Consider the following 72089-nt stretch of genomic DNA (forward strand, 5'->3'; position numbering starts at 1 on the left):
AACCTTTGCAAACTGGGTTTTTGAGGTTTGCTTACACAGAGAAGCGAGTCTTTTAAATAGACTAGCATTAGTGCCTAATATAATTGGGGTCTGATCAGGGGTTTTGGGACCAGGACAAATAAGTGCCAGTACGGACAATGTCTCAGGGGAACCAGTGAGCTCTTTTGGAAACTGTACGTCCACCACCACATAGCCCCTGTACGGATAGCTGGAATCGCTAAGTCCCCAAATCGCTAAACCTGACACCTGCTGAATAGGAACATGAGACAGGTGCTGATTGTAAAAATCTTCAAAGATAATGGTAACCTGTGACCCACTATCTAATAGCGCTGAGCAGAGCTGACCATTGACCTGCAGCGGTATGGTAGGTGTGGGGCCTATGAGACCCTCCGGTATAGGAACAATGTTTAGAGTGTTCACAGCATGCCTTCGTACAGCACAAGAATGCTCTTCATTTGCCTGCTCACGTTGGTTAGTGTTCCGTCTTGCTTTAGCTTTGCGCAGAGAAGCAATCAGTTTCTGAATGACTTTCTTTTGACTCTCAGGTAGGGTGCACTTTGTGGCAATGTGCCCGTCTTCCCCACATCTGTAGCAAAAATAGTCACCTTCTTTGCTGCTCACCTGCTTTGCCTCAACAGCTGTGCGATGCTCAGTTGTGGCTACTCTGACATTAGTGTCCGTCAAATTCTGGATCTTTTGTTTTATACGCTTAACATTTTTCTGTAATGCCGCAGCTTCTGTACAATCATCTTCATTACATGAATACAAGACTGGCAGCAAGGATGGCTGAACAGTCTCCACCCGCCCCCTGGGCTTCTCTGCTAACCCGGCTATCTGTTCTTTCAAACTCTTTAGTTCGGCTTTCAGACTCTCTACGGTAACACTACCTGACTCTACATTCTCTTGAGCATTTACTTGACGCACCCGAGGATTAACTTTATGGCGAGACCGCTCATATTCCTCTTCTGCTCTGATTTCACTAAGCAAATCCAAAAAATTTGGGGGTTTGTCTCGTCTCTCCTTGAGGCGCAACTGTAACAACATTAGGTCTGCACCCACAGCACCTCTGAGCAGTTGTTCCACTCTCACTCTGTCCATATCCTTGGCCATGATGCCGCCTTTCTGGACTACACGAGCTAAAAGTGGTTCCAGCCTCCGAACAAAGTCTGACAGTTTTTCCCCTGACTTTTGCTGTACTAAACGAAAAGAGAAATATAAATCTTCACCAGACTCTGCAGATCCAAAAGCACAATTTAGAGCATCCAGATATTCTTTTGGTTTCGCGTCAGGTTTTGTGAATTTCAACGCCCTTACAACTTCAAGGGCAGGACCCTTTAGACTCTCAGTGACTCTTCGCTTTTTTTCCTTGTCCGAGCAGTCACTCTCCTCCATCAGCAAAGTGGCTTGTTCCATCCAATACTCGAACTGTTCCTCTCCCAATGGAGTAGGAGTAATTCCTGAAAAAGTCCTGAGCCGACGGTAGCTGTGATTTTCAGCTAGGGCTTTTTGTGACTGACTCATAAATTCTCCCATAGCACGGACTAAAGACTGCACTGTAAGGTCTTGAGAGCTGGGAGGGTGGCAGAAAAACTGTAAATCATCAACTGTTTTTCCCTCGGCCAACATAAAATTTTTTAGCTTCTCCGCAAACTCATCGGAAGTAGCATGGGCTGGATTGGCTGTGACGATTCTCCAGGGTAAGGAACCCTCAGATGTTCTTACTTCAGGTGGAACTCGGAGTGGGTCTAATGCTTCCTTGCATTCACACAGAGCCACCAGGCTATTAGTTTCAACATCAAAGGTTCTTCCTCTAACTCTGACACGCCCCCAACAACGGACTGTCTGGAGTATTTCTTCAACTCGGCCAACAGCGTCATCTTCACCCACCCCAACTACTAACATGGCATGACCGACATCAAGCTCTTCCCCCTTACACCAGTTCCGAAGATCTTCTTGAAATCTAGAGTATAGCTGCTGCTCCATTTTGGAATTTGTTGCAGTTTTTTTTTTCTCTTCTTCAATGATTTAGATGATTTATTTGTCTAGTAAATAGTTAAATTTTATCTTGTTGTGTCTAGCTATTAGGTTAAAATCATCTTATCCCAGCGGTGCCTCCATTTTATGTAGCGCCCCAATCCCTCTAAGGTGAAAACCTAGACCTACTTTAAGGAAATAAGGATGGGGCCCTGGGTTCCGTGAACAATGTTAAGTTCTTACTTAGTCTTAGTGTTTTCTAGATGATTTTCCTAGACAACCAACAGTACTCAATAAGTGAAATAAACCAACAAATATACTTAAATAACACACTATTTACATGCTTTATTGTATACTTTTTAACTTAAATCACTTTAAATAAACAAATAAATTAAATACACCTTACTTAGAAATTATACTGTGTAATACACTGAAACACTCAAAAGTTATTACTTCAATAAGTCAAATAAAAATATACAGTTCCCCTTTAGGTACTATATAACAAGCATGCATGCATCATACTAATGCCGGCAATACCCAAATAAAGTTGTTAACCCGTTGCAGGCCTGTTCCGTCGCTTGAGTGCGTTGTGGCCTTAAAACAATAAAACACTGGCCGCTTCACTCCTTGGAGCAAACAAAAAAAAAGTGAAGGTGATTGACAGAAAAAGTAAACATAGGTTGTAATGAGCACATGGAAAGTTATACTCTTCAATCTAACTTTACACAATTCAAAGATTTAAAACTTTTATCAAAACCAAAATGACCAAACTGTTAAGTAATTATCTATTTAGTAAAAGTGTAACGGTTTGTGGGCTAGACGGACAGGAGGGGCGGACACAAATGCGGAGATGTGTGACAGAAACTATATTTAATAATAATAAAGACAAGACAGGGTAAACTGACAGAACAGGACTGAACAGGACTAACGGACAGGCGAAACAAAGACTAAACCGGCTAAACAGACTAAACAGGCTAACGGACAGGCTAAACAGGCTAACGGGGCTAAACAGGCTAACGGACAGGCTAAACAGGCTAACGGGGCTAAACAGGCTAACGGGGCAAACAAACAGGCTAAACAGACTAAACAGGTTAACGGACAGGCTAAACAGGCTAACGGGGCTAAACAGGCTAACGGACCGGCTAAACAAAGACTAAACAGGCAAAACAGACTAAACAGGCTAACGGACTGGCTAAACAAAGTCTAAACAGGCTAAACAGGCTAACGGACAGGCTAAACAAAGACTAAACAGACTTACAGGGCAAACAGAGCAAACAGAGCAAACAGAGCAAGCAGAGCAAACGGACAGAGTACCAGGAGCAGAGCAAACGGACAGAGTACCAGGAGCAGAGCAAACAGACGCAAACAGAGTTACCATGAAAATAGTCTCCAACCAGCCTTTCCCTGAGCCTCTCCTAAATAGTAGCAGCTGGGGCTAATTAGCCCCAGCTAACCAATCAGGAGAGGGAGGCTGGCTGGAGACTGGGGAGAGAAGGGCGTGGCACACTGGAGCACAGGATCACCCTGAGGCTCCAAGCGTGACAGTAGGCCCCTCCCCGAAGGCACGACTCCTGGCGTGCCCAAATACAAAAACTAAAAGGAGGTCCTGGACCTTGAGGGGCAAATTCAAAGTCATTCAAAAAATTCCGAGGCAGGCATGACAAAAGTTCAGAAGCGCCGTCGGTGGGTGCTGATAAAGAACCAGGAGCACCCTCTGGGGGTGCCGACTTGACAGGAGCGCCTTTGGAGACCGGAGTGCCATCAGGGGGCACCGACTCGGGAACAGGAGCGCCATCAGGGGGCGCCAACTCAGGAACAGGAGCGCCGTCGGAGGACACCAACTCGGGAACAGGAGCGCCGTCGGAGGACCCCAACTCGGGAACAGAAGCGCCGTCGGAGGACACCAACTCGGGAACAGAAGCGCCATCGGGACGCGCCAACTCGGGAACAGGAGCGCCATCGGGACGCGCCAACTCGGGAACAGGAGCGCCATCGGGACGCGCCAACTCGGGAACAGGAGCGCCATCGGGACGCGCCAACTCGGGAACAGGGGCGCCATCGGGACGCGCCAACTCGGGAACAGGAGCGCCATCGGGACGCGCCAACTCGGGAACAGGAGCGCCATCGGGACGCGCCAACTCGGGAACAGGAGCGCCATCGGGACGCGCCAACTCGGGAACAGGAGCGCCATCGGGATGCGCCAATTCGGGAACAGAAATCAACTGCGGTGAGCCTGGCGAAGAGGCTTCGGGAGTCAGCTGAGGTGAGCCTGGCGAAGAGGCTTCGGGAGTCAGCTGCGGTGAGCCTGGCGAAGAGGCTTCGGGAGTCAGCTGCGGTGAGCCTGGCGAAGAGGCCTCGGGAGTCAGCTGCGGTGAGCCTGGCGAAGAGGCTTCGGGAGTCAGCTGCGGTGAGCCTGGCGAAGAGGCTTCGGGAGTCAGCTGCGGTGAGCCTGGCGAAGAGGCTTCGGGAGTCAGCTGCGGTGAGCCTGGCGAAGAGGCTTCGGGAGTCAGCTGCGTTGACCCTTGAGAAGAGGCGTCCGGAGTCAGCTGCGTGGACCCTTGAGAAGAGGCGTCCGGAGTCAGCTGCGTGGACCCTTGAGAAGAGGCGTCCGGAGTCAGCTGCGTGGACCCTTGAGAAGAGGCGTCCGGAGTCAGCTGCGTGGACCCTTGAGAAGAGGCGTCCGGAGGCAGCTGCGAGGACCCTTGAGAGGCGTCCGAAGTCACTTGAGAAAACACTGGAGAAACGTCATTCAGCTGCGAGGACCCTGGAGAGGCGTCCGAAGTCAGCTGCGAAAACACTGGAGAAACGTCATACAGCTGCGAGGACCCTGGAGAGGCGTCCGAAGTCAGCTGCGAAAACACTGGAGAAACGTCATTCAGCTGCGAGGACCCTGGAGAGGCGTCCGAAGTCAGCTGCGAAAACACTAGAGAAACGTCACTCAGCTGTGAGGACCCTGGAGAGGCGTCCGAAGTCACTTGGGAGAACACTGGAGAGGCGTCCGAAATCAGCTGCTTGGACCCTGGATATGCGTCAAAAGTCAGCTGTTTGGACCCTGGAGAGACTGGACTCGGCTGCGAGAACACTGGAGAGGCGTCCGAAATCAGCTGCTTGGACCCTGGATATGCGTCAGAAGCCAGCTGTTTGGACCCTGGAGAAACTGGACTCATCTGCGAAAACACTGGAGAGGCATCCGAAATCAGCTGCTTGGACCCTGGAGACGCGTCAGAAGTCAGCTGTTTGGACCCTGGAGAAACTGGACTCAGCTGCGAAAACACTGGAGAGGCGTCCGAAATCAGCTGCTTGGACCCTGGATATGCGTCAGAAGTCAGCTGTTTGGACCCTGGAGAAACTGGACTCAGCTGCGAAAACACTGGAGAGGCGTCCGAAATCAGCTGCTTGGACCCTGGATATGCGTCAAAAGTCAGCTGTTTGGACCCTGGAGAAACTGGACTCAGCTGCGAAAACACTGGAGAGGCGTCCGAAATCAGCTGCTTGGACCCTGGATATGCGTCAAAAGTCAGCTGTTTGGACCCTGGAGAAACTAGACTCAGCTGCGAAAACACTGGAGCCGGCGAACACACAGAAGGACCCCCGGAGCCCTTGGGGTTGAAACAGGAAACAGGACCTAAATAATATTGACTGGCTCCTAACGTGGACTTGGGACAGTCACGAGCTTTATAAGCGGGCACTGGCTCCTGGACCACATCCGCAGTGGGCACTGGGGAAAATTTAACCTCCCCAGTGGGCACTGGATGCCAGGTATAAGCTGCAGTGGGCACTTTGCTACATGAAAATTTGGTTCTCATGAGGCCCTCAAAATCCTTCACCGAGTTCAGCACAACTCCCCTGTCAGACCAAAGCTGCTTAGCCCACTCATGAGCAGCACCCCTCAGTCTAGACATCATAAATCGTACCTTGTCGATTTCAGTTGGCTGGGGGTCCAGAAGGTTCTGCAGGTAGAGCTGGCTCTGTAGAAGGAAGCCTTCAACACTATGGTTGCTTCCATCATAAGGAGCCGGCCTACTAAGCGGGAAGACCAGAGGAAACCTCATAGAGCCAAAGTCTGGGAAAACGTGAACAAGCAACATCTCGCTGTGTCCTAAAAGGGAGACTATTCTGTAACGGTTTGTGGGCTAGACGGACAGGAGGGGCGGACACAAATGCGGAGATGTGTGACAGAAACTATATTTAATAATAATAAAGACAAGACAGGGTAAACTGACAGAACAGGACTGAACAGGACTAACGGACAGGCGAAACAAAGACTAAACCGGCTAAACAGACTAAACAGGCTAACGGACAGGCTAAACAGGCTAACGGGGCTAAACAGGCTAACGGACAGGCTAAACAGGCTAACGGGGCTAAACAGGCTAACGGGGCAAACAAACAGGCTAAACAGACTAAACAGGTTAACGGACAGGCTAAACAGGCTAACGGGGCTAAACAGGCTAACGGACCGGCTAAACAAAGACTAAACAGGCAAAACAGACTAAACAGGCTAACGGACTGGCTAAACAAAGTCTAAACAGGCTAAACAGGCTAACGGACAGGCTAAACAAAGACTAAACAGACTTACAGGGCAAACAGAGCAAACAGAGCAAACAGAGCAAGCAGAGCAAGCAGAGCAAGCAGAGCAAACGGACAGAGTACCAGGAGCAGAGCAAACGGACAGAGTACCAGGAGCAGAGCAAACAGACGCAAACAGAGTTACCATGAAAATAGTCTCCAACCAGCCTTTCCCTGAGCCTCTCCTAAATAGTAGCAGCTGGGGCTAATTAGCCCCAGCTAACCAATCAGGAGAGGGAGGCTGGCTGGAGACTGGGGAGAGAAGGGCGTGGCACACTGGAGCACAGGATCACCCTGAGGCTCCAAGCGTGACAAAAAGCTTAGTAATAACTTATTAAAACTCATAATTTACAATTATCTATTCAAGGGGCTACACTAACCTCCACCTTATACAATATAAGATAATTCACAGAGTACACTATACTAGGCAAAAGTTATATAAAATGGGATTAGTGGACTCTGAAATCTGCACACACTGCTCACTAAACACCCCAGACAACTATATACATGCCTTATGGTACTGTCCACCAATCAAACAATTCTGGCAACTAGTTATAAATTATCTGACCCCACTACTAAAACACCCCAACCCCCTATCCACAGCACTCTGTGTATTAGGCGACACATCAACCACAAACTTAAACCAGGATGACACAAAAGCACTTTTTGTGGCGCTAACCATCGCAAAAAAAAACGATTCTCACAAACTGGAAATCAAGGAAAATTATCACAATCAATCAGTGGAAAAACTTACTCATAGATCATATAGAAATGAAAGAAACATCAGCATCTATCAAAAACAGAACTCACAAACACAAGAAAACATGGTCAGCACTTAAAAATCGATTATATCAATAACTTCATCAGCTCTCATCAATAGTTTACCCTCAACCACTAACACAACCATTATACATCTATAACCATTCTATATATATATATATATATATTTATTTATTTATTTATATATTTATATATTGCCTCTACCCGAATGTTCCTAAACGCACACACACGTTTTCTCTGTTCTTTCCTCTCTCTTCAATTATCAATACTATTACTTTTCTTCTCCCTGTTGTCTGCTCATTTCTGTTTCCTCTTTTGCACCCCCCTCTCACCCCCCTTTTTATTATTATTTTGTTTGTTCATTATTTTGCTTATATTAATGTATTCTTATTATATGTTATGTATATCTCCCCTCCGCGTAATGACCACACTTTAACAAAAATAAAGTTTAATTGGTCCCCCAAAAAAAAGATCTAAACCCGGGAAGACCAGACTAGCCTGTGAACTGTCATTACTCATGGAACCAGGTTAACTCCACAATGTGAACAGGGAGAAAGAGGAGAGCCGATACATGGACACATTTCTCATTTAACGTCATGAAAAACAAGACTATGTGTAAACCATGTGGGGCGATGATCTCGGGTAAAAACACAACAAATCTGAAACCACATCTGGCACCGCTGGCAGTATAATGGCAACATAACGGCACTGCTGCTTTTACATTACCCAGTTTTATACAGAATGTAATATGCAATTTGTTATGAACAATGCATATATTTTTCAGGCAGAGCAGGCTTACTGGTCATTAATATTTTGTTATTGTTATGCTCAATAAGCAAGCTCAGGTAAATAAAGATGTTGTTTGAAATAAGTTACATCTGTTTTTGTGTGTATTTACATTATTAATATTCAATAATATTCCATAACTGGTTAAAAAATGTTTCATTTTGTGTAAGTGTATATAATGACTTAAATAATTTAAGGGAAGTGATGAAAAAGCATTTACATTTTACACCCTTTACATGCATTTTAGGGCGGCACGGTGGCTAAGTGGATAGCACTGTCGTCTCACAGCAAGAAGGTCCTGGGTTCGAACCCCAGGTGGGGCGGTCCGGGTCCTTTCTGTGTGGAGTTTGCATGTTCTCCTCGTGTCTGTGTGAGTTTCCTCCGGGAGCTCCAGTTTCCTCCCACAGTCCAAAGACGTGCAAGTGAGGTGAATTGAAGATACTAAATTTGTCCATGACTGTGTTCGATATAAACTTGTGTAATGAGTAACTACCGTTCCTGTCATGAATGTAACCAATGTGTAAAAACATGAATTTAAAATCCTAATAAAAAACAAACATGTATTTTAGTCGAATGAATCGGCTGTAGATTTAGTCGACTAAAGTCTTATGATCATTAGTCGAGTAAAACAAGACTAAAACTAAAACAATTCAGATGACTAAATCACGACTAAAACTAAATGACATTTTAGTCAAAAGACTATGACTAAAACTAAATCTAAATTTGCTGTCAAAATTAACACTGGAATGAAGTAGAATAAAAAAAAAAACTCAAAAATAGCTCTATCCTCCTCCAGAACACAGTGTGTACAAACACTCACATATCAGTTACGTTTTTTAAAAATAATTTACGTCAAAAAAGGCATAAGAAAACAGACAAAATGATGCAGTACTGGTAAAAGACTAAAGTCTGGAAACATGCCAGTAGATGGCAAACAAGCCACGTAAATGACATGAATCAAACCTGATGAGTGACACTCAATGTTGGACCTGCTACAACGAAGTCGAGTGGGGCTCGACGTTGGACTGGAAAGGGTTAAGTGTTATGGGTACATTATAAAGTTATGCCCAACAAACTTGAATGAAGTAGATGGCAAACATGAAAATAGATGGCAAACAAGGAATTCCTTGTACATCTGCTACTTGGCGAATAAAAGATTCTGATTCTGATTCTGATGAATTAATTTACCTTGAGTTGTGTTCTTGACATCTCTTCTTAGATTAGCAATTATTTGCTTCAGTTCCCGGACCTCAGTCTTGTATTTCAGCTGTTTTTCCACCTGGGCATCCAGATACATGGCTGTTGTGTATGAGCTTTTAAGACTTTCTCCTTCAAAGGTTTCTTTCAATCTTTCCTCAACTTGCTTCAAAATCTGTGACCCAGTGGTGCCTTGTATGGCTCCCTGGATATTAATATAACCTTTGCAGCTTGTAACAATGCTTTCAGTGGCTTCATCTAAACTCAGGGCTTCCTGCTCATTGTCTGTTGTAATGAGGAAGATAATGTAGTTGTTGACTCTGGAGCTGAAAATGTTCTGGATCATCTCTATTTCTGTTTTAACTTCATCTGTAAGGCAGCCAGCAGACATGATAAAGAGAAAAGCGTGGACTCCAGAATTACAAAGAGATATACAGCGGCCAGTCTCCCGAATCACTTCCTCATCTGAAAACTGAGAGTTGTAGAGAATTGGCATTTCCACCAGGGTGAGCTGGTATCCATCCACTTCCCCCTTCCTCATCACACACACAGATCTGGGATCTGATATCTGCTCTTCCTGATTTGGTATGAGATTTAACATGGAAGCCTTCAATTCTTCTCCATGTCCACACAGCATTAAGTTCAACACTTGTGATGAAGAGACGTCTGACACTGAAAACATAGATAGGACACATAGTAAATGTATTTTTTAAACAGTTTTTTGGGTAATATACTGTTACATTTTATGTGAATAATATCTCATGCAGTTTGCTGTGAAAGTGAAATCCCTACCCAACATATTTAATAAATTGCATGGACAAAAACATTTGTGCCTTTCATTTGTTGTAGCACAGCCTTTAAAGGAAGTAACTGCAATCAAAATCTTTCTGTACCTTTAAATAATATCTGTACAATTTGATTATTTCACTTTTATTAACCTAGCTGCTCTTAGACCTAATGGGTTCCTGCCAGTTTCAGATATTTCCACAGATGTTTAATGGGATTAAGAACATGGCTTAAAGCAGGGGCGGGCAATTAAATTTTCCAAGGGGCCACATAAGAAACTGGGACGGTTGTGGAGGGCCGGACCAATAAGGTGAACTTAATTCTGCTCAAAATCACTGTTGAGCATCTGAGCAAGGCCCTTAACCCTACAGTCATCGGAAGCAAAGCAGAATAATGGCTAATCTTGCGTTCTGACCCTAGCTTCCAAAACAAGGGATATGGCAAGAAAATAATCTCCTGTTACTGTACTTGTATGTGTACAGTGGTACCTTGAAATTCAACTTCAGTTGGTTATGGGAGTGGTGTTGAGTTTAAAAGGTGTTAAGTTTCAAGGTATTTGGGAAACTTGTTAACGCATTCGATGGTCCCATGGTGCATGTATTTCATTAAATAAATATTATATCATAAATATATCCAACATTTATCTTCTAACTAATTATGATCTGGAGTATCTGTGGTAAAGATTAATTTGCTTGGCTCACTCTACAGTATTTCATTATGGTGTCATGTGTAAACAACACCATGGATCAGTTTATTTGATTCAGAGATTCAGTCGAGGTTTAAGGTTTGAGAAACAGCTGTGTAAACCAGTCAGAGCTTCCAAATTCAGGTTTTGGGTAGAATTCCAGTTGTTCCTTTAATCCAGTGGTTCTCAAACTTTTTTTGTCACGCCCCCCTTTGGAAGATGAAAATCTGTCATGAAACCCACCCTCCCCCCCAAAAAATTATTAATTTTCATTTGATCTTTATATCAGTCATTTCTGTTGACTTTATCAAACCACTTTTGCCATCACTAAACTGCTCCTTCAACCAGCCCACTATTAAAAAAAGGAAATTAAATTTGCAAAAAAAAGATAACATTGAATCTGTGCCAAAAAAGTCATTTGTGAGAGACATTTTCATGGCTTGAAATCTCCTGTTTTAGTCTACAGGTCATCCTGATCTACTTTTTAAGATCGGTCTCATATTTTTAAAAAAAGCTTTGAAGCTTCTTTAAATGCGCTTCAGTTCCAATATTGATATTCAGCTTTACAGAGCAAGTGACTGAAATTTTTCTTTTTCTCATAATGGTTTTTTTTTCCAAAGATATTCCTCTGCGATACTTCATTTGGCTGTGTGTAATGATGCCACTCAATTGAACCCCAGAACATGATAGTGTGAATGCATGGAAAACACATTTTAATTTTCTTTTAACAATATGACACAGACTGACCAACACTATTAAGCAAAATCAGCAATGAAAATTGACTTTACTTTTAATAGCCTTCTATAATGCTGGAGCTTCTTAAAACGGAATATTTTCTTTTAAATGGAAGTGTTATTTAATTGCTATTAAATTGGATACCGCCCAATCTGGCAACACTGGAATGTGCAGAAGCCCGTCGGTGCCTTTACTCGTAACGCGGCACAACGTAGTACAAATTGGCACCCCTGATCTATAGACTCTGTCAGAATTAATACTGACAGACCTGAAAACATGGTTTGTTTATTGTCTATCGTAAAAAAAATCCGACATTATAACATTGGTTCCACGCTTAATTTTGGTCAGGCACGCCTCCCGTTACGCCTCTGCGCGCCCCACACTTTGAGAAACACTGCTCTAATCCAAAGTAATAAATGCTATAAATATCTCTCTTTATTGGTTGTAGAGGTGTAAATGACAGCTTAGTTAACAAACTACCAGTTTCAGCTGTTAAATTATCCAAATAAGATGGTTTTCAGTAGTTTGGTTAACAAACACAGTCAGATATGGATATTTAAATTCTGAAAATATTCTTGAAACATACAAGATGGCCACCAAGAAGAAAAACAAGTGGATTATATTTCTAATGGAATAACACACGGATATACGTAGATTAGGTCTCAATTTGAAGAAGAGTAGCTCAGGTAAGCAGCGGTTATGATTTTATGCTGCTGTGTGGTTGATCTGGGTCGTGGTGCTGCTGTTTACCGTGCGCTTTCATTCTGTAATGAATGATAGCAAATCATTATTAAATATTGTGATTGATTTAATGCTCATTTATTTGACGTAAAACAGACAGCAAAATGTGATTGTGAGATTCTGCTGGTTTGTTTAATATAAATATATCAATGTTAATACTTTGATGATGTTTTACCGCACTCCTCAAGCAACAAACCGACACACATCGAGTTTAAGGGTACAAATTTCTCAACAGAGTGTGCTGAGTTTCAAAGATTTCTAATTTAGGTGACGTCGTGTTACAAGGTACCGCTGTATATACATGACAATAAAGTTTGTGTATTTCCAACACCATTGTGTAGGGATGAAGATGTTACATTTCTTACTGCAAGTAATGGACCCTCCACTTAGGTCTGAGCTGCCCCCTGACAACCAAGATGATGTGGGAATATTTTGCTTCTTTAGGGTCTGGGTTACTTGACATAATTGGTGGAACCATAAATTAATGTGTGGTCATCAATCTGTGAGCTAATACTCAAATGCAGTTCGGTTAGGCAACAAGACAATAATCCAAAGCACAAGAGCAATTCCAAAAATGGTCAGGTGTGGTCTATTCAAAGTCCTCACTTAAATCCTATTGAGATGCAGTGGCAGAAGTCTAAAGTCTATGTTCAAATGCTTACCAGTGTGACTGAATTAAAGCAATTTTGCAAAGCAGACAAAAATCCTCTGCAGAAATGTGAATGACTGTTTGATAGGTATCGAAAATGTTTGGTTGCAGGAATGATAGAAGTATTAAATAAACTCCATGTTCTCTGGACCAAAGACAACCATTCGTATTGCCATCAACCTAAAGTTCAACAGCATCTGCCATGGTATGGGAGGTTAGTGCCAATGGCATGAGTAACATCTGTAAAGGCTCCATTAATGCTGAGGGGTACAAACATTTTGAAACATTGTATGCTGCCATCTAGACAACATGTTTTTAGGACGTTCCTGGGCCAGATTGCTAATTATTGCTGTCTGTTTATATTGACGTTTTTTCTAATGTCCAAACTTCTTTGGAACTGAGAAATGATGAGTGGGAGGAATGCAAACATGCTAGTCCGGTTCTATGTTTTGAAGCTGTTGTTTTCTCAGTCTTATCATTCACTTGTTTTAATCAGCTGTTTCATTGCTTTATCACGTCGATAAATGTGTGTGTTCATTTATAGTCCCTCCACCCCCTAACACACACACACACACACACACACACACACACACACCATTATCTGCATCCCTGGTAAAGATAAGTAAAAAAGTGATTTTCAGCAATTTGGTGAATTACTTTAATACATATACATACATACATGTAACACATTGCACAACCTCCCTTTGCCAATAAAACAGCACTAAGTCTTCACCTTTAAAATAAGGTTAGAGAATACAGAGCAGATCATTTAAGATTTACAGAATCTCTCCAGATCGCCCAGGGTCACTAGTCTCCTAGGGCAGTGGTTCCCAAACTTTTTCTGCAGCGTAGATAAGAATGTTTTGTTTTGCGTCCAAATACTTTTGCTTTCAAATCCTAGTGGAATTTAGTTTTGAACAATGTAATCCATACAAAACTGCAAAGTGGGAAATCATGTTACAAGTGACATGCATTATGTAGCTTAAATGTTTACAGTATTAACTGCTTTTAACATATTTCCTGGGAAAAGTCACAAAGTCCACTTATGCTAGCGGAGCTCAAACATGCCTCATTCATTTGCCTTGCTGTGTCCCCACGGCAACAGCTCTGCACCCCTCCTAGAAGGTGCGTTTCCCACTTTGGGAACTTAAACACAGCACAGCAATACACTACCATTTTTTTAGAACCAGCCTGTATTTTTTGTTTTTGTTGTTAAATAAGATAAGATAACACTTTATTGATCCCGAAGGAAATTGCAGTAATTGCAGTAAATGTGTAGTATAAGTTACTCACCTGTTGTGGTAGTGGATGCCATGCTGGCTGTTCCTCATCCAGATACTTACTCGGTCTGTGGGAAGAAGATCCTTGTTTTTGAAAACACACACAACATGGTTTAAAAAAGAAAATAATAATCTCAGAATGTGCAAGAAGGCAGAATACTCAAAAATCCAAAAGTCCTCGAGAGAACTGGACTAAACTCACCTGAAATCAATGTTAGTCTTTATGTATGATAATTAAAAATGCTGCTGAACGTATAAAGGACACTGTATTCAGTATTCAGCCATCGGTAGTATTATAAAGTAGGTGTGACTACATTAAAATGTAGCCAGGCATCTTGGCAACACTGCTTAAAATATCTTCTTCCTGAGCTGTGGGGTGTGTACAGTAAAAGTACAGTAGTACCACATATTTAACTTATAAGGGTATTTACAACCTTATGTTTGCACATGCTTAGTCAAACTCTATGTTCTGTTGTTTTTATTAGTTAAACTAAGTGTTTGTGGGGAAGTAAAATATACTGTTGAAAAATATAAACAATTATTTCATTTTATTCCTGCAGGCTAAAATGCGGTTTAAAGGTCATTAGGTTTAGTTATTCACCCTGTTTTGTTGTTTTAAACCAGAAGATCAGGTTTAGGCTCATACTCTCTGTCTTTATTCTTGTTGCTACTCATTCATTTCTCCTTATACTGAAGGACAGGTGAACAATGAATACATCTCTCACCTCAGCAGTTTGTGTTCATCACGATTCATAATTAATTATTGTCTCTATGATATCGGCTAAATAAATGCTACACAAGTAGGAGGAACCCATGATGTCATAATACACCAACCTAGCACACACAAACAAACAATGTCTTGATTAAGTATTTAAACCCTTATAACTTGCACTCCCTATCAGGTCAAACACCTCAGGTTCTCTATCAGCTATCTGGTTCCTTATACAAAGGCAGTGTCATCTTCTCAGTCTCTCTCAGTGTATTCATTCCCGATTGTCTTTTTTAATCCCTCAGCTTTCACCATGATGAGCAGCGAGAGTTTCAGCTATCAATCACTGGCCACTTCTTTTCACCAACCAGCAGTGGGTTATCACACAGAGCCATATAGTGAACAGATTGACACTATGCCACATGTAATTACCCCACTGTTTTTGTCTGCATTCCGACCAATTACTGCACAGTGCCCATGAGGAGATGCTTGATAGTCTTAACCCTCCTTGGCCAGCACTGGGGTTGTGCAAGATAATTAAAAAGGAATAGAACAGAAAAAAATAGACTAAAAACTCTTCCATTAGACCTGCTATTGTAAAGTATCCAGCTATATACACTGATCAGCCATAACATTAAAACCACCTCCTTGTTTCTACACTCACTGTCCAATTTTTTCAGCTCCACTTACCATATAGAAGCACTTTGTAGTGCTACAATTACTGACTGTAGTCCATTTGTTTCTCTACATACCTTTTTAACCTGCTTTCACGCTGTTCTTCAATGGTCAGGACCCCCACAGAGCAGGTATTATTTAGGTGGTGGATCATTCTCAGCACTGAAGTGACACAGACATGGTGGTGCTGTGTTTTGTGTGTGTTGTGCTGGTATGAGTGGATCAGACAGCAGCGCTGATGGAGTTTTTAAATACTGTGTCCACTCACTGGCCACTCTATTAGACCACCTAGTTGGTCCACCTTGTAGATGTAAAGTCAGAGATGATCACTCATCTATTGCTGCTGTTTTAGTTGGTCAGGGCTCTGTTGGCTGGATATTTTTGGTTGGTGGACGATTCTTAGTCCAGCAGTGACAGTGAGGTGTTCAAAAACTCCATCAGGGCTGCTGTGTCTGATCCACTCATACCAGCACAACACACACTAACACACCAGCACCATGTCAGTGTCACTGCAGTGTTGAGAATGATCCACCACCCAAATAATGCCTGCTCTGTGGGGGTCCTGACCATTGAAGAACTGCTTGAAAGGGGGGTAACAAAGCATGCAGAGAAACAGATGGACTACAGTCAGTAATTGTAGAACTACAAAGTGCCTTTATATGGTAAGTGGAGCTGATAAAGTGGACAGTGAGTGTAGAAACAAGGAGGTGGGTTTTATTGTTATGGCTGATCGGTGTATATCTCCTATGAACAGCTCTTCTAATCATCATCAGTTTCTCAAGAGGCGCCTACGACATCTTGGTTACTTCTCTGACTTCTTATCATCTCACTCAGTTTTAAAGAATTAATCTATCTAAGGGTGTTTAATTGTGGCCCCTAATTAGCCAATTATGGTTGAACCATAAAAATTGAGGGGTTTTACAACAGTTGAAAAAACTATTTATACAATGTAAACATTTATGTTTTTCTTTATGAATTAATATTAAAAACTGTGGCTTATTTTGTCTAGTTTCATGACATATAATTCCAGTTTAGTTGCAGGTTGTGACAGTACAAAATCTTTACATGGGTACATTCTTATGCAAGGCACTGCACACACACACACACACACACACACACACACACACACACACAGTTGAAATTAATATTTTAATATAATTATATTTTATAAGCTTTTTACTGCCAGTGTGTTTATATCGTTTATTTAAATGTACATGTGTATTACTGCTTGTTTACATTAAAGCTTACTGTGTTTCACTTCACTTCTCCTGTGTTTATTATAAGAATCATGTTAGTGAGTTTAATTACACACCAGGCGGTGGCGCTGTTGCATTATGAACCTTGAAACTTTTAAACGATCTTCCTGCTTTCACTTTATATTCCAGCTCGACTGAGGCGGAATGGAGTCGAGTGAAGGTAAGAAGTGAATTCCCTCAGTTATAGTTAAAGTAAATGAACTCTCAGAAAAGAACAAAAAATATAAAACCAGTAAAATAGAGTATTAGTTGAGGAATAAACCAGAATAAAAATCGCTGTATTATTGTGCTCATGTAGTAGAAACAAACTGCCGTGTCCCAAATACCACTGTATATTCTAAACAGTGTGCTAAATGAGATTTCCACCAATGGCGAGGCTACTATTTCGAGAACACTTTAGGATTTTGTGTGTGGATTGAGACACAGCCTTCCAGATTACCAGCTAATCAGTTGTTTTGCTCTGTTTGCAGCCCGATACAGCGAGTTATATAATATAATATTTCATGTTATTATACTACATGTTATTATATACACACTGCTATTCTATATAAGAAAGTTTACTAATACTTTTACTTATATATTTACTTGTATATGCACATATTTTTTGTTTGATAATATTGTATTATATACACCATTTTACATTGTTTATCTGGACTGTTTTTCTATCTGTTTAATGTATAATATTGTTTATTTGCACTGTAAAATTTTGTATATTGTTTATTATTCTTTGTACCTTCTTTTGAATTCATGTCAAGAGTGTTTCTTACATTTACCTTGACTTGTATTTCATTGTAGACAAAACAAACCTAAAATATTTTATGTTTGTCTGGTCAACCTTATTTTATTTATTTTTTATTACTTTGTATTGATGCCATTTCTTCTCACATTGGGAACAGGTCAGGACTGCTGGCAGGCCAGTACAGTACCTGTACCCTTTTCTACATAACATGTGATTTTGCATTGTCTTGTGTTGAAAAATGCATGGACGTACCTGGAAAAGATGGAGATCACTGGTGTTCAGCCTAGGCTTGTACCTTTGCCCTTTGCACACTGAAATGTATTCAGTCTTGTTCTGCAGGCCTGTAATATAAATTGAGCAGACAAAACATGAAATATCTTGGGTTCATTTATTTTTTATTTTAGGGTATTCATTTTTACAGCAGCTAGCTTGACCATAGACAGTATTAACCATATGCAGTATGCTGACAGACAGGATTAAACCATTGGGATTGTCATTTTATTGTGGACATATTAATAAAATTAGAACATTTTAGACGTTCATTATATCTGTCATTGTATCTGTCAGAAAGCCAAAACTGTACGTAATGTTTAGACAATAAAAGCTGTTGTGGCTGACTGGCTGTTATTGAGAAATCAATTTATTTTACTTTCTATTAGAAAATTGTTAAGAATCGAACAGAGTAGAGATGCTGTAATTTGTGGAATATAAATGAATTAAACATTTGGACATGATTGTATTTTGTTTATTACAGATCCACCATATTGTGAGAGCCTAAAGGGAAGCATGATCTTACCTCCAACACGTAAGATTTCATTCATGTTTATTTCTCTTTCTTTATTATTTAATTCATCATTTTTATTATTAGAATCTGCAATGTATTCAATTAAAAATGTTCAGTCCACTATACACACACACACTGGACATAGAGGCATATGAATTAGTTTCAGCCACAACATTTACTAAAACAGGTGTAATAAGGAAGAAAGAAAATCCAGAACAAGCCAGGCATGTCAATACACAAGCAGCACCTCACCCCATAAATCACTGCAGCCTATGCCCAGCATGGGTTCTAAAATTGGAATTTACCACAGATGGAATCCAGTTAAATTGTAGAAACATCTCATGCAGTATCAGTGAAAACAAAATGCACCTCAGCTCACTTTTGGGTGTCAGATCAAAGGGTGTGCACACTTGTGTACATATGATATTTTACACAAATGAGCACAAATGTCTAAAAACCTGCTTTCACTTTGTCATTGTGGGCTATTTTGTGTAGAATTTTGTGACAAAAAATGAACTCAATCTATTATAAGATAAGACTAAAAATGGGCCCTCCTACGGTGGAGTTTGGCGAGAGGGCACAGTTTACAGAATCATGCCCTTCTGGGATGCCATCTATGACCAGCAGAGTGGTTGACGTGTTAATTTCTCTTAAAATTTACTTTACATTTATGGGATTTTGTAGTTGCTTTTATACTCAGCAACATACAATTGTGACCAAATTCAATTTGAGGAATTAAGCAATAATGGTTTTGCTCCAGCCACCTTCACTAATAAACTAATTAAAACACAAGTTTTGCAAAACATAAGTGTTCGAAAGTTTGCAAGCACACATATTTTTATTAACTTTATTATTTTTTTTTTTTTGCTTCAAAACCCAATTACACATCAGCTTCAGCTAATGAGCAGATAATCTTACATTCTCCTCAAGAATACTCTGATAGAAATTATTAACAGAAAGTTGTCCAGATCCTGATGAAGTAGGACAGTTTCATTTTATCACAGTAACACAACCCATGTTAGGTGACCCTTGTTGTCCAAAATAATTCATTTTGTATTATTGAATATAATCAAAGCACGTCTTGTAACTTCTTTTTAATTCTATGTCCACATTATTTTGCAGTATCTGATGTGAGGATTATTCTTTTGGGGAAAAGTTTGCTGAACAGCAGCAGAGTAGGAAACTGCATTCTGGGAAAATCTGTGTTTGAGACAGAATCCACTCCATATTCAGTGGTTCAGCACAGAGGCAGGATTGGAGGACCAGAAGATGGAAGATACATCACCATCATCAAAGCACCTCATCTTCATGTTCCTGACCTCTCACTATGGGAACTGTAAAACAGTGTGCTTTACTTTCTAATCCTGGACCTCATGTGTTCTTTCTGGTGGTACAACCTCACGATTTCAGTGAGGAGGACAGAACCCGACTGAAATACATACTGAACTCTTACAGTGAAGAAGCTCTACATTATTCTATTGTGATCAGTACAGACTGCAAGAGTGATGGAGTAAGATCTGATGCTTTTCACAAGTTATTAAATGATTGTCATGGAAGACATCACAGATTCACTCAGTTAGATAATTGTGACCAGAGTTCAGTCAGTCAGCTGTTGGAGGAGATTGATAAAATGCTTAAGGAGAATGCTGGAGATGCAGTGGAACCAGTACAACTTGACAAGAGTTTTTCAGATTTTTGTGAAGATGAAGGAATCGGAACACTAACTTTAATTCAACGTGAAATAAAAACAGGTAGGTGTACATGAACATTCAGGGCTGATTTGCTGATTTATGATTTATAAGTAATTATGCTGGAATATATTTCTCTGCAGCTTATAGTATATGCAGTATCTTTCTATATCAGAGGGATTCACATTTAACCATAACAACTGTTATATTGAGTCCAGTGCACCAATACTAGATTATAATTAGGAAAACTTAAATGTTTAATTTGTTGAATTAATTTGTATAGTTTGTATAAGCACTGCAGAAAGAAGTAATGAACATGGAAAACAATCTACAAACATTGTATGTGGATGTTGTGCTATAATTACTTGTACAGTGCTGGAAAGTCTGCACACCCCTTTAACCTTCTCCATGTTTTATTAGGTTGCAGACTCATTCTACAATAGATCAAGTTCATTTTTGTGTCAAACATCTAAACACAATCACCAGTAATTACGAAGTGAAAACAGGGTTTGGAAAATATGCACTTTTATTTTACTGACGAAAATGGTTTATTTACAAAAAGTATTTCTTCTCCTACTTAGAAAGATGAGAGAGGTCTGTAATTTTCATCATAGCTACACTTCAACTATGAGAGACAAAATGAGAAAAAAAAAATCCAGGAAATCACATTGTAGGATTTTTAAAGAATTTATTTGTAAATTAAGATGGAAAATAAGTATTTGGTCAATAACAAAAGTTCAACTCAATACTTTGTAACATAACCTTTGTTGGCAATGACAGAGGTGAAACATTTCCTGTAAGTCTTCACCAGGTTTGCACACACTGTAGCTGGTATTTTGGCCCATTCCTCCATGCAGATCTCCTCTAGAGCAGTGATGTTTTGGGGCTGTCGCTGGGCAACACGGACTTTCAACTCCCTCCACAAATTTTCTATGGAGTTGAGGTCTGGAGACTGGCTAGGCCACTCCAGGACCTTGAAATGCTTTTTACGGAGCCACTCCTTCGTTGCCCGAGCGGTGTGTTTGGGATCATTGTCATGCTGGAAGACCCAGCCACGTTCCATCTTCAGTGCTCTCACTGATGGAAGGAGGTTTTGGCTTAAAATCTCACGATACATGGCCCCGTTCATTCTTCCCTTAACACGGATCAGTCGTCCTGTCCCCTTTGCAGAAAAACAGCCCCAAAGCATGATGTTTCCACCCCCTTGCTTCACAGTAGGTATGGTGTTCTTGGGATGCAACTCAGCATTCTTCTTCCTCCAAACACGACGAGTTGAGTTTTTACCAAAAAGTTCCATTTTGGTTTCATCTGACCACATGATATTCTCCCAATCCTCTTCTGGATCATCCATATGCTCTCCGGCAAACTTCAGACGGGCCTGGACATGTACTGGCTTAAGCAGGGGGACACGCCTGGCACTGCAGGATTTGAGTCCCTCTCGGCGTTGTGTGTTACTGTTGGTAGCCTTTGTTACTTTGGCCCCAGCTCTCTGCAGGTCATTCATCAGGTTCCTCCGTGTAGTTCTGGGATTTTTGCTCACCGTTCTCATGATCATTTCGACCCCACGGGATGAGATCTTGCGTGGGGCCCCAGATCGAGGGAGATTATCAATGGTCTTGTATGTCTTCCATTTTCTGACAATTGCTCCCACAGTTGATTTATTCACACCAACCTGCTTGCCTCTTCCCAGCCTGGTGCAGGTCTACAATTTTCTTCCTGGTGTCCTTCGACAGCTCTTTGGTCTTGGCCATGGTTGAGTTTGGAGTCTGATTGTTTGAGGCTGTGGACAGGTGTCTTTTATACAGATAACGAGGTCAAACAGGTGCCATTAATACAGGTAACGAGTGGATGACAGAAGAGCTTCTTAAAGAAGAAGTTACAGGTCTGTGAGAGCCAGATATCTTGCTTGTTTGTGGGTGACCAAATACTTATTTTCCACCATAATTTACAAATAAATTCTTTAAAAATCCTACAATGTGATTTCCAGATTTTTTTTTCTCATTTTATCTCTAATAGTTGAAGTGTAGCTATGATGAAAATTACAGACCTCTCATTTTTCTAAGTAGGAGAACTTGCACAATCAGTGGCTGACTAAATACTTTTTGGACCCACTGTATCTGTACACACCTTTAGCTTAATACTTGGTTGATGCACCTTTGACAGCAATTACAGCTTCAAGGCATCTTGGGAAAGAAGCTACGAGCTTGGCAGACTTATTTCTGGACATTTTTGCCCATTCCTCTCTGCATATCCTTGCAAGCTCCATCAGGTTGGATGGGGAGCGTTGGTACACAGCCATTTTCAGCTCCTTCCACAAATGTTAAATTAGATTCTGGTCTGGGTTCTGGGTTGACCGAAGCCACGCCTTTGTTCTCTTGGCTGTGTGCTTCAGGTTGTTGTTATGTTGAAAGATTAACCTTTGCCCCAGTCAGAGGTCCAGAGCTCTGAAGCAGGTTGTCTTTAAGGATCTTGGTGTACTTAGCTGCATTCATCTTTCCCTTTATCAGGACTAGTCGCCCCGGTCCAGCTGCTGAAAAACATTCCTACACCATGATGCTGCCACCGCCATGCTTCTATGTACGGATGGCATTAGCCAGGTAATGAGCAGCGCCTGGTTTCCTCCAGACGTGACGCTTGGTATTCAGGCCAAAAAATTAAATTTTTGATTCGTCAGACCAGAGAATCTTGTTTCTCATGATTTGACAGTTCTCTGGGTGCCTTTTGGTTAGCGGGCTGTCATGTGCCTTTTACTAAGGAGTGGCTTTTGTTTGGCCACTCTACCATAAAGGTGTGATTTGTGGAGTGCTGCCTGGATGGTTGATCTTCTGATAGGTCTTCCCATCTTCACCAGGATATGCTGGAGCTCTGTCAGAGTGACCCTCTGGTTTCTGCTCACCTCCCTGGTCAAGGTCCGTCTTCCCTGATCGCTCAGTTTGACTGGGCGACCAGGTCGTAAAGATTTTTGGTGGTTCCAAACACAATCCTGTTTCTGAGATAACTGCAGATAAATCCTTTGACCCCATGGCATGGAGTTTGCTGTGATATGCACTGTCATCTGTGGGACCTTATATAGGCAGGTGTTTGCAATCCCCAATCATGTCCAATAAATTGAATTTACCACAGGTGGACTGCAGTTAAATTGTAGAAACATCTCAGGCAGTGTCAAAGAAAACTAAATGCACCTCAGCTCACTTTTGGGTATTATAGAATGAGTCTGTATAGTAATAAAATGTGGAGAAGGTGAAAGGGGTGTGCAGACTTTCTGGCTTGAGTGTAAATGTGAGGAACTCTTCAGGTTCTATAGATTTTACTTTTATCTGAATTAGTAGATGATTACAATTTTTGTCTTGTTTTCAGTGCCAGAAGGAGCCACTTCATTGCCAGTGTTGAACTTGGTGCTGTGTGGACATGATGGAAATTTAAAGGCCTTCACATCAGATTGCATAATGAACCAGAGAGAACAGAGATCAGATCCCGCCTATGTTTGTGTGGTGAGGAACGGTGAAGTGGGTGGATACCAGCTCACCCTGGTGGAAATGCCAACTCTCCACAACTCTCAGCTCTCAGAAGAGAACGTAATGCACGAGACACTCCGCTGTGTTTCTGTCTGTAATCCTGGAGTCCATGTCTTTCTCTTCATCATCTCTGACATCAGTTTTACTGATGAGGACAAATCAGAAGTGGAAATGATTCAGAGGATCTTTAGTTCCAGAATGAACAACTACACACTATTCCTTATCAATCAGCGTTACCAGAAGAAGCAGTTAGACGAAGATGATTGGACAGTGATACGGTCTTGTGGAGGGCGATATGTATTCTTCAGTGCCAATACTGGTGCCCGAGATGTGATTCAATATGCCGGTGATCTTCTTCATGAGAACAAAGGAAGTTATTTTACAGTAGACATGTGTTATAAAGCGCAGATAGAAACACAACTGAAATACAAGAATGAGATTCTTCAACACCTAAAACATCTAAAACAAAAGATGACAGAATTCAAACTGCACAGCAACCAAACAGGTAAAAAGTTTGTTTACACTGTGTATAAGTACTATCTTATTTTAGCGGTTAGTTTTTTTAATTTAATTACTGTCACCACTTCATCATGGTATCCAGAAATACTGGGCACAAGCCATGAATTCCACCTTTGTCACCTGAGAGCCCCAGCTTAGTTATTAGGGCTTTGCAAAAATATTACTGTAAATGTATTCTAGTTTATAATCTATAATGGAGGAACATCTAGATCTGCTCATTTGGCTTAAAATGAATGAACTTTATTTAAGTTATTACAGATGAAGGGAACATGAGAAAGCACAGTCATATTAATAAATGATTATGCAACACATTCACTGATGAACTATAACATTAGAACTTTGCCAGACATCTGAAGGAGTCCTCATATAAAATATAAAAGTCTAGATTTTGTTCTGAATGTTGTCTATGTGTCTCCAGATACCAGACGTGAACCAAATGAGCTCAGGATTGTGCTGCTGGGAAAGTCTGGTGTTGGGAAGAGTTCTACAGGAAACACCATCTTGAGGGAAAACAAGTTCAAAGCAGAAGCCTCCTACAAGTCGGTTACAACAGTGTGTCAGAGAGAAACCTCAGAGGTCAATGAGAGGCTTGTAACTGTGATTGACACTCCAGGACTGTTTGGTACAGATGGTGATAATGATGAGGTAAATAAAGAGATTGCTAAAAGCAGCTTTATGGCAGCACCAGGTCCACACGTGTTTCTGCTGGTGCTGAACCAAAGCCAGCGATTAAATAAAGAAGATAAAGAAGCAGTGAAGATGATCCAGTCCATATTTGGAGAACAGGCTGTAACATACACCATGACGCTGTTTACTGGAGGAGACGTACTGGGAAACAAATCTATTAAACAGCGCATTTTAGAAGGTGATTCTGATCTCATGAGGCTCATAGAGCAATGTGGTAACAGATATCACTTATTCAACAACAATGAAACCAGAGATCCCACCCAGGTCATGACTCTCCTGGATAAGATCGACTCCATGGTGGTGGTAAATAGTGGACACTACAGCAATGAAATGTTCTTGCAGATAGAAAAAACTCTAAACCAAGAAGAACATGAAAGAATCCTGCAGGAAAAAGAAAGACAGTTAGAGAAAGAGAAAGAAGAACTGAAAGATAAATATGAAGCAGAGACAGCAAGGCTGAAAATAATGTTAATAGAAAATAAACAGATATTTGAAAATACTGAGCAGAACTACAAAATGACAGTGAAATCACTGAAGATAAAAGAATCTGATCTAAGAGAAAAAGTAAAAGCCATGGACATGGAGCTGCTGGAAATGAAGAGAACTGCTGAAGAAGAAAGAAAGATTCACAAGAATAAAGAGCAGGATTATGAAACAACAGTGAATACATTAAAGAAAAACAAATTTGATCTAGAGGAGAAAGTAAAAGCCATGGAAATGAAGAGAGCTGCTGATGAAGAAAGGAATACATTTAAGACTTATATGGAAGAAAATAAACTAAAAGATCAAGAAAAACAAAAGAGAAAAGCAGTGGAGGCAGAGGAACGGAGAGCTTCGGTGGCAAAACTAAAACAAGGAAACATTCAGCTGAAAGAGCGATTACAGGAAGAAAATAATTCAGAGAGATGGGAGAAATCATTAAACACAACGTCAGAGACTTCTTTTCTCAAGGGGCATCAGGTAAAATATTTTTGTTTTATAACATAATAACTCAATATCCATCAACTATAGAACTAAAGTTTCATCTTGTAGTTAGAGTCCATTATTACTGGTGTCTTTCTTATTTTTAATGTGGTGAAGTTTCACAGGATTTTTAGTGTAAAACCACATTTTTGATACATAAAATAAGAAAACGTTTCTCATATTTTATCAAATTAAATCCATGGTAGTTAGTAAGGCAAACAGCAACATAGAACTGAAAATACAACCACAAATCAGAAAAAAGTTGGGACAGTATGGACAAATCAAATAATAAAACAAAAAAGACCTGGAATGCTGATTCATCTGACCACAATACATGTTTCCACTCTGTGATGGTCCATCCTAGATGCCTCTGAGTCCAGAGAAGTCAAAGCCGCTTCTGGACATGGTTAACATAAGGCTTCTTTTTTGCACAGTAAAGTTTTAAGTATCATTAGTGCAGTAACTCTGTATTATAGAGCTTGATAAAGGTTTCGATAAACTAATCCCTCACCCATGTGGTTATATCAGCTAGTGTTGAGTGGAGGTTCTTGATGCGGCGCCGTCTGAGGGATGGAAGATCACGAGCGTTCAGATTAAGCTTCACACACTGAAATTCCTCCTGATTCCTTGAATGGTTTAATGATATTCTGCACTGTGGAGGGAGAACATGCAAATCCCTTCCAATCTTTCTTTGAGGTTCATTGTTTTTAAACATTTCAATCATTTTCTCACACATTTGTGGACAAACTGGATCCTCTGATCATCTTTACTCATCAGAGACTCTCAGCCTTTCCTGGATGCTGCTTTTGTACCAAACCATGATTACAATCACCTGTTGACATCAGATGATTATTTAGTTTTTTCACCTCATTATTTGCCCTAAATTGCCCCTGTCCCAACTTTTTTTTGGAATGTGTTGCAGGCCTGAAATGCAGTTTAGAACATTAAATATATCTCAGGTTCATCCTGTCTGACATCAAATAAAAGTCAAAGTCAATGTAAGAAATTCTGTGTTTTGTATTTTATTTGTATTTTCCATACTGTTCCATCTTTTTCTTACTGTTTTTTCTACACTATGTATGTTGTGTTGTTTTGCACTTGTGTTTTGAGTTGCACCCTCAACATGTACTTGTATGTAGCTGAAATTACAGCAAAGCCTTAATTGAACACTTTTATTTAATCCTGTTGCCACAAGTGTATAAAATTAAGTTGTGCAGTTTGGCCTTTACACTCATTTGTGAAAGAACATGTAGCTTTGAAGTGCTCCAGTGAATTCCAGTGTGATCTAATAAGATGATCTTATTACAAGTCTGTTCAAAATGTCTTTCCTCATAGGTATTCCACAATAAACTGTCTGTGGTATTATTAAAAAGTGTTCAGTAACCACAGCAACTCAGGCACTAGATACAGAGCGAGGTTGTTGAGTGCTGAGGTGCAGAGTGCACAAATGTCACCAATGCTTTGCTGATTCAGTAACTGTGATGTTCCAAACCTCCTCTGGGATTAACATCATGGTATGGGTTTCCATGAACTGAGCAGCTTCATACAGGCCTTACATCATTAAGCACAATGCCAGATGTTAGATAAAATGACTGTTGCCACTGGACTCTGTGGAAACGTGTTCTGTAAAGTGGCAAATCATGCTTTTCTACCTGACAGACTAATGGAGGAGTCTGGGTGTAGTGAATGCTAGGAGAACATTACTGTCTGACTGCACTGAGCCAGCTGTAAAGTTTGGTGGTGAAGGACCAGGCCTTTAGTTCTAGTGAAGGAAATTAGTAATGATTTATTATACCCTGATGTTTTGGACAATTGCATGCTTCTAATTTTGTGGGAACAGTTTGGGGAAAGATATTTTTTATTCCAGCATGACACTGCCACAGTGCAAAACGTGAGGTCTTAAAGGTATGGTTGGGTAAGTTTGTTGTTTCTTGACTGGCCCACACAAAGCCCTGACCTCAACACCATCAAACATCTTTGGATTGAACTAGAACCGAACTTTATAATGGGAAATTAACTTTGTATTAATGCCTATTAATTTAAAAATACATATCAAAAATGTTTCCATACTTGTAATGTGTAGGTGTCTCAATACTTTTTTTATATAGTGTATGTTCTGATCTAACTGTTTATATTTTTACAGGTAAACAAGACAGAGCTTGAAGTAAAAGAACCTGGATTAAAATGTGAAGAAAGGAACAAAACAGAACAACTTTTTGTTAGACTTCATCTTCTGGAAGAACAGGAACTAAAAATGAAAACTTCAGATGTTCTTCAACTAACTTTTCTTTCATTACATTGCCAAGAACCTTGTGAAAAAAAAGATCTGGTTCAAACTTTCCTACAAAGGTTGTTAATGATGGATTACAGAGCAAGATACATCACCAACAAAGAAATAGCCACTGCTTTAGACCCTCCTTTATCAGATACAGATGAAGAAGAACTTGATAAATTTGATGAGCTTTTTTGCCAAAAGGATGGTGAAAGTGTAAAAAATCCTATCCATCCCATGGATCTTCAGATGGTGGTGTTCCACTGCTCTGACAGTTTCCTGAAGCAACTAATAGTGACTAAACTCTCTCAGTGTCGGTACGCTCTGCCTCTACTAGTGCCAAATCCATTTACTGGAAAGATCAAGTTTCCTTTGTGGACATTTCGGCAAATTACTAAAAGTTGGAAAACCACTGACACTTCTGGTACCAAGATCAGTAAAACCCAGCATGTTTATGAAGCAGAAACTCCAATGGTGGCGTTCTTCAGGTTAGGAGACGTGTCCTTTTCCAAGTCTCAGCTGATGAACAGCTTGATCAATGAGAAGCATCAGACGTTCTTCCACAGATACTGTCTAGGCAGCATTAAAAACCGTCTACTGATGGATGGAGTTGTGGAGATTGCTTGGTACTGTCCATCTGGAAATGAAACTGATCATTTTACTGACTGTGTTGCTTTCTGTAATCTACATGGTGATGCAGAAACCAGTAAGGAACAGCTGGATCTTCTGACTGAAATGTCGTCTGTAAATGTTGTTCTTTTATCTGATCCTAAAAATGAAAGATACAGAGAGATAATACAGAAGTTTCTAAAAGACCCCAAACCACTCATCTGTCTCCTTTCTGAGGATCAATCAGGTGTCACAAAGACTAAGAATGGAAAATACAGAATTGGTCTAAAAGACAGAAACCAATCAGATGTATCTGACAACCTCAGGACAACCATCACAGAGTGTCTGTCCAAGTCATCTTCAGTTTTTAAACTTGAAGATTTATACAAAAACGATGAGATCAGCAAAGATGAAGATGATCCTGAATGCAGGAAAGGAAAAGAAGCTGCACTAGAGATAATAAAACTACTGGAGGGGAAGGAAATATCCACATTAAAGGAAACACACCTGCCCTGTCAAGGGAAGCTCTGGTATGAGTGGTGTCAGATAAACAAAGACTCACATCGACTTCAAGGAAACAATTTAGAAATGCAAAAGAGTGAAAAACAAACACAAATGAAACAAATCCGTGAACAGCAACAAAAAATTGGAGTCTCAAACTATATGAAGAAATTTATTTCCTCACTGAATTCTCTATCAGGAAATGAAAAATCATTTTTTATTAAATGGTTCGTGATTCTACTGGACAAACAAACCTCAGGTGATCTTTCAGATCTTCATCACAAGTACAATGAAACATGGACAAGGGTTTTAGACATCAAAAAGAAACATGATAAATCAGGAAAGATGAAGGCTGAGCAAACAGAACTTGAAGAAATATCTGTAAGACTGAATGCCGCAACATTTGGTCTGGAACACATCTTTAGAGAGATGGGTCAGATATATGAGTCATTTATGTCCATACAAAGAGGTAAGAAAACATCTGGAGAAATAAGTATTTCAATTTTTCCCAAACTTGCTGCAGAACTCATAAAATCTGGTCTTCCACTGGAGTTGATGGATGGTGATGCTGCTCATGTTCCTCTGATTTGGGTTTCAGCAGTTCTGGATGAACTCATAAAGAAACTGGGAGACCAGAGAGTCTTTGTGCTGTCAGTTCTAGGGATTCAGAGATCAGGAAAATCCACCATGCTGAATGCCATGTTTGGACTCCAGTTTGCTGTCAGTGCTGGAAGGTGCACTCGAGGAGCCTTCATGCAGCTGGTCAGAGTATCAGAGGAGATGAAGGAGCAGCTGAAGTTTGACTACGTTCTTATTGTAGATACTGAAGGGCTTCGAGCACTTGAGCTTGCAGGAACATCCACTCGTCATCATGATAATGAACTTGCAACATTTGTTGTAGGTCTTGGAAATCTGACTTTGATCAACATGGTGAGAACCCTGCTGAGATGCAGGAGATTCTTCAGATTGTTGTTCAGAACTTCCTGAAAATGAAGAAGGTCAAACTGAATCCCAGATGTATTTTTGTCCATCAGAATGTTGGTGACATCACAGCTGGAGAGAAGAACATGGAGGGCAGGAGACGTCTACAGGAAAAACTGGATGAAATGACAAAATTAGCTGCTAAAGAGGAAGACAGTGAAGCTGAGTGCTTCAGTGATGTTATTGCTTTCAATGTACAACATGATGTTCAGTATTTTGCACAGCTCTGGGAGGGCAGCCCACCAATGGCTCCACCAAACCCCTCATACAGTGAAAATGTTCAGAAGTTAAAGAGAGACATTTTCAAAAATGCTACCAAGTCTCATAGTATGAAACTCTCAGAGTTTAAATCACGCATCAGTGATCTGTGGAAGGCTCTACTGAACGAGAACTTTGTTTTTAGCTTTAAAAGGACATTTTAGCTTTTAAGGGCAAAGGAGCAACAACCACAACACAGATGAGATCAGACATGCCAGAATTTAATGGTAACAGGTCACAGCTTGAGAAACACATCCTGAAATCTCTGACAGAGCAGGAGAACTTTAAGAAGTACATGGAGTACGTCCACCATCCCAAGAAACACTTTGAATAGTTTATTACAGAAAATGTTGATAAATACATCACTGATAATAACAGCGAGGTTCTGAATCTTCTCAAAGGAAATCTGAAACACAAAGAGCATAAAGTGATGAACGCTGTGAACATCACAACTGAAGAAGTGAAGAAGAGCAGTGGTGATGCAAACATGTGGCTGAGAAGTTTGAAGAATTCACTTACAGATGAGCTGAGCTTAAAAGAAATAACCTGCACTGGTCTGGAGGAAATTACAGATTTAGATTTTCTTCGGCAGGTTGTGTGTGAAGGTCTCACAAAGATGATGTCAGAACAACATAAAAGCTTCAACAGTGTAACCGACATCAACATGGAGAAGTTCAGGAAGAAACCTGATGAGATTCTGATTGAACATCTCTGTCAGTGCAGCTGGGCTCAGTGTCCATTCTGTAAAGCCATCTGCACCAACACAATGGAGAATCATGATGGAGATCACAGCGTCCCCTTCCACAGAGTAAATGGAATCAATGGAGGGTGCTACAGATATACAACAAATCTTAGGGCTGATATTTGCACAACTGCAGTAGAAAGTGATAGACGCTTCCACTCTCGTCATGATTCAGATGTGTCAGTACCCTACAAACAATACAGAACAGCAGGAGAAGAATTTGCTAAGTGGAGCATCACCCCTGATAATTCAGAGCTCCCATACTGGAAGTGGTTTGTGTGCAGATTTCAAACAGACCTGGAAAAGTACTATGGTGAAACATTTCAGGGAAATGGAGAGATTCCCACTGAATGGAGAAACTACACAAAAGAAGAAGCTATTGAGAGTTTGGATTAATACTTTTAATGAATTTTGTCCTTGCCATTTTATGCTATTCTTTAAAATTGAACAGCAAACAACTAAAAGAAAACCCTTAATTATACACCAGATACAAATTTAAGCTATTGTAGTGGCCACAACAGCAATGAACTCCTGAATAAATGTTATGTAATCTTAATGACTTTAAACTGATCAAACGAATTATCATGATGCCGCTGCTGTGTATGGCATGCCGTCTACCATGTCTGTCTAGTAGGCTTATTATTATTGTACTGTGTCTGTTTTTATTGTTGCTATGCTTCTACTAGTTTAGGAACGTCAGGAACTTTTTAATATCCAAGTTTTGATGGAAACGTTGTCTTCAGATGTTTTATGAGATTAAGCGATTGAGAGCTGTTAAATAGCAAGAGGGGAGTATGGTGAGACTAAACGTTTACAGAGAAATTATCACCATTTTACTGACTATTCATTGTTTTATGAAGACCTCGGTGGATTGTACTTGTTGTCCTGGACTGGCCAACCTTTTGTCATTGCAGGTGACCTCAAACCTCTGGATCTGAGGAATCTTTTCGCTCTGTGAAGCATCCTTTTACACCAGAGCCTGTTTCACTCGAAATGTTGGCTGAAATTCTTCAACATCTAAAGCCTACTTATTGTTGGATGAAAAGTATCCAGTTTCATTTATTTAAAGAGGTCTTTAAAGTTAAAGGCTCTAATATTCTTGCATTGATAAATCTATCACTTATCACACTGGCTGCTCTAAATCACGCTGTGGTACAGCCTCTTTTTTAAGAGGAAATTTCTAGATCCTTCAAATCTCTCTTACTACAGACTCAAATCTAAGTTTCATTTACTGGCTAAAGTTTCAGGTAATGTTGTTTTTATCACCCTTAGTTAGTGTCACCCTGTGTGGTTCAATTTAAGTATGCGGTTCGCCAAGGATCCACCTTGGGTCCAATCCTTTTCTCACTTTATATGCTGCTGTTAGGGTCTACCTGTATTAGGCATAAGGTCTCATTTCATTGTTATGCTGATGACACCCGTGTATACATCTTCTTGAGGTTCGAATCTGATTTTCAATTTTAATAATCAATTGAGCCTTTCCGACGAAAAACCGTACATGTGACATTTTTTGTAAAAATCACTTAGGCATGGTATGACATTGTTTGATGTTCTTTATTTAATATTAAGCCAGTCGCTACAACATATTCCGTTAATTAGGGTCGCCATTTAAATTTTAAATAGTGCTCACGTGGAAAAACCGTTTATCTCCGCTGCCAAATATGGACGGACAAGCAGTGGTACTAAGTGCGGCTGACGAAAATCGGTTAAATATAGGGAAAAAAAGAAAGCTGAAAATGAACACATGGAAAGACAAACAAAGAAAGATGCTACGCAATGCAGGAAAACCAAATATTAACATAAAGGGCGAAGAAAAACCAGGGAAAAATCCACCGAAAGACGTACAGTGTATCACAAAAGTGAGTACACCCCTCACATTTCTGCAGATATTTAAGTATATCTTTTCATGGGACAACACTGACAAAATGACCCTTTGACACAATGAAAAGTAGTCTGTGTGCAGCTTATATAACAGTATAAATTTATTCTTCCCTCAAAATAACTCAATATACAGCCATTAATGTCTAAACCACCGGCAACAAAAGTGAGTACACCCCTTAGTGAAAGTTCCTGAAGTGTCAATATTTTGTGTGGCCACCATTATTTCCCCGAACTGCCTTAACTCTCCTGGGTATGGAGTTTACCAGAGCTTCACAGGTTGCCACTGGAATGCTTTTCCACTCCTCCATGACGACATCACGGAGCTGGCGGATATTTGAGACTTTGCGCTCCTCCACCTTCCGCTTGAGGATGCCCCAAAGATGTTCTATTGGGTTTAGGTCTGGAGACATGCTTGGCCAGTCCATCACCTTTACCCTCAGCCTCTTCAATAAAGCAGTGGTCGTCTTAGAGGTGTGTTTGTGGTCATTATCATGCTGGAACACTGCCCTGCGACCCAGTTTCTGGAGGGAGGGGATCATGCTCTGCTTCAGTATTTCACAGAACATATTGGAGTTCATGTGTCCCTCAATGAAATGTAACTCCCCAACACCTGCTGCACTCATGCAGCCCCAGACCATGGCATTCCCACCACCATGCTTGACTGTAGGCATGACACACATATTTGTACTCCTCACCTGATTGCCGCCACACATGCTTGAGACCATCTGAACCAAACAAATTAATCTTGGTCTCATCAGACCATAGGACATGGTTCCAGTAATCCATGTCCTTTGTTGACATGTCTTCAGCAAACTGTTTGCGGGCTTTCTTGTGTAGAGACTTCAGAAGAGGCTTCCTTCTGGGGTGACAGCCATGCAGACCAATTTGATGTAGTGTGCGGCGTATGGTCTAAGCACTGACAGGCAGACCCCCCACCTTTTCAATCTCTGCAGCAATGCTGACAGCACTCCTGCGCCTATCTTTCAAAGACAGCAGTCGGATGTGACGCTGAGCACGTGCACTCAGCTTCTTTGGACGACCAACGCGAGGTCTGTTCTGAGTGGACCCTGCTCTTTTAAAACGCTGGATGATCTTGGCCACTGTGCTGCAGCTCAGTTTCAGGGTGTTGGCAATCTTCTTGTAGCCTTGGCCATCTTCATGTAGCGCAACAATTCGTCTTTTAAGATCCTCAGGGAGTTCTTTGCCATGAGGTGCCATGTTGGAACTTTCAGTGACCAGTATGAGAGAGTGTGAGAGCTGTACTACTAAATTGAACACACCTGCTCCCTATGCACACCTGAGACCTAGTAACACTAACGAGTCACATGACATTTTGGAGGGAAAATGACAAGCAGTGCTCAATTTGGACATTTAAGGGTGTAGTCTCTTAGGGGTGTACTCACTTTTGTTGCCGGTGGTTTAGACATTAATGGCTGTATATTGAGTTATTTTGAGGGAAGAATAAATTTACACTGTTATGTAAGCTGCACACAGACTACTTTTCATTGTGTCAAAGTGTCATTTTGTCAGTGTTGTCCCATGAAAAGATATACTTAAATATCTGCAGAAATGTGAGGGGTGTACTCACTTTTGTGATACACTGTAAGTGGAATAACCGTATAAGTACCTCATGAAGCTGAACGGCTAGACGCTAGCGATTTATTTACTCCACTTATAAAACTACACTCACGTGGCAACATTAATATAACGTTACATTGTGTTTACCCACAAACGATTAGCGTTTATCTGGATGTTACATGTTTCTAACTTTGTTGTAATGTATTATGCTCGCAAGGGCAAAGTGTGTGGAAGTGGCTGTAAGCGACAGTGTGTCAGACTCACTGATACACGCAAGTTACAACTTTTCACGCTGTTTTACTCCAGTACATATGAGAAGCAGCAAGCTTTGATTCTCTCGGGCATGGAACAGGTGAGCCATGTAATTGCAATCTTTAATCAATGCTGACAACTTTGCATATATTGTTACTCCGTTAATGTTGTACGTAGGCTGTAAAACAATGCTTAAGGAAATGAAAGTAAAGTAAACGTGAACAGTTACATTGTAAAAACTGTCTGGTTGTGTTGCTGTCCTAAAAAGAATACATGGCATATTGCATTTAAAAGATTCAGGTGATCCTCAAACTAGTTTAGAATATGTGTTTTTATAGTAGTAGTAAGTAAACCTTCAGTCTTCCCTGCTTAAAACAACTCAACTCAGATAAAAGCTTGGTACTGATCTGGTCAGTTGAAGTGTGCTGGCACACAGAAAATAGTGCAGTACATGGGATTTCAGGTCCAGGGATCAGACCCCAAACTGATCTAAGATTAAAATGACGTTTTACATAGTTTAATTTAAAAACAGTAATCATGCTATTAATGTAACATTAGTGCTGCCTGCATTCTAGCACCAAGTGAGGCGAAGACGCTCCAAGCAAAACAGTGAGCACAGAAAACATCAGAGTTTTTTCTATTATATTCAGCAAGCAGGGCAGAGACTAAATGTTTGCAAGACAACATTCATGTCAGTGTATCAGCTGACAAACAGTCGCTTACAGGTATGTTAGACTATATAAGCTTTATATTGTTAATTTAATGTTCCTATTAGTAACAATAGGAAATTATATAGATATTATGTTCCTAGTTTATTGTTTGGACAGGTTATTCAGGAAAAGTTGCACAAATGTGAGTTAGGGCAAAATGAAGGACTTGAGTCAGACCAGGCTACTGAGGCTAGGTTTCCTTTAGAAGATGGACGAGGCAAACATAAGAATAGGTAATGCACCTTTTACTTGTTATTGTGAGTGTTATAATAAGTGAGTGTATACATTGTAGTGTGCAAAAAACTGGCACAGATGCAAAAGTGGCAGTCGTAGGCTTGTGGTTAAGGAACGAGCCTTGCGACCTGAAGGTCCCCAGTTCGATTCCTGGTCCTGCCAATGATACAGCTTGGGGAAGGCACCTAACCCCTACTGCTCCCCCGGGCTCTGTGGACAGGCCTGCCCACCGCTCTGGGCATGTGTGCTCACTTCACTAGTGTATGTTTATATGTGTGTGTGTGTTTCACTGCACAGATGGGTTAAATGCTGAGGACAAATTCCTCTGTGTGTAAGCACTGTAAGCAAATAGATCACGTTCAATCACTTTAAAATACATAGGCTGGTGGTGGCTCCATAATGGTATGGGTTTGTTTAGCTGGCACCCTAGTACATCTACAAACATCTCTGACAGGTGAACAGTATATGTGTGCCTTTCTGATGAGTTACATCCGTTCATGTCCTGCATTCATTCATATGGGTCTGGCCTTTTCCTAAAAGGACAATGCGCCAACAAGCACATCTAGAATGGCAAATTATGGTTAGAGGAACACTCATCTGAGTTTGGGGTTTTGCCATTCCCACCTAAGGGATACCATGCAACGTGCTGTGGTGCAGAATTGTGGACCGTTCTGAAGAACGTATGGTGTGCGTTGCCTACAGACTATTTCCACAAGCTTGTGTAGTCCTTGCCCTGTGGGAGACCTCCCAAGTATTAGACTGGTGTACCAGTTTTTTTGCTACTTCAGTGTATACTGAGTTGCCAGGTTATTATGTACACCTTCCTTCTATGCTCTTTGGCCATTTTATCAGATATTATTTGAGTTGGGTTTAGCTCCACCAATAACAACTCACCTTGCTGATGTACAGTTATAGCATGCAGCCCATTTGTTAATGTGTAGCCATCATCAAGCCCTCCATCAGAAACATAGAAATTTAAAAAGATAATAAATGTTCTGTCTAAATGTTCTGCCATATTCAATTTTTTATGTCTTAGTTTTTCTCCAATTGCTAAACTCAGTAAGTAAATAGAAATGCTCTAAGATTTTCTGAAAATTGTCATGTCTCCTCTGTAGAAGAACATGTATTTTGGCCAGAAGTGTTCAAACTTATGCATACAACTAAAATTCTAAAATCATCCTGAACCTAATGCATGTGTATCATATTGACCTTTAGGCCACATCGGATACAGTCTGCAGTAAAACAAAGCAATGTACAAATTGTATAAAGAGAAGAATTCCTTGTCTCCAGCTAAATTCTGGCTGTATCGTGACATTTTCAAGCAGCAGAACCTTACATTTGGCCAACCCAGAAGTGACACATGTTCAAGATGTGATGCTTTTTTTATGAAATTGTCAACTGTATCATCCGAAGAGGAAAGGAAAAGAGTGCTAACTGAAAGTGAGCTGCACCATCGGAAAGCTGAGAAAGCCTACACCCAACTTCAGGCTGATACAGAGTGGGCTAAAGTAAACAGTAATTGCCATGTAATTTGTATTGATTTACAAGGTGTCATTTACACACCCAATCTGACCCATTCCAACATCTACTACCAGAGGCAGTTGGCAAATTACAACTTGTGTATTCAAGAACTTGGGACAGAAGAACCAGCAACCATGTGTGTGTGGCATGAGGGGATTGCACACAGAGGATCTGTTGAAGTTGCTAGCTGTGTTTATAAATGGGTTCAGACAAATTTTACTCAACTGCCCATATCCATGGAGCGCAAGCTTGTCGTATATAGCGACAGGTGTTGTGGCCAAAACAACAACTGGAGGATGCTTAATTTAATGTCAATGCTCATATCACGGCGTTACTTTACTCAGATTGAACAGAAGTTCATGGTCTCTGGTCATTCTTTTCTTCCATGTGATCGTGCTTTCTCCGCTTCACGTCGTGCCAAAACAACTTTCCCCGTGATAAAATCGCAGTAACGCACAGTCTCTCGTGGCTTATTGCTTTATTATATTAGCATACCCCTGTATACATGCCCACTATATTATATTTATTTATATTATATTTCTACTATTATATTACACTATTATAGTTTATATATTAGTATATATTAGTTTATACTATTACTGTAACTATAACTATGCCTATTACATTATGCAGCACCTTACAATCTTTACATGTACATACTACTGTCCACCACATATTTGCATATTTGCACTGCTATTTACTTTTCTGCATACTTGCACTATTTTTATGATTATCAGTCCAATTTCTCTCCTGGTATTTATAGTTATATAGTGTTTCTGCTACGTTTATTTTAACTTTTTTTTTTTTTTTTTGCAATGTGGATTTGCTGTCTGTCTAACTATCTATTTAGTCTACTTATATTCATTTGCAATATGCATTTCAGCTGATGATCCTTGGAATGTGCATACCAGACAGAGCCATAGTCAGTATGAAGGGTGGAAGACATGGGTAGTCACTAAATCAAAACGAGGAGCTAGGCCTCAAGCACCAGTTTTCAGCAGACACTATCCCAGGGCATATGAGAGTTCATTGCCAATCAAGAATGAGAAGCACAAGGACCTCATGACAATGCTGGACTACTTACCAACTTCTGCTCGATCTTTTTATGAATCTCTGGAATGTGAATAATAATCAGATTGATCTAAATTTTACTTAATATTACATTGTTTAATATTAGTTATGTTTCATGGGGGTTTTAGTGGTGGTGTTTTATGTATTGTTTATGTAATGTAAAAATCCTAAATTAAATATAGGTTATACAGAGTTCTATTAAAAACTGTATATGCATTCTATGTCATATATAAAAGATTAACAGTTAATTAAATGCAAAGAATCAAAATAAAGGTTAGAACTAATATATTTGTTAATGTCACATATACTGTTTTTCCATTAATTGATTTTGGCAGTGGAGATAAACTGTTCTTTCACATTCTATAAAATAAAACCAATAATATAAAGCATTATTATAAGTGTTATTTCTAATCACCTTCATGAATGAATAAATGAATAAAAGTCTGCATAAAGCACATTTGAGTTTTTTAATGTAAAAAAAGTTGTCCACAGAAAAAAAAAATAAAAAAATTGATTTCTCCCAAACAGGACAAATGGTTGATATATGGTTTTTCGTTGGAAGGGCTCAATTGACTGCTTACATGATATAAAGTTGTATTAACTTTCTAAGCTCAAATGAAGAAAAATTGAACCAATTATATTTATTTATTTATTTATTTATTAGGATTTTAACGTCATGTTTTACACTCTTTGGTTACATTCATGACAGACACACGGTAGTTAATCATTACACAAGGTTCATCACTTCACAAGTTTATATCGAACACAGTCATGGACAATTTAGTGTCTCCAATTCACCTCACTTGCATGTCTTTGGACTGTGGGAGGAAACCGGAGCACCCGGAGTAAACCCACGCAGGCACGGGGAGAACATGCAAACTCCACACAGAAAGGACCCGGACCGCCCCACCTGGGGATCGAACCCAGGACCTTCTTGCTGTGTGGCGACAGTGCTACCCACTAAGCCACCGTGCCGCCCGAACCAATTATACTTCTGATCTTTTGAACAAAGTAAAGAGATTCTCTTGACCCTTTAGTGTGCTATAATAGATCATGTATTAAGAAGGTGTGAGTAGGTGTGAGTTCATTCTTTTAAGTTTGATAAGCAGATTTTTTTTGTCAGCTTCTTTCTTTCTTTCAGTTAAGAATTTTAGCCAAGATAAAGACTTATTTGTGTTTTAAGTATTTAAAAATGGTCATCCATGATTTTATTACTTCTCAGTTAGAAAACTCTTTGAATGTGGCTGTAGACTAATTGTCTCTCCATCGGTTGCAACTGGTGCAAAAAGCAGCAGCCTGTCATTTAACTGGGAAGAGGAAACAATATGCCTGTCTTGGCATCCCTTCACTGGCTTCCAGTGAAATTTGGGATTGATTTTAAGATAATGTTAATTTCTAAGGCCTTAAATAGGATGGCACCATCATACCTTGCAGAACCTCTACAATTTTATATTCATATTCAACTGAAAGCCCCTACATCTTGAAATCTAACACTTTTGGAAACACCAAGGTCTAAGATCAAGAGTAGAGGTGATCGAGCCTTTGCAGTAACTGCTCTGATTTTATGGAATAACTTGCCTTTCCAGATCAGGCCTGCACAATTGCTGGGTGTTTTTAAGTCAATGCTGAAGACACGACAAGATCTTTTTATTTTGGCATTTAATAGTTAAGTGGTGTAATGATATGATTGTAATGAATATTGTTGTAATACATAGTATTCTTTGATAAATCAGGCTTTTGTATGATTGTTTTTTATCTATATTCTATATAGTTTTACGGGGAATAATACATTGATGTTGTACAGCAATTTGGTCAAACATGGTTGTGTTTTAAGATGCTATAGAAATAAATCTTGCCTTGCCTAATCAATGTACTTACACTTCAGTTCAAAAAGTATTCAGACGCCTTGACATTCCTAGCAAACTCTTTAGCAAATAAGGAGATGCAAAGTCTTTTCCTGTGGTTAGCCTCGCTAGTTTCAAAAATGTTATTGTTATACACATGTGCTTAGGTGATCACAAATTATTAATCATTTTCTAATAGTTAGAATAACAGTATTAATTCAATAATAGTGCTTACTTGAGAATTATGATAATTCATTAAGTAATTATTTATTATAGTGAACTGAATAGTAATAATATTTAATAAAAAGTCATAATAGCAAAAATGGTAACTGTATGATTGCATTAATTTAAAAATATGAATCTTTTGTGTTAATGTAATAATTGTAATATAATATTGATTTTTTGATTACGTAACATTTTTGATTAAAATACAGTAGCATCTTTTTCATGACCATGCATCTTCTGACAAGAAATGAAATTACTCACTGCATTATTTAGGGTTACAATAATTGTTGTTGCACACACTGTAAAAAATACTACCCTAAACCTACTCAATACAATTAAGACAACAGATTACAAAAAATACTGTTAAGTAAATATTACTATGCCTAATTTTGAACAGTAATCAATTATTACTTTTAATTGATGCATTTAACTTGGGTAGAGGTTATAAAATATATTAAATAATCAATTTAAATCTATGCACAAGTATTGAGAAGATTCAAAGTGCAAACTAGAAATAGTACTAATAAAATTGAGTTGACTATAAAAGACACAATTAGCCGTATTTACTCAGTAAAATTAAGACAACAGAACAATCATATTAATGATATATGACATATTACATAGCTGTAAATGAGAAACATGAAAAAGAACCCGTTCATAGGTATGTCAGGAGCACCAGCTTTTTTTTTAAATTTTCTGTTGTTTTCTTTCTGGTGTGTATGTGTTCATGTTGCTCCGCTTATGGAAGCTTTGGCGTCATCTGGTGGCACTGAAGGAGTTCTGCCCTGGTTTAACCTGAATATTCCAACCCTTCACCTCATCACTGAACATTTAAAAGATTCTAGTTTCTCTCCACTCCTTACCAGAGCATCTGTTAATGTCACTCCTAACAGTAATCAGTGTTCTTTGCTGCACCTCCCACGTTATTCCCGCTTTGAGTCTTTTGGTTTTGTTGTTTTTAATAAACCTGTTAAATCTACCTTTGAGTTCTTTATGTGGTGTTCGTCTTGTGGTTCCAAGAAACCTTTTATTATAAAAAAAATCCTCTTAATACAAGACTTTACTTTTAATTTAAATTACTTTAAAATTTTTACAATTTAATATATTTTCGATCATTTACAACCCAAAAAAAAAAAAAAAAAAAAAAAGTTGAAAATTCAAATTAAAAAATGCAGTGTTTCTTACATTTACTTGACTTATGTTGCATTGCGGACAGTATGAACCCTAGTATTTCAGGTTTTGTCTGCTCAGTTTAATTTAATTTGTAAAAAAAAAAAAAACATCAGTTCCTAAAAAAGTTGAAAATCATCCCCTCAGTAACAATTTTAATGTCCTTTGATGTGTCACCTGCCAAAGCTCCTACATTACTGCTGCCATAATAATATTAATTATTTTATGATGGTGTCATTTAATAAGTGTTAATTTAATCATTGTAATATATTATTGATTGTTGATTACATCACACGATTATTGAAATAGTTTATTTAAAAATAAAACATGCACAGTTTCTTCTCTTACACAAAATGTAGTCAAACACATAGGACTTACTAAGTGTCTGATTTTCACTGTAGCTATGTGTTAAAGGAGGCATGCAATACCCACTTTTTTTTTTTAGCCTACCCTTGGAACAGGGGAAAGGCTAGACCCTGGGCCTGCTGGGGAGTCCTGAGCTACTATTAAAGAGACACAACATACAGTGGGTCCATTCTCAATAGAGCACGTGTTACATCTACTTCTAAGTCTGCCATTGATATACCACACCCCCATGTCCTTCAGACCACTTCAATCTGGCCACTGCTTCTCAGCCCCACAGCGACCCAGTACTGCTACAGCCCTGGTCATCAGCACTGGTTTCACTCTGGTATTGGCACTTTTCTTCTTTACACTTGCCAGTATACGTTTGGATGCACTGGTGCCATTGGGGCACCTTTCGGGTGTCAGTGCTGTTGGGAATAAAGTTCTGGTCAGGCTCAGTTAATTGCTAAAATCTCCAATTAACACTTACGAACATTATAATCATATTACTATTTACAAAGCAATCAAGTTCCAGTGGGAGTGGTATTACAACGCCAACGCCACAGTATAAAATTAACTGATTAAAAAAAGCTTGATTTATACTAAGTTTATTTTTGCATAATAGAATTATTGCATTTATTAATTCATGTAATAATAGTTATCTATTATAAATAGATGTAATTTAATAATAAAGATTATTTAATGATAGTGAGGAAGCTCAGTGTTGAAAGCTTCTAATACACGTGAATGTATGAATGCTAGAGCACCGTTAACCTCAGTGTTTCCTTACACTTTGTAAATCCAGCTCGTTTCTCTGCTGTCACGTGATTTCAGAGAATAACTGTCCTGCTGTGTCATCGTTTAATAGCATTTAATTAAAGTGAGTGATAACTGTGAAAGCGCGTAGCCGGTGTTTCTGTGTCTTACTTTCACTTTGTAACTCCAGCTCCCCCTCCAGCATTGGGTCTCTGCGGTCACGTGGTTTCAGGGCACGCCTGTCCTGCGGTCTTATTATATAAATCCTGTTTGGCTTCTTTGGATTTCAATGCAACACAGAGAGGCTTCAGTGTTCAGGTAAGATGTTATCTATAATAAACTATATACAGGGTGTGTATTGTATTATACTGATACTTTCTGTTGACACCACTGTATCTGATTATAAAGAAGAATCCAATAACCAAAAAATAGCATTGCAATTACAATATAACATAATATGCTTATACATGCATGCTTAATCTTTATAATAGTAAGAAAAATAATGGTAATTTAATAATAGTGCTCACTTGAAAATTATATTTTAAAAGTTTAAATGTAATAGTAACATTTAATTATACTATCGATGTAATAATATTACTAGTTTCATGATTGTATCATTTAAGTGTTAATTTATTGTAATATATACTTTTATTTGAAATAAATGTAAAATTAACAGGCACAATTTCCCTTCTTACTTAAATGTAGTGAAATGTTACTGTAAATGTGTGTTTGTTTGTTTTTTGCTTATTTTGAAGTTTGCAGACAAATTGAATCGTTTTCTTATTAAATCTTTTCCCTCTTATGCAAAATGAGGCAGTGTGAAAAAAGCACTGCTGTAGACTATATACACTGAGATTATAAACCTATTTTTTACAAACAACATAAGATCACAAATGTGTATTAGCAGGAATTATTGAAAAAAATAGTGCTGTTCAACAAACTCTCATGTTAAATTATAAAAATAAAAGACTGTTACAAGAAAACCATGGAGACTTGATATCTATTTTCTACCAGTTAATCGTAACTAAAGATCAAATGAAAAAAAAAAAAAAAACTACACGAGGTTTTCAGAACTACCTGGTACATTTATCCCCTAATTTCTCCTCTCATTGCCTTAACCACATCCAACCTACCACAAACACCTTTTACCTTTTCTTCAAACTAAGCAAATTATTATTTTTACTAGAAGATCTGGGAATCGAACACAAGACCTTCTTTCTGTGAGGCAACAGTGCTACCCAGCAAGCCACTGTGTCACCGTAAAAGTAAGCAATTTATCATAATAATTAAACAGACACATACATCATAAAATACTTGTGGATCTATTAGGAATTATTGATAAATACTCACAATATATGTAAAATATGAGACTTTCCAAGCTGTTTATTTTAAAGTGCAGTAATCTTCATTATGATACAGGTGATTCAGTCCTTTTTACTTCTTGCAAGTTGTGATGCTCACTATACTTATCTACTATCTTATATACTGTATACTATCACTATACAGGGAAGCTGTAGTCTAGTGGATAAGGTACTGGACTAGTAATCATACGGTTGCTGGTTCAAGCCCTACCACTGCCAGGTTGCTGCTGATGGACCCTTGAGCAAGGCTTCTAAGCCTCAATTGCTCAGTCTGTATACTGTAACTGTAATGTAAGTCGCTTTGGATAAAGGCGTCTGCTAAATGCTAAAATTGTAAATGTACACTTAATCACTCAAAATGACAGTGAAACCATGTATGTAGAGGTTTTTTTTTTTTGGAAACTTTATTAAAAATCAAAAACTAAAATCTCTTCAAGAGGTTGTTCATATTGTGGCGCCGGCAAGTACAGAGGGAGGGGCGTCGGGGCCGCCAGACGGTTATTTTAAGACATTCATTCATACACATAGACATTCATACAACAGACAGACATAGAGCTGTTTATCCAGCCCTTACCGCTGCCACCCCATCCCCAACACTGGGCTACACGGCTATGGTAAGTCAGGATACCACGGCTGCAAGTCCTTCTGGGTAAAGCCGGTTCCGGGCCCCCCAGTGGCGGACGCTACACAGCCCCCTCCCCAAAGGTCAACCGTCCCGGTGCCCTACTCACCAGCGTTCACTGGGAGGCTCTATGTCCGCACCACACCCCATTACACTGCCGAGCCGCCGTTTCCACCCACTGCTGAACCTGGCCTACTGGAACACCACACTGATCCGATCAGTGGGCAGGGCACAGGAAGACGAGCACCGTCTTCTCAGCCGCCAGTAACACATGCCCTTGCAGCAACACCTGGGCTAGCGCACTCACACAGATCTGGCATATTGGCCCACCAAACCATCAGAGCCACCCAAACACCACGATCCCACTTCTGACACCAATGTGGCGCCGGCAAGTACGAAGGGAGGGGCGTCAGGGCCGCCAGACGGTTATTTTAAGACATTCATTCATACACATAGACATTCACACAACAGACAGACAAACATGTTTATCCAGCCCTTACCGTAGCCAACCCATCCCCAACACTGGGCTACACGGCTACGGTAAGTCTGGATACCACGGCCGCAAGTCCTTCTGGGTAAAGCCGGTTCCGGCCCCCCAGTGGCGGACGCTACAATATAATGTTCATATAATTTTGATGAGATTACTCTGAGAAGCAGATTGCTCTTTAAAAGCCGTATCATAAATACCTTAATAGTATAGTATTTTCTTAATAGTGTAGGATAGGTAGTGGCCTCTTACCCACAAAGCCCCATCATCCACATAGATATGCTTTTCTTACATTTTATTCAACTTGAAAAAAAAGATGTCGTTAATCATACAACCTTATGGAGTTTTATTCTGCACCGATGACTTTACCTTAATACGTAGCCGTCTTTTAAATACATGTCGTATGTTTTTTTCCACATCAAAGAACACAGCTATCATTCATTCATTTGTGGTCTGTGCTGTGCTTTGCTGATGTCTGATTTTAAGCACAACATACACTATATATTAAGTATTCACTCACCCATCCAAATAATTGAATTCAGGTGTTCTAATCACTTCCATGACCACAGGTGTATAAAACCAAGCATCTAAGCATGCAGACTGCTTCTACACACATTAGTGAAAGAATGGGTCGCTCTCAGGAGCTCAGTGAATTCCAGCGTAGTACCGTTATGCCACCTGTGCAACAAGTCCAGTCGTGAAATTTCCTCACTACTAAATATTCCACAGTCAACTGTCAGTGGTATTATAACAAACTGGAAGCGATTGGGAACGACAGCAACTCAGCCACGAAGTGTTAGGCCACAGAAAATAACAGAGCGGGGTCAGCGGATGCTGAGGCAATCACTACAGACCTCCAAACTTCATGTGGCCTTCAGATTAGCTCAAGAACAGTGTGTAGAGCTTCATGGAATGGGTTTCCATGGCCGAGCGGCTGCATCCAAATCTTACATCACCAAGCACAATGCAAAGCATCAGATGCAGTGCTGTAATGCACGCTGCCACTAGACTCTAGAGCAGTGGAGACGTGTTCTCTGGAGTGACGAATCACGCTTCTCTGTCTGCCGATCCGATGGACGAGTCTGGGTTTGGCGGTTGCCAGGAGAACGGTACTCGTCTGACTGCATTGTGCCGAGTGTAAAGTGTGGTGGAGGGGGGATTATGGTGTGGGGGTGTTTTTCAGGAGTTGGGCTCGGCCCCTTAGTTCCAGTGAAAGGAACTCTTAATGCTTTAGCAAACCAAGAGATTTTGGACAATTTCATGCTCCCAAATTTGTGGGAACAGTTTGGGGATGGCCCCTTCCTGTTCCAACATGACTGCGCTCCAGTGCACAAAGCACAAGCTCCATAAAGACGTGGATGAGCCAGTTTGATGTGGAAGAACTTGAATGGCCTGACTTCCAGGCCTTCTTGTCCAACATCAGTGTCTGACATCGCAAATGCGCTTGTGGAAGAATGGTCAAAAATTCCCATAAACACACTCCTAAACCTTGTGGAAAGCCTTCCCAGAAGAGTTGAAGCTGCTATAGCTGCAAAGGGTGGGTTGACATCATATTAAACCATATGGATTAAGAATGGGAGTCACTCAAATTCATATGCGTGTGAAGGCAGACGAGCGAATAGTTTTGGCAATATATGCTTTTTCTGTCAGCATTTTATAGCATACTTTATCTTTTCCAGGTGTGATCTGGTGAGCACTGGCATTTGCTATTCTCCGCTTGAACATATTTAAAGGTAAGTCTAACAGCTAAATCTTGTCTAACATTTTCAAATAGTTCATCAAGATTCTTTTCATCCTTTATTTGGTCTTCTCTGTTACATTATCTAAGATATAAACTTAAAATTTTACCTACTGCCATTTTGTCCCCACTGTTGACCACTGGTAATTTCTTCTGATTCCCCCCATCCACCCTATCATGTCCCATACATATCTCATATGTCCTCATTGTGTGTGTCTTTGTGTTTTCCTTGTTCTGCTCACTATTGCCTTTTATATTTTATCAAAGTATTGTTTTATAACTTGTCTGAATGCTTCATTGCTGGCTTTTATAGCTTTACAACGGTAGCTATTGCACTTTGGCATATATTTTTTATAAACCCAGTCACTTTTCTTTTAGGGATTGTTGTCTCATTAATTTGTTTGTCTTTAACTTGTTAAGTGCTGCTACTGTGTTATACCTGCTAATATATTGTCTTAGTTCCCCATTATTAATACATATTACACAGTGACCATCAAGCCATATGTGTCTGTACTATTACTCTCCCATAGTGTATTATGTGATTTTAAATCCCCACAACGGTCCCACAACTTCATCCAATATATTCTGACTCAGCCTTCCACATAAACTGCTCTGTTTATACTTAAACATCAGTTACATCAATTTATTTACTTACATTTATCACTTTATAACTCATCTCAACTCCATTGCCTTTACAAGATTCCCTATGTCTTTCAACTGAGAAAAAAATCCCTTCATATTAAAATCTAACTCTGGTTTTAAATTTTCTGTGTGCAGATTAAGTTTCTCTTCCCAGATTATGTATATACTTTTTAAACTCTTCACCGTTTGCTGCTAAAGTTCTAGCATTTTACTGTAATATAATTGGTATTATTTAGAGGAGGAACCAGCCCAAGTCTAAAACATTTGCTGCATCTTATGTACCTGTATTTTTGTTTCTAGTCTCATAATCTAGTCTTGGCACTTGCGTGATTCCTGATACCTTCTTTACTGCGTCTTTGAGTAATTTTGGTCCGTAGCACCAGAGCCGCTTTCTTACTAACTTCGCACCCACGGTAAGCTAAGTTATTTCCTCACTCCACAGTTAAAACATTTCAGTTTTGCCCCATTTGCACATTTGCCATATTCATGTTCAACATTAATCACAAATCTCTCAATCTTGTGATCAATCCCTGAATGAAACCCCTTCTTGCAAAATGTTAACAACTACCTTACAATCCTTTCTTATTCACACTGTGAAAGTTGCTCCCTTTGTCATTACAGATTCTCTCTGATTTGTTATTTTATTTTTTTTGCTTGTTTCCTGCTTCATCTATTTTTAAACTCTTGCCACCTTCTTGCATCTCTCCCAACTTACTTTCCCAACTCCTTCCCAACACCCTGTACAAGTTCATGTAGGAGGATGCCTTACCACCACACTCAGTACTATGATACCATCATACTAACACCACACACACTAACATGACACATCAATACAACCCCAAATCAAAAAAAGTTGGAACAGTATGGAATGCAAAAAATAAAATGCAAATAATAAAAAAACTTTTTACATTGACTTTGACTTTTATTTGATGTCAGACAGGATGAACTTGAGATATTTCATCTTTTATCTGCTCAACTTCATTTAATGTATTAATAAAAATCCATTCCTGCATTTCAGGCCTGCAACACATTCCAAAAAAGCTGGGACAGTAAAGCATTTATCACTTTCTATGTTGCCATTCCTTTTCACCACACTTAAAAGTAATTTTGGCACCGAGTAGACCAAGTGATTTAGTGTTTCAGCTTTTATTTTGTCTTGTTCTTCCTGCAAACACATCTTAAGATGTGCAACAGTACGGGGTCATTGTTGTCGCATTTTTTTATTTCAAAATTCTCCACATGTTGTCTGTTGGGGACAGGTCAGGACTGCAGGCAGGCCAGTCCAGTTATTTTACAGCCATGCCTTTGTAATGTGTGCAGCAGGTAGTTTTGCATTGTCTTGTTGAAAAATGCTAGACTTCTCTGGAAAAGACAACTTGAAGGCTCCATGTTGCTCTCAGATCTCAGTGTACTTTTCTGCATTAATGCTGCATCACAGAAGTGTAAGCGACCTTTACCAAGGGCACTGACACACCCCCATACCATCACAGACCCTGATACTGACACACCTTCATACCATGACAGGCCCTGGATTTGGGGCTTGTTGCTGATAACAGTCTAGATGGTCCTTTTCATCTTTGGTTTGGAGCACACAGCATCCCTTTTTTTTCCAAATGGGTATGTTGATTCCTACAATCACAATACACGTTTCCACTGTGAGAGGGTCAGCTTAAGCTTGCGTTCTTGGCCTTTAGGCACTGAAATTCCTCCCAATTCCTTGAACCGTTTAATGATATTCTGCACTGTAGAGGGAGAAATTTGCAAATCCCTTCCAATCCTTCTTTGAGGTTCATTATTTTTAAACATTTCAATAATATTCTTATGCATTTGTTGACAAACTGGAGATCTTTTGATCATCTTTGCTCATCAAAGACTCTCAGCCTTCCCTGGATGCTGCTTTTGTACCAAACCATAATAACAATCACCTGTTTGGAATCACATCATTATTTAGTTTTTGTACCTCATTAATATCCTTAACTTTTTATGGAATGTGTTGCAGGCCTGAAATGCAGGAATGGATGTTTCTTAATAAATAAATCTAAGTTAAGCAGACAAAACATGAAGTATCTCAGTTTCATCCTGTCTGCAGTCAAATAAAAGTAAAAGTAATTGTAAGAAACTCTGTGTTTTCTGTCATTTCTCATACTGTCCCAACTTTTTCTGATTTGGGGTGGTATATACAGTATTATTACCAAGCAAGCAGAATACTATAAATGAAACATAAAGCACACAATTGACCAGAACAGTACTAATCTATGCAACACATAGCAACAATCAACCATCTCAACAAAAAGCTATTTCAATCATTATCCTGCCACCTCTTAAACTGGAAAGCCCATACAGTTTTGGCAGGATCTTAACTGGTTAGGAAAAATCCTGGGCAGCACATCTGCTCCACAGGTAAACTTCAGCTAAGCTGAAGGTTGCCCCTTCTTTTATACCAAAACTGTGAGTATGCATAAGCATTTTCGTGCAGGCACTACAGAGGTGCTGGCCATGCACCACCTCTCCCACCCACACAAAACACTTCAAAATTGACTGCAATCAAATAGGTGGCCACTAGCCCAGGCTGTAGCAGTCACTCAAGTATACAAGAACAAGTTTTATAAGTAACATATGTGCCAATGTGTAAAAAAAACAGGTTTCATAAGTGAGTCAGGATGACCCTGACCATTCAAGTAAGCTTTACTTTTTTTTTTATTTATTTACTATGATCTAAATGTTTACACTTGTATTATAGGAAAAAAATGGAGCTTGGAGTAGAAGAACCTGGATCAAAATGTGAAGAAAAGAAAAAACTAAAAGAACTTTTAACTAGACTTCATCTTCTGGAAAAGCAGAAACTAAAAATGAAAACTTCTGATGCTCTTCAACTAACAGCTCATTCATTACAGTGTCAAGAACCTTGTGAAGAAAAAGATCTGGTTCAAATGTTCCTACAAAGATTGTTGATGATGGACTACAGAGCAAGATACATCACCACCAAAGAAGAAGCCCCTGCTTTAGACCCTTCTTTTTCAGAGACAGATGAGGACGAAATTGATGAATTTGATGAGCTATTTGGCAAAAAAAGTGCATCTTTTGATGGTAAAACTGTAAAAACTCCTATCCATCCCATGGATCTTCAGATGGCGGTGTTCCACTGCTCAGACAGTTTTCTGAAGCAACTAATAGTGACTAAACTCTCTCAGTGTCGGTACGCTCTGCCTCTACTGGTGCCAAATCCATTTACTGGAAAGGTCGAGTTTCCTCTGTGGACCTTTCGGCAAATTATTAAAAGTTGGAAAACCACTGACGCTTCAGGTATCAAGATCAGTAAAACCCAGCATGTTTATGAAACAGAATCTCCAATGGTGGCGTTCTTCAGGTTAGGAGACGTGTCCTTTTCCAAGTCTCAGCTGATGAACAGCTTGATCAGTAAGAAGCATGATACATTCTTCCACAGACACTGTCGTGGCAGCATTAAAAACCGTCCACTGATGGATGGAGTTGTGGAGATTGCTTGGTACTGTCCATCTGGAAAAGAAACTGATCGTTTTACTGACTGTGTTGCTTTCTGTAATCTACATGGTGATGCAGAAACCAGTAAAGAACAACTGGATATTCTGACTGAAATGTCATCTGTAAATGTTGTTCTTTTATCTGATCCTAAAAATAAAAGAAATAAGGAGATGATACAGAAGTTTCTAAAAGACCCCAAACCACTCATCTGTCTCCTTTCTGAGGATGAATCAGGTGTCACAAAGACTAAGAATGGAAAATACAGAATTGGTCTGAAAGACAGAAATCAGTCAGACGTATCTGAGAACCTCAGAACAACCATCACAGACTGTCTGTCCAAGTCATCTTCAGTTTTTAAACTTGATAATTTACACAAAAACAATGAGATCACCATAGATGAAGATTATCCTGAATGCAGGAAAGGAAAAGAAGCTGCACTAAAGATAACAAAACAGCTGGAGGGGAAGGAAATATCCACATTAAAGGAAACACACCTGCCCTGTCAAGGGAAGCTCTGGCATGAGTGGTGTCAGATAAACAAAGACTCACATCGACTTCAAGGAAACAATTTAGAAATGCAAAAGAGTGAAAAACAAACACAAATGAAACAAATCCGTGAACACCAACAAGAAATTGGACAGTCAGGCTTTATGAAAAAAATTGTTTCCTCACTTAATTCTCTATCAGGAAATGAAAAATCATTTTTTATTAAATGGCTTGAGATTCTAATGGATAAACAAACCTCAGATGATCTTTCAGATCTTCATCACAAGTACAATGAAACATGGACAAGGGTTTTAGACCTAAAAAAGAAACATGACACTTCTGAAAGAGAAAAGATGAAGACTGAGCAAGCAGAACTTGAACAAATATCTGTAAAACTTAATGCAGCAACATTTGGTCTGGAACACATCTTCAGAGAGATGGGTCAGATATACGAGTCATTTATGTCCAAACAACTTAGTAACAAAAGATCTGAAGAAGAAAGCATCTCCGATCTCCCCAAACTTGCTGCAGAACTCATAAAATCTGGTCTCCCAATGGAGCTGATGGATGGTGATGCTTCTCATGTTCCTCTGATTTGGGTTTCAGCAGTTCTAGATGAACTCATAAAGAAACTGGGAGACCAGAGAGTCTTTGTGCTGTCAGTTCTTGGGATTCAGAGCACAGGAAAATCCACCATGCTGAATGCCATGTTTGGACTCCAGTTTGCTGTCAGTGCTGGAAGGTGCACCCGAGGAGCCTTCATGCAGCTGGTCAGAGTATCAGATGAGATAAAGGAGCAGCTGAAGTTTGACTATGTTCTTATTGTAGATACTGAAGGGCTTAGAGCGCCTGAACTTGCAGGAAAATCCACTTACCATCATGATAATGAACTTGCAACATTTGTTGTAGGTCTTGGAAATCTGACTTTGATCAACATATTTGGTGAGAACCCTGCTGAGATGCACGAGATTCTTCAGATTGTTGTTCAGGCCTTCCTGAGAATGAAGAGGGTCAAACTTAATCCAAGCTGTATGTTTGTCCATCAGAATGTTGGTGACATCACTGCTGGAGAGAAGAACATGGAGGGCAGGAGACGTCTACAGGAAAAACTGGATGAAATGACAAAATTAGCTGCTAAAGAGGAAGACAGTGAAGCTGAGTGCTTCAGTGATGTTATTGCTTTCAATGTACAAGATGATGTTCAGTATTTTGCACAGCTCTGGGAGGGCAGCCCACCAATGGCTCCACCAAACCCCTCATACAGTGAAAATGTTCAGAAGCTAAAGAGAGCTATTTTCACAAATGCTACCAAGTCTCATAGTATGAAACTCTCAGAGTTTAAATCCCGCATCAGTGATCTGTGGAAGGCTCTACTGAACGAGAACTTTGTTTTTAGCTTTAAAAACACATTGGAGATTGCAGTCTACAGGAAACTAGAAACTGAGTTTGGAAAATGGACCTGGTCCCTCAGAAGTGCCATGTTAGAACATGAAGAAAAACTGCACAACACAATTAAAAACAAAAAACTGCTAAAGATTAAGGACAAAGACCTTTATGCTCACATGAAAAAGACCAAAGAAGAAGTGGAGAAATCAATGAAGTGTTACTTTGAAAAGGACAAGGACAAAGACATTTTAATTCAGTGGAAAGTGAGATGTGAACAGAGAATTAAACAACTTCTTAAAGATCTTGTCAAAAATGCAAAAACAAACCTGAATAATTTACTTCAACAGCAAAAAGCTCGAGAAACGTTTGATCACAAAAAGACAGAGTATGATGAAAAGCTCTTCAATGTGAGTAAAGCACTTGCTCTACAACTAAAAAGCACAGAAACTGATGAACAAGTCCTCAGACAGGAATTTGATGAAGTGTGGAACCAATGGGTCACTGAACTGACACAAGACACTCCTTCAGAAAAACCTCTTTATATTTGGGAGGATGTGATACAGATTCTATCTGAAGGTAATGAACAAGCTGCTGTGTTTGAGCGAATATCTCAGGAGGATTACACAAAGATACACAGACTGGGAGATTATTCATGTTATATTTTAAAGAAATCAATAGTAGAGAAAACTGTTGATAAAGTTAAGTCTGTATTTACACAAGATGAAATGAGTTCTTTTGAAGTCCAGGAGTCAGTGAGGAGCCTAATCAACAATGTCATCCAAGAATCTGATGATTTAGTCAAGAAGATCTGCAGCAAAATTACAGGACAGGGGTACAAAAACAGCTACATTCAGGAAATAAGTGACCAGGTCAAAAACAGAGTTGAGCAATATCAGAGTGAGAACAAGAAAATAAAGCTGAAGAAGGAATTCACTCTGGATCTCTGTCTTCATGTGTGTCACCTTGCAGATTCCAAATTCACAAAGATCCACCAACAGTTCAGAGATGAAAATGATGTAAAATTTTACCTGGAAAAGCAGAAACCACAATATTACAGCATCTTCCAGAACTACTGCAGAGGAGCAACAACCACATCAGTATTTGGTGAACTTGTCTACAACAATCTTGTACCAGCCATCCTGGAAGCTGTCTACAATAAAACTGCTATTGATCTGTCAACACAGATGAGATCAGACATGCCAGAGTTTAATGGTAACAGGTCACAGCTTGAGAAACACATCCTGAAATCTCTGGCAGAGCAGGAGAACTTTGAGAAGTACATGGAGTACGTCCACCATCCCAAGAAACACTTTGAACAGTTTATTACAGAAAATGTTGATAAATACATCACTGAAAATAACAGCAAGGTTCTGAATCTTCTCAAAGGAAACCTGAAACACAAAGAGCAGAAAGTGATGAACGCTGTGAACATTGCAACTGAAGAAGTGAAGAACAGCTGTGGTGATGCAAACATGTGGATGAGAAGTTTGAACAATTCACTTACAGATGAGCTGAGCTTAAAAGAAATAACCTGCACTGATCTGGAGGAAATTACAGATTTATATTTTCTTCGGCAGGTTGTATGTGAAGGTCTCACAAAGATGATGTCAGAACAACATAAAAGCTTCAACAGTGTAACAGACATCAACATGGAGAAGTTCAGGAAGAAACCTGATGAGATTCTGATTGAACATCTCTGTCAGTGCTGCTGGGTTCAGTGTCCATTCTGTAAAGCCATCTGCACCAACACAATAGAGAATCATGATGGAGATCACAGTGTCCCCTTCCACAGAGTAAATGGAATCACAGGATGGTACTACAGATATACAACAAATCTCTGTGCTGATATTTGTACAACTTTAGTACAAAGTGATAAACAGTTTTACCCCCGTCATGATAGATATGATTTATTACATTACAAAATCTACAGAACAGCAGGAGGAGAATATGCTAAGTGGAGCATCACCCCTGATAATTCAGAGCTCCCATACTGGAAGTGGTTTGTGTGCAGATTCCAAACAGTTCTGGAAAAGCATTATGGTAAAACATTCCAGGGCTATGGAGAGATTCCCACTAGATGGAGAAACTGCACAAAAAAAGAAGCTATTGAGAGTTTGAATGAATACATCTGAAGAAGTACACACACAAACACTATACACACACACATATCTATTTAACATCTAATAACTGTTAATTAAAATGTTTGTGCGTTTTTTTAAGTAGTACCCTGATTGGGGAATATGCATCATTACAGGTGGGGCTGGTAATCTCCATTTAAACAGCGTACTGAAAGAACTGGATAACTTAGAAAGCCAGCTTGAAGCAATAGCTCTGAATTTTGAACAATTCTTAACTCTGGATGGGCAATTCTCACCACAGCCCACCTGTGGACATGCCCCTGACATACATATAAATGTTTTAGTGTCCTTAGTGATTTAAAAATGTTCTTTTTAAATAAGTGATAGTTATTTTAAGTGATTTCAGCATTATAAGGTTCATAGATTAGTAGGATGTGCATGAATTTGTTTTTGTTTTTCTTCTTAATGATTGTAATAATGATTGTGGTTTTAAATGTAAGTCCATGTTACAGTAATTAAATGTCAATATTTCAATGATTACAGCAGTTTCATTTTAGTACATTTCTGCAGAAACTTAAATAAATATTAAATATTAAACATTAAATATTTCCAGTTATTAAGATCTATACATTTCTGCAAATTACTATTAAAGCTGAATTCCACATTTGCAAATCATTGTCATCTGTCTTTACTTTAAAATCAATTTAAGTGAGCAGAACAAAGCTAGGTAATGTTTCAACTAAACATCAATATTGATTTTTGTACATAAACACTTATTCTAAATTTGATGGCTGCAACAACTTCAAAAAATGTTGGGACAGGAACTTGTTTATCACTGCACATTCACATAAGATAAATAGATGTTTTATTTCAAACAGATAACTTGTTTGGTATTATTATCATTTACATTACAGCTACATTACCATCAGAGTGGTTGTTTATAAATAACTAATGTAACTTCTGATAATTTTTGTACTGAAATGGAAAAACAAGTTAACATTAAAAAAATTCATGAATTATATTAAAAAACAATTTAATAACTTTCCTCCCTCAGTCGATTCACCACACGCCGCTCTGCGGTAAACGAGGCTGTGTTCCAATCCACATCACAGTGCATTAGAACCGTAGCAATACTGTTGATAGTGCACTAGCTAGTATACACTACGTAGTGTGCAGTGATGGCATAGTTACCTTGAAAAAGTAATCTGATTACTGATTACTCCTTTAAAAAGTAACTTAGTTACTTTATGGATTACTTGATTTTAAAAGTAACTAAGTTAGATAACAAGTTACTTTATTAGTTATATAATGCGGTCCGCTAATGTATCCCATAATGCAACAGGAGCTGCGTAGGCGATTGAAGCGGAATAAGAAACAAGAAAGATAGCGGAAAACGGAGTCCTCTGTTCACAAGTGTAAGTAAGATAAATAAAATAAATTTTTTTAAAGACAAATAAATAACAAAAAGATGATAAATATCCTAAATTTTGGCGAGTGGGGTTTGTAATGAGTCTGTAACTATGGTGATATTATGTCATCACGTCCCCATGTCATCACTTGACGTTGGTAAGATGTACTTCTTTACCGGCTGAGTAGTGCATACTTCCTCCAATCTAGTACGTACTCTGTAAGTATGCGATTCCGGACGCAGCCCGTGACTTCATTGTCGCATAGGCCAGACGTCACTCCCCGAGACGCAAGAAGTAAGCAAAAATAAATCTTTTTACTAAGGAAAATGACAAAAATAGTAACGCACAGTAACTTGGATAAGTAACTTTAATCTGATTACTGGATTGGAAATAGTAACGCGTTAGATTACTCGTTACTGAAAAATGTGGTCAGATTAGAGTAACGCGTTACTAAGTAACGCGTTACCTGACATCAGTGGTAGTGTGTTAGTGTTGTTAGTCTCTTTTCTACAAGAGACATACAGTAGGTTTACCATTTCATCAAAAAATTATATCATTATTCTACATAAATTCTTAATTCCTAAAGTACTTTGTTCTGATCTAACAAGCCATTATTTATGAGTTTCATTAAATAATCAGAATATAAGGGATCCCAGACCAGAGTAATCGGATAGGTGTATGTAACAGAAAAACATTCCTTAAGTGAAGTGGATTGCCCGCATTCTCAACCATTTGTTAGAACATCAAAAAACCTTGCTGTTCAGATCAATGATGACAATTAGAGTTCTGCCTATTAACCTTATATCTGTGTTGTAGATGTGTCTCTCCAACTTAAAAACTTGTTGCATCTAATTTTCTGAAATGCATATTTTAAGTTCTGCTGACAACCATAGCATTTAGGACCAACAAAAAAAAATAAGTTGTGTCAATGAAATTCATCAAATACATCTTGTTGGCCCAACAATATATTTTAAGTTCTGCTGACAATTTTACAATTTCGGACAAACTAAAAAAAATAGGTTGTGTCAATTAAATTCATCAAATACACCTTGTTGGCCCAACAATATATTTTCAATTCTGTCAACTACATTTGTTTAGTCCAGTTAATTATTAACTAGTATCAAAGTAAATGTAAAATATACTGAATAAGTGAACACTGCATAGCAAACGTAAATTCTTAACAAATACATTTTATTTGCATGTATCATATAAACAATACATTTTTTTTTAACATTCAGCATTCACAAGCATCAAACAAATGACAAGTTATACATGTTATAGTGTGTAATTAAAACAATTTATATTAGAAAATGTAAGTAGAGCCTAAATGTAGTTTTTAAGGTGCAAGGGCAACTACAAATTACAAGTCAACTTAGCACCTAAATGTAATTGCTAATTTTTAAGGTGGAATAAAAACCAGTTTGGATGGTTTGGTGTCTTGAAGGCATTAGTGTAGTCGGGCAGGTTGTCCATTACTACATCTTCTTCAATTACAACTGCAACACTGACTGCACTGGACAGTGATCTTGATAAAACAGCTCTCTCCTTCACCACTTCAAGAATCCCCGTTTTCATGTTCTTTGTGGTCCTGTAATGCTTCTGTATCCCCTGGAACACATAATAATATCAGAGCCCCATTTATGTGTAAGAAATTGCATATTAACACAAGCACTGACATACTAATAAAATGGTGCTTGTAGTATGTCAATCAGCACATAAAAATAAAACTGAAGTAAGAAAAGTTTGCTTAGATTCCCCAAGTGTGCACAGACAAATCCATATAGCCAAGCCCGGAGTGGCTAATCGGGATATTCGGGAGGATTCATGTCAATCTCAAATTTGGGCCGGTTGGGAAAAATAATTTTGACACTTATCTGTCACTTATCTAATCTTCTTCTTGCATTCATTCTCCATTCATCTGACAGCGCAGCCCCTACACCGCAGTAGATTAGATGGGTTCTACCATCTGAGGGAATTCTCCCCTCCCAAATGTTTAAGTTGGTTTGGCCCATGAGGCGTCTTTTCTGGAGCGCCGGTAAAAGTAAAAATAGCAACAGAATAGCGCAAGTCGGTGGTGATGGAGGGCAGGAAGAGGCCAGGTGGAGCCGAAAAGGCCATGTTAAAAAAAGAAAGGCGATGGAAGAAGATGCTGCCAAATGTGCCAAATTAACAGAGCTGTTTTCCAGAGGACAGACCCCATGCGGCCAGTATTGCGCAACATAGCCAAGTCAACTTAGCGTAGTTTATTTTGTAGAACCCAATACACACCATTAATCACAAATATCCAGTTTCAAGCTGAAAATAATAAACATAATTTGAAGTGTAATATATTAAATAGCCTAACTCATTAATGGAATGTTTTTATTCCGACGCTGCTGCACTGATGATCCCGAGGAGGCCATGACTACTGAAGGGACAGGTAGAGGATAGTCTAACAGAGTTATTTAAACTAACATAGTTATTTGTAATGTAAAATATAACGTAGAATTATATACATGATATATGTTAAATTGTTCAGACATTCAGAAAGATGTCAGCACGATAGCCTATTTTATTTTAACAAATGAAGACAAATAGCCTAAATCACTATCAATTTTACACCATCATAATATAGGCTAAATTGTTAAAAACAAAAAAAAAACTTTAAGCATGTTATGTTATTCAGCAAAATAGGCTAACCCTTGATGAAATGTTTTTTTTAGCCTCAGAGCAGCAGATAAGCCATGTTTCATGTCTATAGACAATGACACCGTTATTAATAAAGTTGCAGAAACCAGTGCACTGCTTAAGAGGCTTTTGATGCTGTAGGTAGCCACTAAATATGTGTGTAGTGAAGCTACTTAAGAGTTTAGTGTAAACCTAACAATAGAGCACCTCTCTGTTGAAAAGACAAATGCAATTTTATTTTTTATTTCAACTTATTGCTCATGTACAAATGTAAATACTTTTTCATCTTTATCACATTTTTTACCTTTTAAATCTTTATCTGATTTAAATTTGAATTAAACATGTTTAAGTGAAGTGTTTTCTGTTGGGTCATTGGGTCATTGTAAGAGCTAGCTGCTGTTTTATTTATTCAAATTTTTCCTCCATGGAAAAAGTGGGCCGGGTTTGGGCATGAAACTCCCGGGCTGAAAAAGGGGCCCACTCCGGCCCTGCATATAGCATTAACATTACTTCACCATATAACTCTCAAAACAGTTAAATTAACATTTTCATAACACGCTCGGACACGCTTGCACTACAAAGCTTACTTAAATTAAATGAATTAATCAATGCCTTTTACTTACATAATGAGCTGCGTTTAGAATTTCCCCACTCGTTTCAACAACTAAAAATATCTATACACCATGGTTTGTTAACCACGTTTATAAAAGCGAAGTCACCGTTTTACATACGCATGTGGATGCAGAAGCATCTGACAGCAGCATCCAGTTGTTTTAACCTTATTTACAATGCAGTAACTCAACAGGCTTCCAAAATATTTTAGTAAAATGCAGAGTAACGGTCCAAGAGTCGGTTCGCTAACAGAGTAAGAGTCGGTTCCTTATAAGACACGGCTAGTAGTGGAAAGTTCGTTTTACGGAACCGATTCTTTCATTTGACTCCGATGTTACAGGCTGTACAGAGTTAACTATAATAATAACAAAAACTATTTTATTTGAGGTATATTTTAAAAACGAAATCCACTGGATGTCTGGATGTAACTGCTGCCTGATTTGAGGTGGAACGGTGAACTTCAGCAAAAAGCTGCAGGTGCTCGATTTCAACAGCCCCAATGAATCATTTGAATAAAATGTTCGAAGAAAATAAATGAACAGTCACACGAATCGATTCAGTAACTTTATCACTAGTTTGATACGGTGTTCTGTCACAGCTTAACAGACTCTGTCTATAGTTATTTAATATTCAGCCCAAAGTAAAAAAGGTAGTGGTGGCATGTGGAGTTACGTTTAAAAACATGGTAAAATGATGGAAACGTCCTCTGTGCTTTCAGTTTGCCAATTCAAAATCAAACAAACCACAGTTGTTCAGATTCGTTAAACCCTCCACATTAACGTGAATAAGATGTAATTATGTTAAGATAATAACTGTTTGTTTGAAATCTCCTCGTTAATATAAAACGGTTGTTTGAAACTCCTCTTCTCTCCATAAAAACTGGCGCAAAGACGTCCCTCTGGAGCGCATGCGCAGAAGTTTCCTCATTCCCACTGTTGCTCACCCAAATCAGTTTTTTTCATTGGACTTGAAATGTTGAGTGAAAACAGTTGTACTCGTTTACTGAAACTAACATTTTAAGTTGAAGAGTAAAACTACTACAGCTGACGGCACAGCTGTAGTACAGCTTTTTGGACCAACTATTTCCATAATTCATGTTGTGCCAACATTTATTTTTACATTCTCAGAACATCTCAGGATTTTTTTTACAGTGTAAGGTTTTTCTTACAGTACTCCATTACCTTTCAAATTATGCAAAAGGTGGATTGGCTGTTCTAAATTGTCTCCTGGGGTGAGTTAATAAGTTAAATATGTCTTGCGACCATTGTTCTGAGTGGCATTAAATTTACCACAACCCTAATCATAATGAAGTTAAATATTGGAGTATTGGAATATTGGAATGCATTTCTTCACCCTTCAAACCAGCTGGTAGTGGTAATGCTTCTTCACCCAGCATAAACATTTTGGGCAGTAGAATGTGCTTCTGTAGAATGAGTCCTCTGTGTTTGATGGATTTTCTGTATATGTTTTAGTATAGATGATTTACACTTTCACTTTCGGAAGTCAGAGAGCAGGCACGCTTGGTTCGTAATTATAAAAGCTGTATTATAATGCACAATAGTTACACATAGAATAAGTAATAATTCCCAACTGTGGTGGATTTAATGTATTTTATGTATAATAATTTGTGTATATATATATATATTTATATATACAGTACAGGCCAAAAGTTTGGACACACCAGCCAAAAGTTTGGACACACCTTCTCTTCAATGTTTTTTCTTGATTATTTTTATTTTCTACATTGTAGATTAATACTGAAGACATCCAAACTATGAAGAATTATGTAGTGAACCAAAAAGTGTTAAACAAACCAGAATATGTTTTATATTTTACCAACTCTACCTCTGCACAACCCAACTGATGGTCTCAAACACATTAAAAAAGCAACAAATTCCAAAAATTCACTCTAGACAAGGCGCAAACATTCATTGAAAACCATTCCAGGTGGAAACCTAATAAAGCTGGTTGAGAAAATTTCAAAGAGTGTGCAAATCTGTCATTAAAGCAAAAGATGGCTACTTTGAAGAATCTAAAATATAAAACATATTCTGGTTTGTTTAACACTTTTTTGTTTACTACATAATTCCATATGTGTTCCTTCATAGTTTGGATGTCTGTAGTATTAATCTACAATGTAGAAAATTAAAAAAAAAAATTAAGAAAAACCACAGGAATGAGAAGGTGTGTCCAAACTTTTGGCCTGTACTGTATATATATGTTTGTATTAACAAAAATGCTTTTCCGCGATAATAACCAGATTAGACCAGTTTGCCTTAGGAATTAAAAATACCCTTTAATTCTTAAGAACGTAATGCCAGCGGGAAGGCTTCAGAACAAATCTGACCAAAACTTCCCTGAAATGTTAACACCTTGTGTCTTTTATACTTTCAACATGAAATGCATACAGTCAGTTCGTATCCCATTGGCTAATTCCCCATGCATTGTTCAAAAGAATCAAGAGACCCCCAGGGTGAAACAGATGTAAACAGATGTAAACAGATGTAAAACTGTGAGTGAATCCTGTTCTTGTTACTTTCCAGTCGTAAACTTTAGTTATAAACCATTTGTTAGTTCCTAAATTACCCCATACACATCACAAAAATTACAACAATCTAAAATAACACAAGTTAATACGTACACCAACATAGTCATCCTCAGCCACTTCAGTCCAGGTGTGTGAACCTTCCTGCAGTGTGAACAGTGAATCCAAGAATCTCTCTCAGCTACTCGAACCGCAGTCTGAGCAGTTAGCAACACTTGAAATAGTCCTCTTCTCCTTTCCACATTCCACCCGATTCATCTGAGGTAATTTACAATTCACCACTACCCGGTCGTCGGTTTCAGGCTATGTAAAGATCCCTGTCCCTCAGCTGGTTTGGGTAAAACACCCTTCACCTGTCTGTGAACAGAATTCAGAATAGAAGACAAAGTGATAGTAACCAATTACCAGTAACCTGTGTCCAATTGTTCAGAATTATTTGATCCTATGCCTGTGTAGGGGGTCACCCAAATAGAATTTCAAAAAGCCTAAAGCCACGTTTCGGTGTTTATCTCATCCTCATCTGCATGAGGATGATTCCAAAATTATTGGAAGGGTCTTTGTCCTCTGCTTGTTAGTTTCAGCACTTAGTCAATTTATTTATTTTTTTCCTCTGACACATGGTCCTACACATGGGTCAATTTGGTATAGTACAGTAAAGGAATTTAGGAAGGCATGTTTGCCCTCTGAATGTATTTATCTTGTTGGAAAACACAACATTTTATGTTGGTTAAATCAAAATCCGGTGTGATCTGGACCTGTAAACAAATAGTTTGTTAGTATGCAGTGGAAGGTGTGTAGCTGCTTTGTCAGCAGTGTCAATTCTGGCATTGTCCTGTGAAATTGGGACAAAACATTAACATTTACAAACAGTCATTTATTTGGGCCATAGAACTGCATCCACAAGTTGTGCAACAAGGTAATGGTGGGCAATTTTCAAAACTAGTCAAAAACCTCTCTCATCAAATACAATTGTGTTCAATTCCATATATGAAACTTTAGTTCACAAACACATTAGCAGTTTTGCTTTCACTAGTCTACAAGCTGTCATTAAAGCATGTAGTTCAGCAGCTTGAGCCAATAAATTGAATAGGAGGGACAATGATACAAAAGTATCATGTGTTAAAATTTCAGCTAAGCCCACTTGTTTCCTGTCTGTTGCAGCATCTGTGGAAGCAAAGCTATTCACAAACAGCTCCAATTCAGTATTCTAATCAGGCCTAGAAAAAAATAAGATTAGAATAATACAGTCATAAAATTCACCATCTCCCGCAATTGATGAAAAGAGTGGTGGGATTAAGCACATTAAGGCATATGAAAATAATGTTTATTTTAAGGACTACACTGTAGTATTTATTCAATCAGTGTTAAGTTGATAAGTGAAAAGTTCTCCTTTTAGTTGAAAAACAAAAACATCATTTAGCACCAACAGGGTTAGATATGCATAACCCTCATGATCACATGGTATAACTACAGCCTTTTCTGTAACAGACAAAAAGAAAGTTTACACAAAAACAAAACTACTAAGTTATCACCATGAAATTGTATGAGGGCAAAAACCATGGTCCACCTTTCTTGAACAAACTTTTCAGCTTCAGGTGTCCTTTGAATATGACTATGGGCTTTTAGGTCAAATGTCACATACAGTGGGGCCAAAAAGTATTTAGTCAGCCACTGATTGTGCAAGTTCTCCTACTTAGAAAGATGAGAGAGGTCTGTAATTTTTATCATAGGTACACTTCAACTATGAGAGACAAAATGAGAAAAAAAAATTTGTCATAATTTTTTTCACATTGTAGGATTTTTAAAGAATTCATTTGTAAATTATGGTGGAAAATAAGTATTTGGTCACCCACAAACAAGCAAGATTTCTGGCTCTCACAGATCTGTAACTTCTTCTTTAAGAAGCTCTTCTGTCCTCCACTCGTTACCTGTATTAATGGCACCTGTTTGACCTCGTTATCTGTATAAAAGACACCTGTCCACAGCCTCAAACAGTCAGACTCCAAACTCAACCATGGCCAGGACCAAAGAGCTGTCGAAGGACACCAGGAAGAAAATTGTAGACCTGCACAAGGCTGGGAAAAGTGAATCTACAATAGGCAAGCAGGTTGGTGTGAATAAATTTACATTTTCAGCATTTAGCAGACGCTTTTATCCAAAGCGACTTACAGTACTGTGACAGTATATTGTCTAAGCAATTGAGGGTTAAGGGCCTTGCTCAGAGGCCCAACAATGGCAACCTGACAGTGGTGGGGCTTGAACCAGTGACCTTGTGATTGCTAGTCCAGCACCTTAACCACTAAGCTACAACTGCCCCCAATAAATCAACTGTGGGAGCAATTGTAAGAAAATGGAAGACATACAAGACCATTGATAATCTCCCTCGATCTGGGGCCCCACGCAAGATCTCATCCCGTGGGGTCAAAATGATAATGAGAACGGTAAGCAAAAATCCCAGATCTACATGAAGGGACCTGAAGAATGACCTGCAGAGAGCTGGGACCAAAGTAACAAAGGCTACCATCAGTAACACACTACGCCCAGAGGGACTCAAATCCTGCAGTGCAAGGCGTGTCCCCCTGCTTAAGCCAGTACATGTCCAGGCCCGTCTGAAGTTTGCCAGAGAGCATATGGATGATCCAGAAGAGGATTGGGAGAATATCATGTGGTCAGATGAAACCAAAATGGAACTTTTTGGTAAAAACTCAACTCGTCGTGTTTGGAGGAAGAAGAATGCTGAGTTGCATCCCAAGAACACCATACCTACTGTGAAGCATGGGGGTGGAAACATCATGCTTTGGGGCTGTTTTTCTGCAAAGGGGACAGGACGACTGATCCGTGTTAAGGGAAGAATGAACGGGGCCATGTATCGTGAGATTTTAAGCCAAAACCTCCTTCCATCAGTGAGAGCATTGAAGATGGAACATGGCTGGGTCTTCCAGCATGACAATGATCCCAAACACACCGCTCGGGCAACGAAGGAGTGGCTCCGTAAAAAGCATTTCATGGAAAAAAATTTGTGGAGGGAGTTGAAAGTCCGTGTTGCCCAGCGACAGCCCCAAAACATCACTGCTCTAGAGGAGATCTGCATGGAGGAATGGGCCAAAGTACCAGCTACAGTGTGTGCAAACCTGGTAAAGACTTACAGGAAACGTTTGACCTCTGTCATTGCCAACAAAGGTTATGTTACAAAGTATTGAGTTGAACTTTTGTTATTGACCAAATACTTATTTTCCACCATAATTTACAAATAAATTCTTAAAAAATCCTACAATGTGATTTCCTGGATTTTTTTTTTTCTCATTTTGTCTCTCATAGTTGAAGTGTAGCTATGATGAAAATTACAGACCTCTCTCATCTTTCTAAGTAGGAGAACTTGCACAATCAGTGGCTGACTAAATATTTTTTGGCCCCACTGTAACAGATCCTCAAGAACATAAAAATAAATAAAAAAAACAATGGCACCAAAAAGAGCACATATTCAGAAAAAAAAAAGTTTTTTTTAAAAGTGTCTGAATTTCCCATTAAAACTAAATGCAACTCAAAATTAATGTTAAAGAAGGCCTTAGCTAGATCAAAAACCATTTGCTATCATTTTGACACCTGGCTGAGAATGGTTCACAGATTTTGGGATCCCAGATGCTCCAGAGATAACAACAAAGTTTACTTCCTGTTTATTGCACTTAGGGATAAGTATCAGTTTCCCTTGGGGCAGCATACTTTTTAAAATTGAAAACAATGCTAGCATTTAGCAATGAATGGAGAATGTTCTATAATCAAATTTTGATTTGATTTGCAGCCCCTTTTTCCAAATTTACGTAATATTCCTCTTTCCACTGACCTATCCTTGGTGTAGTCAAAGAATGTGGCTAGAGGAATTACAGTAATTAACCAACCAAACACAAAACTGGCCCAACAAAAACCGTCAAAAACAATTTTCCACGTATCGCTTCAATTTTTTTACTGAAGAGGCAGTACTGACTTCCAAATAGTAAACAAAAAATACCTACTCCAGGTTTTGAACATATCTTTACAGTATATTAATATTTTATTTATATTAACACAGTGGATCTAATGAAGATATAATAAAAAAGTCAAATGATTTAACAACTTCTTTAATTGCACAAGTAAAGTTACATACATGTTGCTATTAGTATCACAAATACATTCCTTTTTACATTTTACATTTTGCGGCATTTAGCAGACGCTCTTATCCAGAGCGACTTACAGAAGTGCTTTCATAGTAAACATAACCGTACTCTAGTGTAAGTAAACAACAGTCCAAGAACTCAAATTTGCTAAAACCCTTTTAGAACCAAAGGTTATTTTTTTAAAGAAATGAAAAAGAAATTAATGAGTGTTAGTAAGTTAGTACAAGTCAACTTAAGTGCTTAGTAAAAAGGTGGGTTTTTAATCGTTTTTTAAAGACAGCAAGAGACTCAGATGTTTAGACAGGCAGAGGAAGTTCATTCCACCACTTGGGTGCCAGTACAGAGAAGAGCCTTGATGCTTGTCTTCCTCTAGTCCTGGGTGGAGGATCAAGTCGAGCAAGACTAGTGGCTCGGAGGTTGCGTGGTACAGAGTTGGGTTTGATTAGACCACGAAGGTAACTTGGAGCTGGTCCATTTTTGGCTTTGTATGCAAGCATCACTGTTTTAAACTGAATGCATGCAGCTACAGGAAGCCAGTGAAGAGAACGCAGCAGTGGAGTGATGTGGCAGTGTTTGGGCTGGTTAAAAACCAGACGGGCAGCTGCATTTTGAATGAGCAGTAATGGTTTAATAGTGGAAATGGGAGCTCCTGTTAGGAGGGAGTTGCAGTAGTCCAGCCATGAGATTACGAGTGACTGGATCAGAATCTGGAGAGAAATGGTCGAATCTTCCTGATGTTGTAGAGGAGGAACCGGCACGATCTTGTCATGTTGGCTACCTGAGGAGAGAAGGTCAGCTGGTTATCCAGGACAACACCAAGGGTTCTTACGTTATCAGATGGTCTGAATTGGGAGTCATCCAGAGAAATGACTAGGTCCTTATTTGGAGATTGATCTCCACGAACGAGTAACAGCTCTGTCTTGATGAGATTGAGTTTTAGATGATGAGCTGAAATCCATTGTGAGATATCTCGCAGACATGCTGAGATGCGAGCTGAGACTTGTGTGTCTGAAGGAGGAAATGACAGAATGAGTTGGGTATCATCTGCATAGGAGTGGTAAGATAAGCCATGGGAGGCTATGACCTTACACAGAGAGCGGGTGTAGATAGAGAAAAGAAGTGGGCCAAGTACAGAGCCCTGAGAAACCCTGCAGAGAGGTCAAGAAGAATAAGGACAGATGACAGTTTGGCTGCTTTGGCTGCATGAAGCTTCTCAGTAACCACCACAAGAGCTGTTTCTGTAGAATGTGCTGCCTTGAAGCCAGACTGGTACGGATCGTGGAGGTCATTCTGAGTGAGAAAGGCAGTGCAACGAGGTGAACCCCGTGGGTAATGTCGGTCGATTGGTCTGAGACCCGGAATAAGTTGAGGACTCCGATATGCTTCCTTTTCTGCCTTATTTATTTACACATATATACACACGACGCTATTTACAAATAAACAATTACGCGCACACTGGACGAAACAAAACGAAAAGTTCACAAACATCCACTAACACTCTGATCATGTTTTAACTCACAACTCATTTGACTACAAAGTCATACACCCAGTTGTGGTCTCCCCCTACCACGGTAGATTGCCCCCTTTATTATCTACCTGTGTGGGCTTTTATTGTGGTAGCCCCTCCCCCTCGGCTGAGCCGATATATTTAAAGGGTAGCTAGGTAACAATATGCACCCATTACACAGCTAAACACTAGTAAATACATCAATATTTATACTTATATTAAATCACACAGATGGCCATGGCACTTACCCCTACATACAATTACTTACATTAATTTCAGTGCACCTTTACTCTCCCTTCCTGGTTTTTCTCCCCCTCTCCTTAACAGAGGATAGTACTACCCAGGTAGGTTAAACATCAATATGTCATCGTGATGGGTAAGTTACCCTTACTTCATCACACACCCCCCCCTTTACTCTCGACGCACTCCCAGTGTCGAGACAGGAAGTCAGCCGTGATATTTTCAGACCCTTTTCTATAATTGACCTTGAACCTGTAAGGCTGCAATGAGAGGTACCATCTTGCGATTTTGGCATTTGAGTCCTTCATCCTCCCAATCCATTGCAGTGCTCTGTGGTCTGATTCTAAGACAAAGTCATTTCCCAATAAATAGTACTTTAAAGAGTCCATGGCCCACTTAATAGCCAGGGCCTCCTTTTCAATCGTGGAGTACCTAGTCTCCCTTGGAAAAAGTTTTCTGCTTATGTACAGGACAGGTTTACGATCCTCACCTTTGCCCTGAAGCAGAACTGCACCAAGTCCAGTCCCTGACGCATCCGTCTGGACGACAAAAGGTTGATCAAAGTTCGGGCTTACTAAAACCGGTTCTTTGCACAAAGCTTCTTTAAGGTCTTTGAAAGCAGTTTCACAGCCCTCTGTCCATTTAATCTGTTGAGGCATGTCCTTCTTAGTCAATTCAGTTAGTGGCGCTGCTCTCGTGGAAAAGTTGGGTATAAATCTCCTATACCAACCCACAAGACCCAAAAACGAGCGCACCCTCCTCTTTGTTGTAGGTTGGGGTGTTGCTCTCACAGCCTTTACTTTGTCCACTTGTGGTCTTATACAACCACCGCCAAGCACATAGCCCAAGTAGGAAACTTTCTTCTGAGCTAGATGGCACTTACTTGGATTAGCCGTTAGCCCAGCCTCGCTAATTTTCTTAAAGACAATGTCCAGATGTCTCAGATGTTCCTCCCATGAAGAACTGTAGATCACGACATCGTCTATGTAAGCTGCTGTAAAATCTTCTGTCCCTCTGAGGACTTCGTCCATCAGCCTTTGAAAGGTTGCAGCCGCTCCATGCAGACCGAATGGCATGGATTTGAAATGGTATAGGCCAGTGGCCGTTCTGAACGCTGTTAGCTTCCTAGCGCTCTGGCTAAGTGGCACCTGCCAGTATCCTTTACACAAGTCCATTGTTGAAAGTATCTTTGCTTTGCCTAACCGTTCGATGAGCTCATCAGCTCTGGGCATCGGGTACGGGTCAAAAGCAGAAACTGCATTTAGTTTTGAAAAGTCTACACAAAAGCGAAGACTTCCATCTTTTTTGGGGACCAGAACGACAGGACTGCACCACTCGCTGTTCGATGGTTCTATGACCCCCATGCGCAACATCGCCTCCACTTCCTTTTTCAGCTGTGAGACGAGTCTGGCTGGCACCCTGCAGGTTGTTTGACGAATAGGCTCGTCCTTAGTGAGCCTGATGTTGTGTTGTAGGGTGTTGGTCCGTCCCGGTGTCTCTGAGAAGAGTTTAGGTGGCATGAAGCGCTGTAGCTCCTCCCTCTGCCGCTTACTCAGATGACGCAGATCCACTGATGTCGTATCATGTGCCTCTGAAGGGAAATACTGCTCCTTTTCTTCCTCCTCATCCTCTACAGCTCTGATCCACAGCTGTTCTGCACTGCTGGCCGTTGTCTCGTTCCACAGCCTCAGCATATTGATGTGGAAACTCTGGAGCTGCTTTTTCCTGTTAGGCATGCACAGTTCATAGGTGGTGTCTCCAACCTGCCGTTGTACCACATACGGGCCCTGCCATTTGGCTAACAGGCCAGTGTCGCTGGTGGGCAGTAGGACCAATACCTTTTGTCCCGGTTTAAGCACTCTTTTCCTTGCCGACTTGTCATACCAGCATTTCTGTGCTTCTTGTGCTTTTTCCATATTTTCATGAACAGTCTCAGTGAGCTTACTCAGTCGGTCTCTCATTTTAAGCACGTATGTTAAAATGTTCAGTTTTTCCACTCGGTTTTCTCCCTCCCAGGCCTCTTTTAGGACATCTAGCGGTCCTCTCACTTGTCGTCCATACAACAGTTCAAAGGGCGAGAAGCCTGTTGATGCTTGGGTTACTTCCCGATATGCAAACAAGACATATGGGAGCCATGTGTCCCAGTCTGAGCCGCAGTCGTTAACCACTTTCTTTAAAGTGTGTTTCAGAGTCTTGTTGAACCGTTCAGTCAAGCCGTCAGTCTGAGGGTGATATGGTGTAGTATGGATCCCTTTTATGCCTAATAACTTATATACTTCTTTAATCTGCTTTGAAGTAAAGTTTGTACCTAAGTCAGTTAATATTTCCCTAGGGATTCCGACTCTGGAAATAAGTTGAATTAGGGCGTTAACAATCTGACGTGTTTTAATCTTTTTAAGAGGAAAAGCCTCTGGATATTTAGTTGCATAATCACATATGACTAATATGTAACGATTACCATGTTTGCTCCTGGGTAGGGGACCTACAACATCCATGGCTATTCGGGAAAATGGCACATCTATGATAGGCATGTTCACCAAAGGTACCCTGTCTGACCGTTTCTGAGGTATTGTTAACTGGCACTCAGGGCAGTTTTTACAGAAATTTATTACATCGGCATACTGTCCTGGCCAATAAAACCTTTCCGCTATACGACTGAACGTTTTAGCTTGACCGAAGTGACCTGCCCAAAGATCAGAATGACCCATTTTAAGAACTTCCTCCCTGAGAGTTACAGGGAGTACAAGCTGTTCTCCATGAGTAGAGACCCTGTAAAGTTTATTATTTTTAATTGCTAGATGACAACCTCCATCTGTTATGTTCTCTTTTTGTCTTGCCTTATTAAAGAGTGGTTTTAAGGTTTCATCTGTCTCCTGTAGCTGCTCAATGTTGGATGGAAAGCTACTATTTTCTATTTCAGGTGACTGAAGTTTTTCTTTTATTTTAGTCCCTTTTACTTTATCCTTCCTTCTTTCTATTTTAGACTTTTTCTGTTTGCATTCAGCAAAAGGTAACTCCTTCAGTAGTTCAGTTTCCTTAGCTGCCATTTTAGTTTGTTGTCTGGTCATAACCATAATTTCAGCATTATTCATTTGCTCTTTATTTAAAAGATCTACCAGTATTGGTATGTCTCTACCTAATATTATGGGGTAGGGAGCGTTTTGAACTACACCTACGTTAACTAGGTAAGCTTGCCCTTTAATTGTGATGTTTATTACTGTAGTTGGGTAAATCTGTTCATCTCCATGAATGCATTTAACCCTGAGTTTGCCCGTAAAGTGGTATTGTGAGTTTTCTATACAAGCTTGTGTAACCATAGTTTGACTAGCCCCTGTATCAATCAGTGCTTTGTATGATTTGCCGTTTATCTTAACAGATATTATTGTTTCTGTATTACTTTCTTGTGCGATGAAAGCGTTTTCTTTTCTGGGAATGTAACAGAGTTGGTTATTACTAGCAGGTGGGTATTGGCATTCACTAGCTCTGTGACCTATTTGGTTGCAGCTAAAACATTTAATTTTAGGTCGTTCTACTGTGTTTTTAACGTTACTTTTACGCCACTGTGTTTTTGGGGTGAACCTAGGCTGATCGTACACCACACCATATTCGCGTTTCTCAGACTTACCGGATTGCCTGCTGTAGTCTGGTTTAGCGAGCCGGAACTCTCCCTCAGCTTGTCTGGCCGCGACGAAGGCCTCTGCCATCTCGATCGCATGCTGGGCAGAAGTTGGGCTTCGCTCCATTATCCAACTTTTCAGCTCTGGGTGGATGACACTCAAAAACTGTTCTAGGACGATAGTATGTCCAATCTCCTCTTTTGTTTTATCATTGGGTCGTATCCATCTTTCATAGAGTCCCATGAGCCTCGTATACAGTTCTTTTGGCGTTTCGTTTTTTAAAACCATGTCCTTACGGAAACGCTGTCTGTATGTCTCAGGATTAATTTCAAACTTTCTGAGAATAGCTTCTTTTACTTTATCAAAGTCACTTACT

At 39.4% G+C, this 72089-nt stretch overlaps 2 protein-coding genes across 2 annotated transcripts; both read left to right on the forward strand.

Annotated features, from left to right (window-relative positions):
- Positions 1-23968: 23968 nt before the first annotated feature.
- On the forward strand, positions 23969-26313 carry LOC134335601 (GTPase IMAP family member 7-like). Its single transcript, XM_063018165.1, has 3 exons — positions 23969-24050; positions 24483-25711; positions 26243-26313. Exons 1-3 carry the CDS (start codon positions 24017-24019, stop codon positions 26264-26266), a joined length of 1287 nt encoding a protein of 428 aa, XP_062874235.1. The 5' UTR covers positions 23969-24016; the 3' UTR covers positions 26267-26313.
- Positions 26314-27968: 1655 nt separating this feature from the next.
- Positions 27969-55019, forward strand: LOC134302472 (interferon-induced very large GTPase 1-like). The gene is made up of 7 exons (XM_062987588.1): positions 27969-30026; positions 30131-30404; positions 30500-30635; positions 30714-31462; positions 46814-46823; positions 50255-51787; positions 51848-55019. The coding sequence occupies exons 1-7, from the start codon at positions 27969-27971 to the stop codon at positions 55017-55019; spliced, it is 7932 nt and encodes a 2643-aa protein (XP_062843658.1).
- Positions 55020-72089: the final 17070 nt, after the last annotated feature.

Source organism: Trichomycterus rosablanca, chromosome 2 (genome assembly GCF_030014385.1).
Source record: "Trichomycterus rosablanca isolate fTriRos1 chromosome 2, fTriRos1.hap1, whole genome shotgun sequence".
In the NCBI taxonomy this organism is placed as follows: Eukaryota; Metazoa; Chordata; class Actinopteri; order Siluriformes; family Trichomycteridae; genus Trichomycterus; species Trichomycterus rosablanca.

Excerpts from the sequence above, each read along its gene's own strand:
- LOC134302472 (XM_062987588.1), top strand. The coding sequence starts at position 27,969 with ATGAAAACTTCAGATGTTCTTCAACTAACTTTTCTTTCATTACATTGC. Across the intron at positions 30,027-30,130 it reads ATCTGACTTTGATCAACATG|AATGTTGGTGACATCACAGC; the intron begins GTGAGAACCCTG and ends TTTGTCCATCAG. Across the intron at positions 30,636-30,713 it reads AACTTTAAGAAGTACATGGA|CGAGGTTCTGAATCTTCTCA; the intron begins GTACGTCCACCA and ends TGATAATAACAG.
- LOC134335601 (XM_063018165.1), top strand. The coding sequence starts at position 24,017 with ATGACAGAATTCAAACTGCACAGCAACCAAACAG. Across the intron at positions 24,051-24,482 it reads ACTGCACAGCAACCAAACAG|ATACCAGACGTGAACCAAAT; the intron begins GTAAAAAGTTTG and ends ATGTGTCTCCAG. Across the intron at positions 25,712-26,242 it reads CTTTTCTCAAGGGGCATCAG|CTAGTGTTGAGTGGAGGTTC; the intron begins GTAAAATATTTT and ends TGGTTATATCAG.